The 62,735-nt window shown below is 46.5% G+C and overlaps 1 protein-coding gene and 1 long non-coding RNA gene across 2 annotated transcripts; both read left to right on the top strand.

Moving 5' to 3' along the window:
* Positions 1-2,466: 2,466 nt before the first annotated feature.
* Positions 2,467-4,049, top strand: LOC144169482 (uncharacterized). Its single transcript, XR_013322453.1, has 2 exons — positions 2,467-2,952; positions 3,717-4,049. It is a non-coding gene; the product is annotated as an uncharacterized LOC144169482 (long non-coding RNA).
* Positions 4,050-20,255: 16,206 nt separating this feature from the next.
* Positions 20,256-22,294, top strand: LOC144167516 (uncharacterized). The gene is made up of 5 exons (XM_077696764.1): positions 20,256-20,306; positions 20,775-20,834; positions 21,164-21,185; positions 21,274-21,317; positions 21,960-22,294. Exons 2-5 carry the CDS (start codon positions 20,786-20,788, stop codon positions 22,217-22,219), a joined length of 375 nt encoding a protein of 124 aa, XP_077552890.1. The 5' UTR covers positions 20,256-20,306; positions 20,775-20,785; the 3' UTR covers positions 22,220-22,294.
* Positions 22,295-62,735: the final 40,441 nt, after the last annotated feature.

The following is a 62,735-nucleotide window of genomic DNA, read 5'->3' as shown; positions in this document are numbered from 1 at the left end:
GCTCGCATGAAATTTACCCCACCAATGCAACTTATGTGCACATTACCTGCACACTTCGGCACATGTTGTGAGAAACTAACCAATGTTCTTTTAGAGGAACTTTCCCATTTTTTGCCGCACTTTACTGCTGTTATTTATTTTAACAAAAACGGCTTTCTTTAAAGGGCTGTGAATACCCAGTCTCCACTATTTACATCATTTACATGGGTACATTCAATATTGAACAGTAATATTTTAAAAATTCTTTTCAAAAAAATTAAGCACCTCTTAAAAAACGTTAACATGAAAAGGGCAAATTCCGAACATATTTTTTCTGTGAAGTGGACTCATTTTCTGACCCTTTAAAAACCAATCTTTAGTTGTGTGACAGCGCGCGCTGACTTCACCGGAGTAGAAGATTCAGGTTTTTCCTCCAATAATTTTTGCAACTCAATCATGTGCGTACACGATACCGAGAACAGTACATGCAGGTGAGATGCGAAACTGTGGGAAATCTAGTTGTTAGCAACCGGAGAACCCGAATTGTGACTGATATCTCTTATCGTAGCCGCGAAGTGTCATGCATTGTTCAAATTTTGCTAAGGAGCGTATCTGTGTTTTCCCATCAGAGTGCACGTGTGCACCATCGTCCTGTGCTATATAAGTTTCCATTCTCAAGAGTCAAAAGCACCATTCACTCTTCTGCGCTGTGAACCTTGAGGTAAGAGCGGAGAAAAAATATCTTGTGTTTCGTATTTTGTGAAATATCTCGGAGAAGACATAAAATATTTAGTGTTAGTGGGGATTGTGTTTACGTTCACCTAAATATTCTCAATGATTTAATGTTGCTGTCCCTCACGATCTCGTTTGGGAGAAATATTTGTTGGAAGTCATCAGAATGGGGGAATAAAACTTGGTATTGTAATCTTCGTTACAACAATCTTGTGAATCGCCACGCGACTATGTAGTCAATATTTATTATTGGTACTAACTGTCGGGGTCTTTTTTCAAAATTAAAGCAGACCTATCAACGGTAACCTTATTTATTTTTTTCTCAGTTTTTAGGGTAGAACGTTAAACAAGCTGTATGTTTTTGCGAAACATTTTTTCCTGTTACTAACAGCACCAAAACTGTGCGGAAAAGCTTTCACAAGAACTGGGCTTACTAACTGTTGCTGATGGGCGGAATTTCTTAACTGCAGCTGAAGCGACAATGAAGGCGTCTATTGTCCTGCCTGTGCTCGCCCTGGCTTCTGTTGCATGTAAGTCAAGAGGGAAACAGTGCTTTGATTGATGGATTGTAGGGTTTAACCAGATTTCAAAAATTTGATGGACACATTAACCTAATCTTGAAGAAAGTTTCATAATGCGTTCGGGTACTAATAAAAGCTGGTCACTACTTCGAGAAACGGATCCTAATCACCTTGTACTATGCTTTTTTGCAAAGTCACCTAAACTATTGTATCGGGTCATGGGGTCTGACTTGCAACTCCCATAAAGCCCCATTACAGCAAATTCAAAACCGTATACTGCGTATAATCACCTTTAGTCATTTTGATGCTCCCATTGCCACCCTTTTTCTTGATCTTAAAGTTTTTCCGGTTAATGACACCATCGCATTTAACGTTGGCACAACTGCCTTTTACCCTTTCAATGAGCCCGATCTTCTCTACATTATTGGCAGAACTAAACGAGAAAACACTAACCAAACTTGGTTTTCATTCCAAAATCACATTTTACTTCCAAATGTACGCATGAACTACGGTAACAGACATTCGCTGTTACTTCAATCAAAATATGGAACGAGCTACCTTACACGGTTAAAATACAAGCATGTCCATCAACGTTTAAACATTCCCTTCGATCATTTTTGACAAACCATCACACAGACTTTTGACGTGCACATCACCATTTCGTCTAGTGTAGTCTTTGTGTCATTTGTAGGATGCTTTATTTTGTTTAAATATTGCCGTGTTAGTTGTTTCAATGGGGTGTATTTTATTTGTTCAGTATGTTCCTTACTGATTGCTAAAATGTGAATCTTATATTCCCTCTTTACGCGTAGTCTCGTTAATTCTTTGTTTAAGATAGGTAATGAAAAATTAGGTATCATTCCTGCTAGCATCTGCAATTAAGCTATTTCTGTGTATGCTATCAATAACAAGGAGTCTCACTACAGTTTATTACTATGGGACCCCTGTCTGTATTGACTCTATTCTAGCGGTGTACCCGTCTGTGACAACACAAATAATGTTATATTCTATTCTATTCTATCCTAACGCACCGACGCAACACAGAAGATGAGGCACGCTGTATTGTGGGGTTCCGGATTAATGGTGACCGTCTGGGGATCTTTAACGTGCGCCGAAATCTCGTACACACGGGCGTTTTTTCCTTTTCGCCTCCACCAGAAAAGCGGCCGCCGCGGCCGGGAATCGAACCCGCGTCCTCGAAACAGCGCTTAGCGTAGGATAGGTTGGTGTGGCAATGCATAAAGAAGAATAAGAGTATGTGCCGAAACCGCACATGATTCGCACAAGCTGCGAATAATTGATGTCAAGAGCACAAAAAGCGACGTGAGTTACGAAATGAATTTCTGAGGTCTCTGCGCTGCTACAGCCCTACAGCATGCCTTTTTTTAATTAGTCTCCTGCTGAATATTTCTGTTGTACCGCGAAGTGAAATATACAGGAATGAATTTGATAGTACTTCGGGCCGAAGCGAAGTGTATTCCTTAGTTAAATAACCCCAATATCCTCTAACATCCGATAACTTCCACCAATAACTCATTTCTCTGTCATTTGTTTCTTTCCGGGTAACAACACCATCCTGCAGTTGCAGCCAGTGTGTAAGTATTACATGTATAAGTATGTTGTTTTTCTGGTAAGTGGCGTAGATGTTGATGTGGAAATTGTTTCTTTTACTCCAGAAATCCAGAAAACACGGGTACCCAGACCGTCGTCTCTGAAGATGGTAAGCTACAGTAAACCTTTTATGTACTCCTTGACAAAAAAAACTTTCATATGACTTCCCTGTATTAAATTCGACCAGGGGTTCTAGCAATTTTCCGGTATGATGACGACAGGTCATTCGGTTCATAGTTAAAATATTTAAACACTGCCATACTTAGCCAAGGTCTCTTTAATAATTCGTCCGCCTACATTTTTTAACAGAATGCTAAAGTGAATCCAGTGGGTTAACTAGTGCTGTCTCAACTGTTTTATTACATAGCGCGCGTAACATGCGCTGATAGTTTCCTTCTTTCACCCTTCTTAAAGTTATTATCGTTGCACTACTCCTAACAAGGTTTTTGCGACAGTGGTTTTACCTCTTTGTGTCGTGCATAAACCACACATGAATTACTCTTTTTGAGAACAGCTTTTCGTTAGTTAAAGTTACTACTTGAATGAATTGGTTGGTGAGATTGGCGCCTATTTATGGTGACATATATTCAGAAGGCAATGTGGTATTCCGGTGTTAGAACTGGTATTAACGTTATTGTGCTGGAACACTTTGCATCGGACACAACCTCATGACACAATACCTGCATTTTACTGCTGTGGATTATACTCACGAATGAAAACAAGCATTTGTTATAACTGAACCATATAGTTTTATAGTATGGCCTGGAAAGGCAATATACGAGTTTTCTTGAGTAGCAGTATGAGCAATTTATTGTGTGAGGTGCGAAACTAGTGCCGATTATTGTGCCATTTCTTTCTTTCCTTCGAACACAGATGAAGAGACATCGAAAAAAGCCGGAAGACAGCTCGAAACACTCGGCCTTGTTCTCCAAGAAAAATACGCTTTCACTAATACCAATGAAGGTTTGGTGGATCTCGTGGACGCCCTCAAGCACTTGGAGAACTCCGAAAACAAGCTCGACGACAAAACGTCAGAATACTTCTGGAAGAAGATCCGAAAAGTCGTGGAGAACGTCGCAAAAGTGGTGGTGGTGAACAAGGTTGCTGGAGCAGTTGTTGGAACTATCGGCTAAGGTATTCTGAAGAAGATACTTCACTTCGTCACCATTCAACGTACGGGTGCGAAATAAAAGCATACAGAGCCTTTACTTTCATTTTTCTCCATTCATTTTATTCCCCGGAAAATACTCGCTGAAATACGGGATCGGAAGAAAAAAGTTTGTATCGGAGGCCCAAAGTTGAACACGCATTTATCGCTGCAGTCGCCATCTCTCTGTGGAGATGCTCACGTGACAGTAAAATACCACAGTGTGTGGCGAGATTTCAATATCGACGTCATGAAAGAAATAAACTTGTGGTTCTTCATACGCTCTGGGTATTGACAAAGCACGACCCCCGAATCGCCATCGCACCTGCAATGTCTTGATGTTTGTGGAGTACATGGTTGCCACTGAAGGCGACTTCTGTCGATGCCGCACCGAGCATTGACCATTGCATCCTGCGGAAGAGGCTTTTATGCGAAAACACTAGAAAGAAACAATGCACGATTCCATGATAGTTCTCTAGGCACCTGCGTCTGCTTTCGAACTGCATGTCTCGCGTCAACAAAAGAAATATAGCAATAAAACAAAGGCAGTGTCTAGAGTGCCGTACGAAGGTTCGATCCCAGATGTTGCTGCTGTGGATTGTAGTACGCAGGCATGAATACAAGGATTTGTTATAACGGAACCACATAGTTGCATAGTATGGCTTGGAAAGGAAATGTACTGATATTCTTGAGGAGCAGTTTGAGCAATTTATTGTGTCAGGTGCTAAACTAGTGATGATCATTCTAAAGATACGTGCTACTACTAAAGGGAGGTTCACTACTAAAGAGACGTCTATCGGCGTTCAGATAAAAAGTTGCCGCATCTGACACTATTTTGAACTCTTTTAAGCTAACGTAACGTAAACAAACCTAACATAACATAACGAACAATAAACTATCATGTAAAACAGCGAAGACTAAGCTAAGCCATGAGAAATATAATTTGAGCTGCAAATATAAAAAGAAAACAGCTAAAAACCCCCCGTTGGAGATTGCGGAAATGGGGTTCCCATAGAAAAAAAATTGCCTATTACCTCTCCTAGAGTGCATTTAGCATTTTCGAGTTAAAGAATATTTGAGATTAAACTCTTGCTTCTTGTTAGAGCAAAGCCACAAATTTGAAAAAAACAAAAACAAAGAAACTTCCACCTCCGGAAGCAGCATATCATTCACAACGCACTTAGAATTCTTTTCACGCAAACTACTTATATTAGGACATACCGATCTTCCTTTTGTTGCTATTGAATTGCTTGCGCCTACACGTATAATTTTGAAGAAAGAAACCGGGCTATCATACCACACGTGAAACCTGGGGATGGGCGAAGCGTGTAATGTATAAGTGCATTCAAAGATTGAAAGTCTCTCTCTTCCCACACGGCGGGCGCCGAGATACGCGACATCGCAATAATGAAGACGGAAGAGAGGGGAAATTGGAATGAGAGGGCTGTATATTTTGAAGTTAAAGCTAGTAAGAAGCGAAACAGAAGCAAACAAGCAAGTGCGAACGAAAAACAAGTGCCCCGGTGTGTTCTTTTCGTATGCGTTTTTACCTATGGATATGAAACGTTAAAGCGCGAGGCGTTGAAAAACGAGTTTCCCGGTGTTTTTGTACCGTGACCACATGAGAATACGACGACGAACGACGGCGACGACATGAGACGCCGATAGCCGGATCCGCTAAGGTGCTTCGCCCCAAACATTAAGGAGGGAAGAGTCGGACTTGAGTTACCACCCCTGAGAGCTGGCCGCTGAGAAGGCACCTCTCCACCACAACGGCACACGCTCTGGCTTGTATCTTCAAAAAATTTGAATGCCGGGGGTGGGCACACTAGCCATGGCTGCAGCGCTGAGCTGGAGTGGCGTCGTAGGGCACCCTAGAAACTGGTTTAAAAAAAAGGGAACTTTTGCATTCTGTCCTGCCCAGGGCGGCCTCCCGATTGTTGTGTTCAGTTTCTCCCAAGTTAATTAGGGAATGGCTGATCGCCGTCGGGCCAAGATACATCGAAGCCTGAAATCGTGGTTCTGTAGCAGACAGAGGAAATTATCGATGATCATTATTTGATGTCAGGCACAGTTATTGGCCCCACTGGTTTCCCGCCCCTCCCCCTACACACACACCCGGGTTCAAAATTGTCTGGGGGAGGCCCCTTCGCCTTGCCTCTCACCTGGCATACGCCAGGGACAGAAAAGACAATTAAGTCAAAACGGCTGGGCAAAGTCTCAGCCAGAAGCCAAAGTCTCCGATTGGCCCTGTTAAAATTCATAACACTGATTTTTGCTGCTAAACAACTTACACGAGCTTCCTTTACACACAACATGTTTTTGAGTTTCAAAAAGTCCAACTGAGCAAGTACACAATGTAGGAATTCTCTCGACGGCAGCGATGATCAGCCTCTGCGGCGGCGGCGCGAAGTGCTTCTCAGGAAGGGACCGCGACCTGCTCCTTGGCAGGGAACGCACACCATCGTCACGCGCACCCCCCCCCCCCCCCCCTTCACGTTTGACCAAGTGTCGCGCCGTCGAGCTCCTCGTGCAGGCACTGCCCCCCCCCCCCCCCCCCTTCCCTACTACCCCGCTCCCCCATCGCACATTTTTGAAGTATCCTCGCGCCGCCACGGCGAACCGCCCTCCACTCCCCTCCTTCTCTTTCTTTCATCGTTCCCTTTTTATTTCACTCGTCGGTCTTTGCATCGTTCACTCGTTTACGACGGTGACGCGGCTCAGCCTAGAGATGGGCGCAAAAGGGCTGCACCCTAAAATGTTATGCCGGTACTCTTCATCCCGTCTTAGCACGAGAATAGTGAAATCAAATGAACGCAATTTTAGGCATGGAACATGCATGCCACTCGGGGAGGGGCGGCGACAGTTCTGCCCTTTGCTTATCGACACTTTGAAGGTCTTCGGAAAGTAGAAAGCAGTACCTTCCCGTTAAAATTGAAGTGTCAGAAGTAGAGGTACACAGATTTTGTGGTAGCATAAAAGTTTGTTTCTACGAACTAACAACAAATTCTTTTTTAAAAAAAAAGCAAATCTATTTAGCAAACCCGGGAGCTTCAAAGGCGGAGAGGTGAAAAGACGAAGCTTTTAGCAGTTAGACCTTCGCATGTTCCAGGTAAAATGGAAATACACCCTTGCCCATAATGATCACACGCCAATATTCTCAGTACCAGCAGCGTCGTTACTTGTTTGTAAAAGGGATAAATTACTAATAATGTGCGATTAAGCAGCCTCAGCAACAAAAAATTTGAGTTTCTGACACAGCTAAGGCAAGACAATAACCAAATATTGTTGAAATGACAAGCGTACTCTGATAGAATACACAAGTTCGAAAGCCTCACACTTATTTTAATGCCTTCTGCAACTAATAAGTTAACCAATCGGTAAATATGACTATTCTGATGGGTTTTCTTTGTATCAGTTGCTTTATTTTTATAAGACCTGTAAAATCAGCCACAATAATTGGTCTATTTTTACTGAGCACTGCAACTCGACTGTTGATCGGGACTCGACTCGACTCGACTCGACTGTTGATGAGGTTGAATGTGACCTCATTTTTTCAAGTTTAAACAAAAATGATGCAATACATTTTTAGCTTCCTATAATACTCAGTTATTAAGGTACATTTCGCACAAATATTGCGAAAATTGATAAACATTGTTTTTAAATGACTTCAAAAGGTGGCCATTTTTTACAAATTTTCATTTTTTGTCGCACTTTAGGAAGCAGTATTTTGAATGCTTTTCTTTTTAGAGCAATGAGCCGGGTATGAAGTGTTCAGTGTATTCCCTGGTAAACAAGCTTAAATAACAAGAGACCTTAGACTTTTGGCCGATGAGTAAAAAAATTTTTTTTAGAAGTACCACGTTTGAACAAAATTGTTTTGCTACTAAATTTGAGAAATATTTTCTGAGTAAATATAAAAATTACGAATTTGTGCATCCAGCAGCAAAGTCTTTGAAATATTTGGCCAAGAAATAAAGAAGATTTAGAGAAATTTTTGCTTCGTTTTACAGGTCCCCAAAGTTGCCTTTCCAAGCGATGTGTAAAGTAGCCCGCGGCCCGATCGTGCTCTAGATATTCTTTATTAAAATAACTATGGCGTTACTTACTTAAACAATGCTAGCCACATGGTGAGGATGCAGGGTTCTACACCATATTAAAGTTTGATTTCAAACAAGAAATAGTCATGGCACCACTTTGCTGTCCTTTTCCCAACACACCGTGTAGATATTATAATAGCGTAAATGGAGACAATTGGTCAAAAATAATTTTGAAAAAGCAATAAATAAGAAAAATAGAGAAAATAAAATTTTCACAAAAAATCATCTGACAAAATCAAAAATATGCTTCTTATACATCTCCTCCAAACACCGAAGAATAAACGAAAAAAGCCCACAAAAGAACTTTGAAAATGCCTATAACAGCGTAAATGGACAAACTCTGCAGTACCCCTTGCTTCTTCGGGATAAAACTGGGGAAGCTTGCACTATAAGCCGCGCAAGGCTTGCACCGTAGCGAAGCTGCAGGATATCTTTCTATGTGAGCAGTAAAGGACACATCACCACGTATTTGTACAAGTTTGAACTGGTTTATTTACATATTCCGTCGTCGCTTTGCACTGTATTATTACCGTCCTAGTTATCGATATCGCCGTGTTCCTCATGGCATCCATTAGACGGAGTGGAAAAGTGTTGTGCATTGTAGACTTCACCAGCTCCAGCTCCTCAAATCGAGGGAGCGGGACCTCCCAGTTGTCTCGTTAAGGCGTTGCACACTCGTAGCGTAGGGACTTGAGGTGGCCGCCGCGAGGCACGCGCTCACGAGCCCTCGGCATTTTCTCCCTCCTCGGGGTTTCCTCCAGTACTTTTAAGTGCACTCTATGGGCTCGCCTTATCGTCGTTGCTGGCTAACAGTCGATGCAACTGCCGAAATCCGGCGGCGCAGCGAGATAACGCACCCAAGTAGAGCCTTCTGTACCGCCGTCAGGGTGTCACGCTGAGGCTTCGAAAACCAAGCGCTGTGAACAGTCATAACCATTCGAACCTCGTTAACCGCAGGCGCTTGTCGTACATCTCCCCGCTATTAAGCGCGAAGAAAACGGCAGGTACATTTAGCCACCGCCTTCATTTAATTAGGAACGCTCGTTGGATTGGTTTTTACATTAAGAAGCAAAAAAAGCGTCCGCGCAAGAAAAAATATGGCACGTTCGAAATGACGCAGAAAGACTTCAGCCACCCAAGAAAAAAATAGCGCGTTAGAAATGCGCAGAAAGGCTCCAGCTGCGCAAGAAACAAATTACGCGTTCGAAATGACGGAAAACAGCACCAGCATTCCAAATTAAAGCAAGGAAAAAAGAACAGAACCCCCGCTGCGCTGGCGCAGTTTCAGCAGGGGGCGCTCGAGCATTGCGAAGGCGGGAAATTGGAAATTCATTCGGTGGCAGCACTGAGCGGATAACGGCGCTGCAGTCCATTATGGCGAATCACTGCTCTGCACTTCCGACAGCTTTCACATTGAGTGGAATGGCTTTAATTTTTTTTCGGGGAAAAGACCCTTCGGGGTTGGGGCTTTTGGCATCTCCTGTCGTTGTCGTCGTTGTTCTCATTTTTCGTCTCATTTAGTCACGGTACTAAAAGACCTGGAAACTCGATTATAGTTCGCGCTAGAACGTAACGCGTACTAAAAAATTGGCCCTCGATTACAATACTCCCTAGTGCAATATTTGGGCAGAGCTTTTAGCTGTTGTGACGGTGCAAAAAATGATGACGGAAAGAATTTCAGACAGACATATTTGAGGCGTTTTTTTTTTCTTCAAAATGAGCCTGATCCACCTAACGCGATTTTCAGAAACAACGCCGTCAAAGCTATTACATCATATATCTGACATGTCGGCTAGGCGAAGTTTACGGCCACAATGAATTAAAAATTATGCAGTGCATATGAGCAATATCAGGGTGATAAGCTTGGATTTGGCTGACATTGAATTGAAACACTCAAGTTAATGCAGCATTCTTCTGAAAAAAATTGTTTAAATTTACTTTCACGCATGGTGCGATTGCGTTTTGGTGGAAAAGGCACTAAAATATGCAACACGGCTTTAGAAACCGTAGAACTATGCAAGGAGAGCAGGTGAGTCATCTTGGCACCGTTAGCAGCTCTTTTCGAATTCTTCCCTACGGTAATTTTCTTAGGCATGCCGGAAGGCACTCACGATGGAAGCAAACTCGTTATTGGTTTGCCACGAATTTCCAAAACGCTTCCCAAGACTCACTCGCCCCTAGCGTTTTATGCTGCAGAGAAAACATTCGCAACTAAAAGAACGAAGGCTACTCATATCTTCTTCTTCAACTTAAGTGTTTCGTACTCTCAGAGGGAGGGGGGACATTTTCCAGGGCTTGAAAGCGACGGCTATATGATTAAGTACTAAAATGGTAAATATGGAAGTACAAAAATAAATATAACCAATGTTATTTCTTAGGGTAGGATAAGACTAAAATGAAATCACTGTTTCACATCTCTCGATTTCATTTCATTCACCTCTACCGTTCACTTCGTCGTTGACATCTTGAGACAGATCTTTCGCTAATGTCCTAATTGCCTACTGAATTCATAATAAGCCAGCTACGAAAAGCAAAAGAAAAAAATGCTTCGAAAACACTCATGAAACAGTCTGAACAGTCAAGCCCAAAGCAAACGCCCATTGGGTAAGTGGATTTGGCTCATTTTGATCCGTGAAACAGCAGGATCTGGCTCACCTCCGGTACGAACTACGATCTGCGTACGCGTTTTGAGGGGGGGTATCTCAATTATTTTCTTGCCACCCCTTTTTTTAGAGGAAATTTGTCGAGTATTTCTTGTCGCTGCAGTTTTATCCGACCTAGTTCGGATTTCTGGATTTGGCGCATTTAGAAAAAAAAAACGCCTCATTTGTATGGTTAGAACAAACTCGTATTTGCAGTGGCTGACGAAGCACATTCACCAGTTGCATCGCTCATGGTTCTGACCTCACTCGGGGTTCTGGCGTCGGCGGTGGGGAGCCTCAGCTCTGGCAGCTCGTTAGCTGCACCGGCTGACAAAGAGCATGACCGGCTGCCTCACTCGCAGTTCAGCACTCACTGCTGATGGCTGCATTGCGCTGAGCCAGCACTCATTCGTGGCTTCTCTCGATGGCAGGTGGCGCGATGTGTGTCATGCATGAAGGAAACGCGAACTGCGTCCTAGGAAGCGAGCGCACATCATCGTCATGCGCACGCCCCCCTCACGTTTTCGCCAAGCGTCGCGCAGTCGAGCATCTCGTGCGAGCACAGCCCACTGCCCCCTCACCCTCATACTTTCGGAGAAGCGTCTCACGCCGCCACGGTGAACCTCCCCCCTCCCAATTTGTCGACAGTCTCCTCCCTGCTTTCTTTCCCTCTAGGGACTTGCGATCGCTCGCTCGATGACACCGACGGCGACGCCCCTCAGCCCCCGAACGGGCGCCAAAGGGATGTGCCCTAAAAAACACCGGGACACTCGTTTACGCCTCGCGCTAGAGAGCTTCGTGCTTCAAGGACAAGAGTCTCTCACAGCAAAGCAGAATACCTGTACTCCCCAACGGTTTCATCTCCGGTAGCAAGAACGCCAATGCGCCAAGAATGCACTTATATACTGCATGCCTCGCCCTTTACCAGGTTTCACGTTAGTGGAGATGGCCGGGGACTTTTTTTTATAAAGCCGCTTTGCGTTCCGGGGCCTTTTCTTGGTATTTTAACTCTTTGCTCATTACGCGCCACACTTTACGGCCAGTTACAACAGCTACGCTGTTCAACTATTGAATTAAAGAAAGTTAAGGCACGTCATCGCTATATTGGCATATATTTACATCATTGTCGAAAAGATACAAAAGCAAAATGTGAAAAGGATAGAATATTCCCAAGCCTTTGGGTACTCATATTTATATTTGCCTCTAAAGAATTCGCACTATAGACAAGCGGCATACTAAGAATACGTAGTAGACAATTCTGTGAATTTATAGAGATTTTCGCGTTAGGAATGTGTGTGAAAGGCAGCGTTCTCTACGGCTTCTGAATGTAAAAATCGGTGTAAAATATTGCGGAGTGGGGAATAGTTAAAAGCATCAACAATAATATATGACCCTTGGCGTTCTGTGTTGCATCTCCTATTCGTTGCTACGTGAAGGGCGCACAAATTATTGAAGAACCTTTGTCGCACCTTCAAGAACTGGGCAACTTGTGCCTCTGTCTCTCCAGAGCTTGAGGCTAGGCTGATGCGTACGCTTTTGGTGCGGCTTTATAGGCTCGCAACAGGGCGTTTTCCAGAGCGTCACCCTTATCCTCCCCCCTCGCTCCGTTACACCCGCACATCTCGTCAACCATGTGTTTCGCTCTGACCGTCTAAGTTGCAGCATTGGCTTGCTTTACCATAGGTACTAGCTGCCTGTTGGTCTTTTACATGCAAATCACCTTTTGAGCTCACCTTGTCCCTACGTTGCCCGGCGTCCACCTCTCCTTGTCGTCCCCCTCTCCACGCCAGCTGTAATAACGCCACTCTCCTCCTCACCGCTCGGCTCGTCTCGTGCCGGCTCAGGAAGACACCCGCAACACTGTCGCTCCAGAAGCCCTAACCAGCTGTGATAACGCCGCTCTCCTCGCCGCTCGGCTCATCTCGTGTCGGTTCAGGAAGACACCGGCAACACTGTCGCTCCAGGAGCCCACTCATAGTCGGGGCTATGTCTCTCCCTTGTTGTTGCGCCATCCACACTACCACTGCGCATGCGCGTCTGTCCTCCATTCTCCTCTCCTGCAGCTGTATAAAAGCAGGTGCGCGCGCTGCGCGGCGTTCAGTCTGCTCCGAGACACCGCCTGCGCCGGTTTTGCTCCGGTGTGGAACCTACACGGAACCCCAATGCTATGCATCACCACACAGTTCCCTTCGGGGAGATGGTGTAATTTTTAAATGCGAATGCATTTATTAGCCGGGGGTTGTCTTGCTCCGTTGGCCGGCGTGCGCCTGCATTCCTCCAGCGCGAGCGCACGTGAGCGCGCACCTCGTAGTTCTGCCTTCGTCGTCGTCGTCGTCGTAAATGCGAATGCATTTCTTTCGTCGTCGTCGTCGTCGTTGCACGTGCGCTCGCGCCTCGTAGTTCAGCCTTCGTCGTCGTCATCGTCGTAAATGCGAATGCATTCTGGACACGGCTATGGAAAGTGTGTGCGTGCGCTCCAAACCCTCTGACCCCATAGTCTTGGTTGGCGACTTCAACGTTGACGTGCGCAAGAAGAGTGGCGAGTGGCTGGTCGAGTACATGCAGACCAGGCACTCTATGCATTGTCTCTCTGCCGGCTTCGACACGTGCCCCACTACCATTCACGGGAGTTGCATTGATCTGGTCTTTACGCGAAACTGTGACGCGCGTATGCTTCTCAAAGACCCTTTGACCGTGCACTTTAGCGATCACAAGGCAGTGATTGCGGCCGTCAGGTACAACGATAACACAAACAGGTGCTAATGAGTAAATGATTACGTTCACATTCTCGTCATTAATTACGCCATTACTCGCAACATACTCATCGGTGCACCCAATGCATTCGCATTTCTGCACGGGGGAATTTTTTTTTTGTTGTCCACCTAAACCGGCATTTCTCCACATTCATTTTTCGATTCCATCCCATTTTGTCCCCTACTCGGCACTGCACTTGAGTACACTCCATTCGACGAGGCGTACAAGCGCGATGAGTCATGTCGAGAAGCCGAACGATGGACGCTTTGGGCCGAGGCAGCGGTGCGAACGCAGCGCCACGATAACCAACACTGCCCCTAGCTCGGGGCTCGGCTTTATAACCCCCTTTAACAGGTGCTCTGTGTTTACTCCTTTCATGTCCCTCTGTGTCCACAGATCGACGGCGGACGTTTTCGCCAATAGGCCCCATTTGTTGCTCACGAAATAATTACGAGCCTACATAAAGAAGCACAATTCTTAATACCGATTAGGGGTGGGGGTAAGTGAATCACACATACTTGATTGTACACAATGAGCACCCCGTATATGGCGTGTAGATATTTTGTTACGTCGCCGACACCTGACAAACAATTTTTTTCTAAATAATACATTGGACTTAGCACGAACAGGTATTCAAGAAAAAATAGGCAGCAAGGAGTAAGCCGACCCTGAGCTTACGCAGAATATGACATTTATAAGGAAAAAGGAGACGTTTAAATATCCTTCGGTTTCCATAGGATACCCGAAGGAGATATGTGAACCCGAAAGCACAAGCAGTGCTCGGCCTATCGCCATGTAAGCTTCGCTGTCTGCTGAGCCACAAGGTGCTCTTGAGTACTACAACCCACTTTTAATGGGACCGTAAATATATCACCTTAGACATTTAGACATGTATCGTCAGCTAAGAGCAAGCACAAAATTAGTTAGTTAAACGTAAACGACATTAAGCCTTGCGTAACGGGTGTGAGAGAGCATCTACAAGCGTCAAATGCCTGAGTGATCCCCCTTTTGCTGTGAACTAGCTAACGTATGACTTGCGGCAGACCAGGGAGGCTTGATTACTTGTAATGGAAGGACATGTTGGAGTTCCTAAACATTTTTTGTTATAGAAATGTAACATAAAACGTAAAAAAGTGTCACGACAGCCCTATAACCCATAAAGCCCTCCACATTGCCTGACCTTCATCGCTCGTTTAAGGGTAATATTCGATACAATTGCAAGGAGTGGAATTAGGCTTCCTGAGGATATGAGTATGCTGTAAATTCTGTTTGGGCCACGAAGATCGCGCCTTCAATGCATGTACAGCACCAGATGACAACGCGAAACAATGATATGACCTCTACTTCACCACTAAAATCTTGGTAACAACAAACCGGGAGCGTTATAACAGCAAGTACACCGAGCTGGCCCTGTCCACCTGCCAGCTCCCTGCCCGCACGCTAGTGAATCAACGTGTAATTACAGCAGGTGATACCGGTAGGTACACTTGGCGAATACAAACCACCGAGGTTTATATGGCAAGCCGTCACAGGTATACCGCTGAAATGTCGTTTTTCTTGTCCTTTATTTTTCACGTGGTGTAAGTGCGGCGTCGGTGGCTTTAATTTTTTGTTCAGGCAGTGATGTACACCATCGTGCACCAATGAGCTGGTAATAAAAATTTTTATTGTCCCTCTCTCTCTTCTCTCCCTTTCTCTCTCTCTCTCTCACTCTTCCTATGTAACACTTTCAACTGATAAATATCTCTTTCAAACTAAAAATGGTACGTTCCCAAACTTTTCCTGGCTGAACATTATGCGTTCCTGGCTTCGAACCATCACTGGGAGACTAACAACTAGTTCTTACTTTTTTAATCAAAAGGACCATGAAAACAAAACTCTAGTTCGTTAACAATAGTTTCGTCCAAAAACAATGATACCAATTTCCTTACAAACTTCAAATAAACAATTTAGAAACTGCAGAAAGCTGACAAAAAACGAGATACGGACAGGCCAGCACTGCACTCAACACGTTGGCATGCTCCCGTGTGACGTTGGAAACCCATTGTGACGAGTGTGGATGCCCGGCAAGGTTTCGCGCTAACACTTGCTTGTACAAGATCAAAGAACCAGGGAAATACTGGAAGCCCACAAAATCAGGAAACGAGGCTAAAAATGCGTTAGCCAGCCTTCACTAGCACTATCTCAGCAAGAAGAAGCGTTTCTAGATGAACGCATGTGACTCAATGCGTATCATCAATGTGTGATATGCGCCCAGACTGTGTATACATGTTTCTTCTTTTCGAAGTAACTTGCAGTTGTGAGCGGCGCCCTGTTCGTGTTTACCTGAGTTTTTTTATCTGTGCATTTTTGAGCGCAGTGCTAATGAACACAAAGAGAGAGAGAGAGAGCGAGAGAGAGAGAGAGAGAGAGAGAGAGAGAGAGAGAGAGAGAGAGAGAGAGAGAGAGAGAGAGAGAGAGAGAGAGAGAGAGAGAGAGAGATATATATATAACTTTATTGCTTTACAGCCAGTTGTCATAGACGTCGGCCAAGAGCCCTTGGGCTCATGCAGCATCTTCGGACAGCTGAATGGCCCAGACGCGATCCGCTGGGTCGGAGCTGAGCAATAAGGTCTTCCATTGCTCAACACTAGCGATTTTGCGACATAACGTTGCCGCCTGTGGAGAAGCCCACAGCATGTGTGCTAGGTCTGCCCTGTCTTTGCACTTGTGGAACTTTTTAGAATAATGCCCAGGGTAGCAGTGACTGTACGCTACCAGATTAGGGAACGAGTTGGTTTGCAGGAGTCGCCAAGCCACAGATTGAAATTTACTGAGAGTAGGATGAGCTGGGGGGAAGCGGTACCGCTATAGCCTGTAATGATGAGTGATGTCTCTGAAGGATACGAGCTGATCCCAGTCCGAACAGCAAAGCCCATCTCCAGTTCACCGGTTCGTACTGAGCCAGGGCTTGTAGAATTCCCTACCTATTGACTACCACCAGGACCCGGGTAATCGACCGCACCCCCGTAAACTACGCCCTCCTAATGTTCGAATCGTTGGTGCAGGGCTTCCGCCCTTGCCTGTCTGCGTTCCAGATTGTAGACCGGGTGCATGTTTTCAGGGATCGATGGAATGTGAATTTGTTCGCGCATTTCCGTAGCGAAGAATAGCCTATGTGGGCCAGTTCTAGGGTAGTTGATCGCCATGGAGCCTTGAATATGCCGACCCGTCTGGACCTACTCCCGTTGAACAAGCCTTTGAGCCTCTATTGTGAAACCCCACTACTTCAAAACGTTTAATCGGAGCAGTGATGGGGATGCCTAGGGCCTACCTCTGGGCCCGTCTAATGATGGAGTCAATTTTGAGTTCTTCGTCCGTTTTAAGGTGCGGGAAGGGGTTCACCTACATTATCCTACTGAGGGCGAAGGCTTCAACTATTCGCCCGAGATTGCACTCCTTCGCACCGTGATATTCGTTAGGGATTCGCGATATAATTCGGATAGTCTGATGGACCCTTTTTTTGTAGTGCGAGGATGGTCTCTGAGTTATCTTCATTGGCCTGTATTCGGAGACCCATAACCCGTATACTGGACACTTTGAGGAGGCGTTGCTTTCTATTTGCGAGGATTTCGCGGCCGGGGGTTTGGGTCTGTACGTTTTCCCTTAGTAGTAGGCCTGTAGAGAAACAGTTCTGATTTTTTGCGAGGAGCAGCTGAGGCCTCGGGGACCTACGTACCACTCGACAGCCTGAATGCGTTGTTGTAAGATTCCCTGATTGTGTCCGTTACTTCCTCGCTGACAAAAAGCGTGACATCGTCCATATAGAGGCTGTTGGATTCCATCGATCCGTTCTTGTATTTCGGGAAGCCCCATCATCCCTACGTTAAAGAGAAATGGGGACAGGGCTGAACCCTGCGGAGTTCCCCTGCTCCCAAGCTCGATCACAGATGGGTGGAGTCCCCCTACGGCCAGAGTAGCTTACGTTCACAGAGAAAGTTACTAACGTAGTTGTGTACGCGTTTACCAAGGCCCGGTCGGCCCAGGTTGTCAGGGATTGTCGAGTGGTATAAATTGTCAAATTGCTTAGTTAAATCGAATCCTAATATGGCTCTGGTATGTAGAGTGGAATAGCGCTCCTGATCGATGACGTCATGTTTGGGATGGAGCATGACGTCGTGCTGATTGGAATTAGTACGTGTTCCAATAGTTTCCGTAAGCATGATGTGAGGGAAATAGGTCTAAGGTTTTTGATCTATAGTTTTTTGCCTGGTTTAGGTATCATGATGACCTTCGCCGTTTTCCACTGAGCCGGTACTCACCCAGCCTCCCAGCATACGTTCATGTATTGTTTGATGCCTTCAATAGTCTCGTGGTCTAGGTTACTCCGCATTTTATTTGTAATACCGTCCGGGCCAAGAGCAGAGCGAGTGCGCTTTGCGAAGATAGCACCCATAACTTCACTTACACTGATTTGATGGTCAAGGAGAGCATTGTCATTGCCCACGCAGGGCGGAAGTGCCTCGAAGGTGCAGTCGCCAATGTGTCTGTCCTGAATTGTTTTGATAAATTCCCTGTTTGTTACATAAAATTTGTAGAGAAGTATGCTGAGGTTGTGTGTTTGGGTAGTTTTACAACTTTCGGGGTCAATGAGACAGCGCCGAGTGTTTCAGGATTTGGGAAGCCCGATTTCGGGGTCCATGTGATCGCATGTGCCAAGCCAATTTGGTCGTGTAATTGTATTGTGCACGTTTCAATGTCGTAGTTGAGGGCCGCTGGTCGTCGCCGAAGGTTTGGTTTAAGCTTTTGATTTTGTAGTCATGTGTGAAAGCTCTTTTTAGCCTCCCACATATGTAGCAACTTTGCCTCGGCCTGTTGGAGCTATGCTTTCTCCGGTACAACCCCAGTGACCCGTTTGGGGTCTGCGCAATGTAGTTATGACCAGCTCTCAATGTTGGTTCTGTCGACCCCAGAAGTACCATCCTCCGCGATTAGTGGGTCTCGCTCTTCGGCTCTAAGCGCGTGGAATGCATCCCAGTCGATGAGCTGTGGTTTCTTTACCGGACTTTCCTTTGGCTACTCAAGGTTCGACCCCAATAGCGACAATGCAGTAGTCTTTGCCAAGGTTTTCCTGAGGTTTTAGCCAGGTGGCTTTTGTACGTAGGTTTTTTTGCAAAGGTCAAGTCAGGGTCGTGTCCCCGCTAACTTTGTTTCCAATACGGGAGGGTGCTGTGGATTGCCCAGCAAACTCAGACCACATCTTTACGCATCAAGCCAGGGATTGCGAACCTTTGTTGTGTTCCACTTGTAGCAACATTCTGTACGGTGTGCGTTAAATTCTTCAAAAGTTCATTTACAAAAGACACACCGCTTATCCCACGTGGCGCTAAATTCTAACAACAAACACAAAACAAGAAGAACCCAACAAAAGAGGCACAGAGAGAGAATAGACGTCTTTAATGGCAAGAAAAAACACAATCTCTGGTAAGTATACTTAAGCGTAATCTATTTCCCGACCTTGCTTCAGAAGGGTATCATTTAGATAGGACATTTAGATTTAAGGATGAAATTTAACCAACTTGCCCAACTCAAAGTCCTCCAGACGTATCGTAACTCACTTTATGACGTAAAAACTTGTTTGGGCAACTGGCAGCCGCTCACCAAAGCCACTTTGACATTTTAAGGATTCACACAGTTCTGTTTAATTGTATGACTTGAGTGCAAACCTGCAGCTAACCAACTGATCACTATTTTTATGGTTCCTTCTATTGCGTCACTGCCGACGTCGGGCAGTGTGCCATTTGTAATTACTTCAACGTTTTTTTACCTTTTAACGTTAAAAACGGCTTTAGAAGATAGAACTGAGTTGAGAGGGTTACAAAAGGCTAGTTCGTTATAATTAAACGTTTTATTTTGTCTTCATGTCTCCTTTAAAATGCATGTAAGGGGTGGGGGAAGAATATTCAAACTCCACAAAAACCTGTGCCTGGTAACCTACTTTAAGTAGCTATTAGTTCCGTAAAGGAAAAGTCACGGGAACTCACAGACCGTCCGGTTTGGCTCACTAGCACATAGCATAATAAAATTTTTCTTGGACTCATCAGTTGCTCGTATAAACTTTACTCCACCAATTCTGCTTATGAGCACATTTTCTCCATACTAATAGGACATCTTCTGAATAGTCAGCCAAACTTGCTTTGGAGACACTCCAGTTTTTTTGTGACCGGCGGTTTGCTGTTCTTTTTTGTCATATTTTAAGCACTAGAGCTTTGAATAAATCGCGTGAATTATCATGTACCCACTATTTATTGAGTGCATGCAATATTGAACAGAAATATTTAAATTTTTAAGAAAAATATGTACGTTCTATTATAAGTTGATATTCAAAGGGTGAATTCTGCACACTTTTTCGTCCTGCAGTTGACTTACTTTCTGACTCTTGAAAAACCAGTCTTAAACATAGGTATCGGAGCTCCGTGACCAAACGTGTTCGCTGCACCAGGAGAACGAACTCCCACAATGGCTGTTTTGAAGCGGAGCTACAGGTTTTTCCTCTAATAATTATTGCAAGCATTGTTGTGCGTACTCGATACCGAATACAGCAGACGTAGGTGAGATGCGAAGCTATAGGAAATCTGGTTGTTATCAGCAGGGGAATCGGAATGTTGACTGATATTTCTTATCGTCGCGGGGAAGTGCCTTGTATTGTTTGCATTTTGCTAACGAGCGTATCTGTGTTTTCCTATCATAGCACACGTGTTGACCTTCATCCTCTGGTATATAAGTTTCGATTTTCGTCGGTCAAACTCACCATACCCTCTTCTGCACAGGCACCGTAAAGGTAAGGGCTTAGAGAAAATTTCTAGTATTTTGTTTTTAGCAAAGTCACTTCGAGGCTACATAGAAACTTTAGTGTTACTGCAAACTGTTCCTATTGGTTCCCTAAGTATATGAAATACTTTATTGATGCTGTTCTCTAATGCGCGCTGTCGTATTTAACTTGAGAGAAATATCTGTTGGAAGTAATCAGTATCATGGCAGAAAAATTGTTTGCCGTATTTGTTGCCACAAAATTTAGAATCTTAAGCGACTATATCGTGAAGATTAATTATTGTTACGAATAATTTGGTTGCTTTTGGAAACTTTAGAGCATGGTTATCAGAGGTTGCCATGTTTATTTATTTCTCTACTTTTAGTGTAGAACATTGATCAAGCAATTTGTTATTGTAAAACATTTTTGCTGTTATAAAGCTGTCGGAGAACTAGGCTAGGATAGCTGATGCTGATGAGCGGAATCTCTTAACTGCAGCAGGAGCAAAAATGAAGGCATCTACGCTGCTGGCGGTTCTGGCCCTGGCCTCTGTTGCATGTAAGTCCAGAAAAAAAACAGCGCCTCGCGTGGCAAAGTTCTTGTAAAGCATAAATTTGCAACTTTTTGTGTAGACATAAATGATTCGCAAAAATTTCTAATAACCGATGACATGAGCAGAAAGACTGAAATTCCTGAAGTATCTGCACTGGTTGACGTCTAAACGTGTGTGTTTTATTTAGTCTCGTCTCGAGTAATTTGATTGCCCCGTGAAGTTTTAACGTGCAGTTATGGTGTTTGGTGATACGTCTAAGCAATACAAAGATTTCCCTCTCAACTTTTACCAATAACTTGTTTCTCTGCCTCTTTCTTTTCCTGGTGACAATAAGATTCTGCAGTTGGCGCCAGTTTGTAAGTATTACTTGTGTATCTTAGTGTTCGCTTGTTCGTGAGGCAATTTCAATAGGTTTTTATGGGAAATATCCTTCCTTTGCTCCAGGAAACCAGTAAACAAGAGTACTCACACGGTTGTTCCCGAACAGGGTAAGCAAACGTAATCCATTTATGAAAGCCTTGGTTGAAAAAAATTTCCAGCACTAAATAAGAGCACGACTTGGAAGAGTTGTTGCCCGATATGATGACGTGGAGGGCGCTGGGGTCTTCGATTGAACGACATATAAAATGTCCACAAATGTCAAATTTGGTTTCAAAATTTGAGTCTACTTCTCTTTTTACTATACATTTTTAGTGGCGCGAGACATTCTATTCCACCTAGTTGTTTTACCTCTATGTATATTGCATAAATCACGCAAGAGTGATTCTTTTTTAGGAGAGGTTTTTAAAAATAAAAATTAATACATTAGAGAATTTTTTGGTAACGTTTGCACCCGCAATAGTGACACACATGTGGGTATGAAGGCAGGCTGCTGCGTTAAAAGCGGTAGTGAAATTATTGAGTTACTACATCTTCCACCTGTCACAGCCCTACTTCAACATCGTTAAATAGAATATTCTGGCTTGCAGACAGTACAACAAGAATTTGGTTTAACGGCAACCTATATTGTTAAAGTCGTGTGGCTTTAAAAGAAATACGACTTGTTCTATAAAATACCAGGATCAGCAACTTCCAGATGTCCAGTTAGTACGTGGATGATTCTGCCATTTCTCTTCTATCGTTCGACGCAGATGAGGAGACATTGAAAAAAGCCGGAAGACAGCTCGAAACGCTCGGGCTTGTTCTCCAAGAAAAATACGCTGTGACTGACACCAGTGAAGGTTTGGTGGACCTCGTAGACGCCCTCAAGGTTTTGGAGAACTCCGAAAAAATGCTCGACGAAAATTCGTCGGAATACTTCTGGAAGAAGATCAGAAGGGCGGTAGAGAATGTCGCAAAAGTGGTGGTGGTCAACAAGGTAGCTGGAGCTGTCGCTGGAGTCATCGGCTAAGGTATTCTGAAGAAGATACGGCCCTTCGTCACGATGCAACGTACGGTTGCGAAATAAAAGCATGCAGAGCCTTGACTTTAATCTTTCCCCATTTACACTAAATACGGAAACAAGCGCAAATACAGGATCAGAACAAAACATCTTCTAGCAAAGGACGAATGTCGCAAACGGGATTTATCCCTGCGCTCGCAGTCTTTCTTGGCGGATGCCCACATGCCCCAAAATGCCTCAGTATGTTGCAGGAGTTAATGCTGACGTCGCGAAAATAAGCAACTTCTGGGTTTTGACTGTGACACCAGTTAAACGCTCTACTTACCGACACAGCATGAACCATCAATCGCCACCGCACCTGCACCATGCGAGGAACATGTTTACTGGCGACCTCCATGAATGGTGCACCGAGAATTGACCAAGAAACAATCCATGATTTAATAAGCGTTCGCTATGCGTATCGTTCTACCGAGCAACTGCATTCCTTGTTCGAATTTGCGTTGCTCCTAATTGGTTCTTCTCGAGTTCCTTGAAAGGAATTCACAAATGCAACTACTGCCAGCTCATTCATATCCTAAAGTTTCTACGAAAATGATATGCCACAGTAATTCCGTCTGACTGGATCCCTATCGGCTTTCACAGTTACATTTCCCTCAGGTTGTAATGGGAAGAGCAGTGATTTTTAATGTGAAGATTTTCTGTCTCGCCTCCTGGTTTTGCGGGCGCTGCTGCTGCTGTGGTCTTGTCTACAGGCGCCTCTGAATTTGTTACACTACCAGACAGCACTCGCATCTCCGCATCTGGGCTGGCGGCGTTGGGGAAGAGCTTCACTGTTTAAAGGTGTATAATGTGATCTACGCTTGGAGCTGGCGTATAAACAACGTCCTGGCAAACAGAAGCGTATACCGCGAAACATGGTGCAGACCACGATTGTATCCTCGTATACAATCGCGATTGTATCCGCGATTGTATCCGCGTCCTCGAAGGTGTGAGGTAGAGACAAGGCGCGTGCCAGGGGCGAAACGCGATGAGAGTCGTGAGCAATGCGCCCAAAAGCAATGAGCGCTAGGGCTCCTGAAGATGAAAGGCTTGATGCGCGAGGCTCAGTTCGGTATGATCGGACAAATCGTTAAAGGGGCCCTGAAAGGCGTTTTGAGCACACTAAATTGACTAGCGCAATCGTTAGATTGGGTCGTCAACATCATCTGTGCCAAGTATTACTCTTTTACGCGCAGCGGAAAGCTCACACTTTTGTTGCAAAGTTTGTCGCTTTTTTGTCACCCTTTCCTTCGTGTTTTTGGACGCCGCCATCTTCACATGTCTACATCATCGATTCCCAGATGTTCGTCATGAGCTAGACATCCTGCTATTGGGCGGCTTTTTCACGCACTTCCGGCAAAGAGATGAGTCGTCTGCTCAGCGTCGGCTCGCCGGCTGATCTACCAGCGGAGTGCCGGAGTGCTTGGACATTTTACGACAAACGAAACAAGTGTAAACAAACGCTTAACCGTTTGTATTGAATGCAACAGGGCCATAACACGACATGAATATTCTCTTACTTGAGTACGTTCTATAAAAAAAGCGTTGAAGCCCCGTGGCACTTCTTTCTTGCAATCGCAGAGAACGCCCTGAGCCGAATGCCCGGGTTTGACGCATACATTTTATTCAACTTCCAAACAATCCAGAGATGCGTTTCGAACGAACACAACGTCACAACATGCGTTGCAAGTCCGAACCGCGATTGACAGACGATGGGTTTCCTCCTCCTGCCCCTCGTAAATTCGGCACTCACCTCGCGCGCGGTTTGCGGGGACGAACAGCAAGTCACTTAAGCCGAGATGGCTTTTAGCCACGCACACTGCACATACCCCATGCGAGGTTGAGTCGTACGCCGCTTGAGAAAGATAATCCAGAACATGGGAAGCACTATCCACCCGCAGAAGCACAACGTCGCATTTCATCGCGAAACAAAGGCGTCCACAACACACACACCATCGCCTCCTGTAATGCCAAACGCATCTCGCACTTCCAAATGGGAGTGAGTAGTATGCCTGCAGTGCCCATATGCCGCGAGGTGGGGCCCCTAGCTGAACCGGGATCACGCAACCGTAACTGACTTCTAGAGCGGTTTGTGCCTTGTTTCCAGGGCAACCGATGTTTGATATTGCCAAAGAAATGGTGCTCGCTCCAGCGCTAGAAAGCTCAGAGCCGCGGCGGAGCATATTTTGCCAACGTTGCCGCTCTCCACCACGCGTCGCCCCAAGCTGAACTGGCGTTTTGTGCACGGGTTCTGTATCGGTTTAAAATGTCTTTTTCACATGCCGCCGCCAGGAATTACCACCGCCACAAAATAAGACCCGGCACCAGCGGGGCCACATCTGATACGGCGCTTTTTGGATAAACAGTGCGCTGTGCATTCAAGGGAACGAGCGCAGGATCCTCCCCGTGCGGCTGTGAGTTCGCCGCCGATAGCAAAGTTCTGCAGCAACGTACACCGCGAAAGGGCAAGGCCAGGCCGCCGCACACATGCGGTCAGATTTTTCGTTCGCTTTTCCAGCCTTGAGTGGAGAGAGGGATTCATGGTGTCAACAAAGCTTGCCCGTAGCAGACGGCTGTGTGAGCAGCGCAATAGCGGAAGTACGTCACCGCCGAGGAGCGGAGCATCATGGGAGGGAAGGCTCGCTCGCCGTCAACAGCGGAGAGTAAGTTGAAAGGAGGAGGAAACGCGGCGCGACGATAATACGCGGTTTTTGATTTACGATTTCTGAGCTAATACTCATCGCTTCAACAAAATTCTTGCGGGAGGAGATTGCTAATACATTGCTGTATTTGGTTACATGTACATCCACGCATCGGCGGAAGGTATTTCAGGACCCCTTTAACGTGCCGGTGGATGTGGACCGTATGGTTAGTCCCCTTGAGCGCGATGTTTTGGCAGCGCGACAACATATTTCCGCCTTAAAACGATGCAAGTGATTATGTAAGCACGACATAACAAGTGCAAAGTTTCGCTTGGCATCGATTCCTACTTATGCGTGGGATCCATGTTTTAATAACACAAATCTGGATAAGCAAAGTGTATTGTGTTTGCCCGAATTGTAAGGTCGTGTGGTGATGCCGGGTTGGCTTACAACCTCGAGATAGAGAGAGACGGAGAAGAGGGAGGGAGAGAGGGAGGAAGGGCAAGCGATAAGGCTCTTTATTGAAAACTACAGAGTTTTTCGGCGTTAATATCGCCTGAATGCTTTTCTGCTGAGGGTGGGCGATGACGAAAAAATGGCCCTAGAAGAAGGTGGGCAGGAAGCAAAAAAAAATATAATTGGCGTGGGCTTGGCCTTGGCTTGGATTTGGCGTGGGCTTGAACTAGTTTTTTTAACTTGCGTCAAATAGTCCACAATTACGAATTGAACCAAATGTCATTCAAATAGCAGAAGAAACTTGTTAGGGCTTGACGCTGCTTCGAAGGTCAGGTCCATGGTCCTAGAGTACGCACACAAATGCCTGAAAATGAATTCATAACTTTTTTTAACCATATACCTAATGTGTATGTGAAAACAGCCACCTCGCTAAAATATTACATTTCATTTGGTAGCACGGTTTACAGAAAGTTAGCGTCTAAATTTATTTACATCTTCTGGACTTACACCCCCTAAAATTTTAAAGCGAATAAAACGTGTTTACGCATATAGATCCTTCATGTTGTGTAACACCTGATGTTCTGTTCAAATAGCTAGGAAGACGTATTTTAAATGCCAGAAGAGGTACCACCCTATCGAACTAACTATATGAGGCCAACTTGTTATCGTATCTTATACGGCATCTAGCGATTTCAAAGAAAGCTAGGCGTGTCCACCGCCTACTCAATTTCTGTTTTATAAGAAATTAAATCATATAAAAAGGGGGATTTTTTCAGACCCGCTAGCTCGTCACGGTTTTGTCATTTCTGTTAAGCTGGAAAGTCATGAAAAACACCCCATTAATTTTTTGGCTCTAATTAACATCTATCTTGCCGTAAAAAAGGTGATTGGATGAACTACTAGGTTTAACGCGTCCACGCTACGCATGCGATGAGGCGCGCCGTAGGTCGGGGGGGGGGGGGGGGAGGGCTCCTGATCAAGTTTGACCCCCTGGAGATGATCTTTCACGTTCTCCGAAGTCTGGAACACGCAAGCGTTTTCGCTTCTCTCCTCCAGAAAAGCGCCCGCCTCGGCCGAGAAACGAACCCGCGTCCGTGGACTCAGCAGCACAGCGCCTATCTTCTGAGCCAGCACAGCGAGTCCGTAGAGAAAGTTAATGTCTGAGGAGTTTTTCCAATTTTAACTGCAAAGTACGCAGGCATAGCAGACTAGTTACGACGGGCATCTGGTAGAGTAAGCCATCAGCGGTCTGGAATGGGAGAAACACCAAATATTTGCGATAATGAAAGATCCCCTTGAAAAATTTCACTGAGACATGCTGAGCCCAATATCTCGCCCTAGCTCAGATATGCCGAGCCCTATTTTAGCAGTTATTGTTAATAGAACATTCGAGACGGGAATTTTTCCTGACCAGTTAAAAATAGCACGAATTTCTCCTGGGCATCAGAGTGGTTGTGAAAAAGAAAAAAAAACAATTGCAGGCTAATCTGAATTCTACGAGTCTTCTCTAAAGTAAACACTCGGGTAGAGAAATTTTTTTAGTAAATTTAATGTTATAACCAATGTTCAATTCCGTTTTCATATAGGAAAATTTACCAAAGCCGCGTTACTTAGTATCAAGCACAACATAATACATAATTTTGAATAAGGATTATATGCTCTAGGATTACTCGTGGACTTACACAAACCGTTCGACTTTGTGTCCCATGCTGTCATTTTGTCGAAACATCGAAAATATCGTGTAGGGGGGTTGTTCTGAAGTTAATAGAAAGCTACCTTACCGATCAATGTCAGTACATCAGTGTATGCGGTGACACATAAGATCAAATCAAAGGGAAAAGAGTCCTACACCAGGGCTCTATCCTTGGACCTTTGCTATTTTTAATTTATGTTAACGACTTTTGTAGCATACCTTATACACCTAAAGTAATTATGTACGCCGATGATGCTAACATTTTCTTTAAGGCCGGCACCCATTTTGAGCTCTAAAACATGGTCAAACTGTACTTAAAACAGTTACCCGCCTGGATAATCATAAATAAGCTTTAACTAAACTCTCATAAAACCAAATACATAATCTTTGCCCCTATCAATAAGAGAAAAGAATTCTGGCGTCGAGAATATTTGCCCGAGTTGTGAAACTAAAACAGGAAAAGCAATAAAAACGTTTGGGTGTCTGGTTTCAGGAAAGCCGCGCTTGGAACGTTCACTTTGATAATTTGGCCATTGATCTCAGCATGTTGGTTGGCTGCCCGTTATAGGTTAAACTGATTGATTCCTCCATCGCTAAAACTTTCTCTCCACTGCTAACTTTTCTATTCAAGATTAAATTATTGCGTTTCTGTAGGAGACATAACCACTAAGGCAAATTATGACAGACTGGTAAAATTGCAGGATTTTTGAGTGCAACACGGGTTGTGCGGAATATTGGCGAAGATCTCCCCTTTATATAAAATACTACTCCCTATTGAGGCTAATCAACATAATTATTAAGGGTCTTCGATATATATATATATATATATATATATAGCAAGGAAATAAGGGGCTCGTTGAGGAAATACAGATAGGTAGGTCAGCAGCCTACAACGCCAAAGGAGGCATAGGGGTGTGGTTAGGTTCTTTTCTTTTTTACTACGGTTAATGAAGTACACATTTTTTTTTAATACACAGAAGAAAGAAAGAAAAACACGCGCCCAGAGTGGGGACCGAACCCACGCCTTTCGATCACATGTCGAATGCCTTACCAATTCGGCTATCTGGGCAACTGTGTTCTCCTTCACTTTCTGGGCTATTTATATTTACTAGAAGTGTATCTGACACTTGAGGGTGGTAGCCAGCGCCACTCTGACTACACGGGGAGAAGGGGACCTTCTTTTCAACCCCCGGGGCGTGACTCCAACGTCTACAGCCTGTCATGAGCGGGTAACTGGCGGGAAGCCCTCTTATGCTACCTAGGCATCAAGGCTGCCAGAACCGAGACCCTCGCTAGGCTTTCGCAGAATAATATAGCAAGGAAATGAGGGGCTCGTTGAGGAAATACAGAAAGGTAGGTCAGCAGCCTACAACGCCAAAGGAGGCATAGGGGTGTGGTTAGGTTCTTTTCTTTTTTACTACGGTTAATGAAGTACACATTTTTTTAAATATACAGAACATAGAAAGAAAGAAAAACACGCGCCCAGAGTGGGGACCGAACTCACGCCTTTCGATTACATGTCGAATGGCTTACCAATTCGGCTATCTGGGCGACTGTGTTCTCCTTCACTTTCTGGGCTATTTATATTTACTAGAAGTGTATCTGACACTTGAGGGTGGTAGCCAGTGCCACTCTGTCTACACGGGGAGAAGGGGACCTTCTTTTCAACCCCTGGGGCGTGACTCCAACGTCTACAGCCTGTCATGAGCGGGTAACTGGCGGGAAGCCCTCTTATGCTACCTAGGCATCAAGGCTGCCAGAACCGAGACCCTCACTAGGCTTTCGCAGAATAATATAGCAAGGAAATGAGGGGCTCGTTGAGGAAATACAGAAAGGTAGGTCAGCAGCCTACAACGCCAAAGGAGGCATAGGGGTGTGGTTAGGTTCTTTTCTTTTTTACTACGGTTAATGAAGTACACATTTTTTTTTAAATATACAGAACATAGAAAGAAAGAAAAACACGCGCCCAGAGTGGGGACCGAACTCACGCCTTTCGATTACATGTCGAATGGCTTACCAATTCGGCTATCTGGGCGACTGTGTTCTCCTTCACTTTCTGGGCTATTTATATTTACTAGAAGTGTATCTGACACTTGAGGGTGGTAGCCAGTGCCACTCTGTCTACACGGGGAGAAGGGGACCTTCTTTTCAACCCCTGGGGCGTGACTCGAACGTCTACAGCCTGTCATGAGCGGGTAACTGGCGGGAAGCCCTCTTATGCTACCTAGGCATCAAGGCTGCCAGAACCGAGACCCTCGCTAGGCTTTCGCAGAATAATATAGCAAGGAAATGAGGGGCTCGTTGAGGAAATACAGAAAGGTAGGTCAGCAGCCTACAACGCCAAAGGAGGCATAGGGGTGTGGTTAGGTTCTTTTCTTTTTTACTACGGTTAATGAAGTACACATTTTTTTAAATATGCAGAACATAGAAAGAAAGAAAAACACGCGCCCAGAGTGGGGACCGAACTCACGCCTTTCGATTACATGTCGAATGGCTTACCAATTCGGCTATCTGGGTGACTGTGTTCTCCTTCACTTTCTGGGCTATTTATATTTACTAGAAGTGTATCTGACACTTGAGGGTGGTAGCCAGTGCCACTCTGTCTACACGGGGAGAAGGGGACCTTCTTTTCAACCCCTGGGGCGTGACTCCAACGTCTACAGCCTGTCATGAGCGGGTAACTGGCGGGAAGCCCTCTTATGCTACCTAGGCATCAAGGCTGCCAGAACCGAGACCCTCGCTAGGCTTTCGCAGAATAATATAGCAAGGAAATGAGGGGCTCGTTGAGGAAATACAGAAAGGTAGGTCAGCAGCCTACAACGCCAAAGGAGGCATAGGAGTGTGGTTAGGTTCTTTTCTTTTTTACTACGGTTAATGAAGTACACATTTTTTTAAATATACAGAACATAGAAAGAAAGAAAAACACGCGCCCAGAGTGGGGACCGAACTCACGCCTTTCGATTACATGTCGAATGGCTTACCAATTCGGCTATCTGGGCTACTGTGTTCTCCTTCACTTTCTGGGCTATTTATATTTATTAGAAGTGTATCTGACACTTGAGGGTGGTAGCCAGTGCCACTCTGTCTACACGGGGAGAAGGGGACCTTCTTTTCAACCCCTGGGGCGTGACTCCAACGTCTACAGCCTGTCATGAGCGGGTAACTGGCGGGAAGCCCTCTTATGCTACCTAGGCATCAAGGCTGCCAGAACCGAGACCCTCGCTAGGCTTTCGCAGAATAATATAGCAAGGAAATGAGGGGCTCGTTGAGGAAATACAGAAAGGTAGGTCAGCAGCCTACAACGCCAAAGGAGGCATAGGGGTGTGGTTAGGTTCTTTTCTTTTTTACTACGGTTAATGAAGTACACATTTTTTTTAAATATACAGAACATAGAAAGAAAGAAAAACACGCGCCCAGAGTGGGGACCGAACTCACGCCTTTCGATTACATGTCGAATGGCTTACCAATTCGGCTATCTGGGCGACTGTATTCTCCTTCACTTTCTGGGCTATTTATATTTACTAGAAGTGTATCTGACACTTGAGGGTGGTAGCCAGTGCCACTCTGTCTACACGGGGAGAAGGGGACCTTCTTTTCAACCCCTGGGGCGTGACTCCAACGTCTACAGCCTGTCATGAGCGGGTAACTGGCGGGAAGCCCTCTTATGCTACCTAGGCATCAAGGCTGCCAGAACCGAGACCCTCACTAGGCTTTCGCAGAATAATATAGCAAGGAAATGAGGGGCTCGTTGAGGAAATACAGAAAGGTAGGTCAGCAGCCTACAACGCCAAAGGAGGCATAGGAGTGTGGTTAGGTTCTTTTCTTTTTTACTACGGTTAATGAAGTACACATTTTCTTTAAATATACAGAAGAAAGAAAGAAAAACACGCGCCCAGAGTGGGGACCAAACCCACGCCTTTCGATTACATGTCGAATGCCTTACCAATTCGGCTATCTGGGCGACTGTGTTCTCCTTCACTTTCTGGGCTATTTATATTTACTAGAAGTGTATCTGACGCTTGAGGGTGGTAGCCAGCGCCACTCTGACTACACGGCGAGAAGGGGACCTTCTTTTCAACCCCCGGGGCGTGACTCCGTCTACAGCCTGTCATGAGCGGGTTACTGGCGGGAAGCCCTCTTATGCTACCTAGGCATCAAGGCTGCCAGAACCGAGACCCTCGCTAGGCTTTCGCAGAATAATATAGTAAGGAAATGAGGGGCTCGTTGAGAAAATACAGAAATATAGGTCGGCAGTCTACAATGCCAATGGAGGCATAGGGGTGTGGTTAGGCTCTTTTCTTTTTCACTACGGTTAATTAAGTAAACCCACGCCTTGTAATGTAACCGAACCCACGATATGTAATCGAAAGGCGTGGGTTCGGTCCCCACTCTGGGCGCGTGTTTTTCTTTCTTTCTTTCTTCTGTATATTTAAAAAAAATGTGTACTTCATTAACCGTAGTAACAAAGAAAAGAACCTAACCACACCCCTATGCCTCCTTTGGCGTTGTAGGCTGCTGACCTACCTTTCTGTATTTCCTCAACGAGCCCCTCATTTCCTTGCTATATTATTCTGCGAAAGCCTAGCGAGGGTCTCGGTTCTGGCAGCCTTGATGCCTAGGTAGCATAAGAGGGCTTCCCGCCAGTTACCCGCTCATGACAGGCTGTAGACGTTGGAGTCACGCCCCGGGGGTTGAAAAGAAGGTCCCCTTCTACCCGTGTAGTCAGAGTGGCGCTGGCTACCACCCTCAAGTGTCAGATACACTTCTAGTAAATATAAATCGCCCAGAAAGTGAAGGAGAACACAGTCGCCCAGATAGCCGAATTGGTAAGGCATTCGACATGTAATCGAAAGGCGTGGGTTCGGTCCCCACGCTGGGCGCGTGTTCTTTCTTTCTTTCTTCTGTATATTTAAAAAAATGTGTACTTCATTAACCGTAGTAAAAAAGAAAAGAACCTAACCACACCCCTATGCCTCCTTTGGCGTTGTAGGCTGCTGACCTACCTTTCTGTATATATATATATATATATATATATATATATATATTCTTTCTTTCTTCACTTTCTTTCTTTCCATATTTTTTATCTGTTTCAATGACCTACCACATCTTCCCCTTTGCTTACCGAGGTCTTCTTGACTGCCAACTGTTATTTCTGTGTTATTTTCAACGAGCCCCTCATTTCCAATTCTGATTTGCTACATGCATATCGAGGGCCTCTGTTCTGGCAGTCTTGGTGCCATAGGAAGCTTAAGAGTGTTCAAGGCTGGTCGACCACTCTCGACATATCGTAGACACTCGAGTCACGGCCCGGGGGTTAAAAAAGAAGGTCCCCTTCACCCCGAGTAGTCCGAGTGGCGCTGGCTACCACCCCCGAGCACAGGAAACAAAAATACCTAAACATAAATACCCCAGAAAGGAAGGGGAAAATCGCCCCGCTGGTAGCGTAGGGGTTATCGCACCAGACCGGTATTCTGGAGGTCGTGGGTTCGGATCCCACCTGGCGGGCATTTTTTCTTCACTTTCTTTCTTTCTTTCCAAATCTCTTTATCTGTTTCAATGGCGTACCACATCCTCCCCTTTGCTTGTAGAGGTCTTCTTGACTGCCAAATGTTATTTCTGTGTTATTTTCAACGAGCCCCTCATTTTCAATTCTGATTTGCTACATGCATAGCGAGGGCCTCTGTTCTGGCAGTCTTGAAAGAGAGAGAGAGAGAAAAATTCCCCGCAGTTCCCCGAGGGGAAGAATGTGAAAGTGCGAATGCACGAGTTGAATTTGCGCGGTTCGGTAATGTTCGCGAAAGAGAGATCTCACACACACACAAAACTACAAAGAAAGAAAGATGCATTTATTCACAGAGACCTGTTTGTGTTGTCGTTGTACTTGATTGGTAGAGCGGATCTCAGCTTTGAAATTTCGTGTCAGTACTCCTTTAAGCAGGTGCATTAGCCCTTCTCACGCCCGATTCCTGGCCAATCCCCCACGTGGGTATGTGCCATGTCAGTGGCTAGGCAGTGCGCGCCCATCTCCCCCCGTTGCCAGGGAAGACGAGGAGATTCCTGGCCAATCCCCAACGTGGGTATGTGCTATGTCAGCGGCCAGGCTGCGCGCGCCCATCTCCACGTGCGCGGACATCGCCGGTGGACGCAGGTTCAGGGTAGCTTAAGAAGTGCATTGCACTTAAAACTTTAATGAATACTGAAGAGGTTAGCCCCACAAACGGCGGGGCTTGCTACTTCAGATGGGGGTGAACATAGTGAGGTAGAAAAAAAAGAAGATGGGAAGAAGTGCGCACCAACAATGAATAGGAGGGAGAAGAAAATAAAATTAGTTCGGAAAGTAGAAAAAAATTACAGCACTAGGAGAAAAAATCTGAGGATCCCAAGTTTAAAGAACATCGGTTAGTCCCGTGTCAGACAGAAAAGTTAAGAGAGCCTTTGTCCCTCGCGCCGCATCAGCGTGATTTTGCCGCGGACCAAGAAAGTGACGCAGCTCTAAAGAGTGTCCTCGTAGCAGTCGCACTAGAGTTCTTTTAGCTGTTTCGCGTTGAGTTGTATGCTTCGGGCAGTAACACAGGACATGCTGTATGTCGTTTCTCAGAGAGCGCACAGAGCACAATAGCGAGTCCCAGCCTATCTTAAAAAGAAAACTACCAGTAAAGGCAACGTTCAGGCGTAGTCGGTGAAGGACACCCTCAGTTTTCTTTTGAAGACCTCGCGGAAACTGGAAATTGCACTGAGGGTCAATCGCGTGCCTTAAGGGTATCTTAAGAGGGTCCTGCCGAGCTGATAACTGCAGTTTCCATTAAAGCGCATTCACGGCCGTACTTCCGTCTTGTCTGCCATGGAATACGGGATTCCAATAGACACAGGCAGATTGTGCGCCTCTTTCGCTGCTGCGTCAGAGATGACATTCCCCTGGGTGCTGGAATGACCTGGTAGCCATTGAAGCGAGATGCGGTGCCCGTCTCGTAGCCCTAGTGTGTGCAATGCGTTTAGCTCACGCACAAGTTGGCCGCAGCGGTGGGATGGCTTCATCAGTGCTTGCAAGGCAGGCCGCGAGTAGGTAAAAGTCACCCATTGTCGAGCCGGACTATTGGTGATGTGAGGGAGTGCCGCCCTAATAGCAGTTAACTCAGTGAAGGTGGACGACGTCTTGTGACTGAGTTTCTCTTTCACAGTTAGTCCCACCGACGGAGTTCAAACTCCAATGGCTGACGAGGCAGACTTCACGGATCCGTCTGTATATACCTGAACGTGGCCAAGATAACGCGAACTGATATGCTCCAGCGTGTAGTATCGCAAGACTGGCTCAGGCAGAGATGATTTCTTGCCTATACCTGGTATGGCGAGGCCTATATCCCATGGTGCAGCTTTCCATGGCGGAAAGGCAGGCTTGCTTGGGCGTTCGAAGTTGGCCGGTAGGAGGCTCCATACATGCGGGGAAGGCACCTGTGCTAGAGGATGGTCAGCACACCAGGTAACGTGACGGAGGCTGGTGCGAAGGAACTCTTGGGCTTGGAGCGTCCGGGCGGACATACACCTTGCTTCGCAGACAGTTTCAATTCGTAGATGTGCACCTTGGAAGTCCCAGGCAGATGCGCAGAACTTGAGCCTGTGCACACTATCACTCTGAAGTTTGTCTTAGATAAACCAATCAGTGCTGGGAGGCTGTACCGCAGAAGGCCAAGGAATAGTGCCTTATAAAGTCGTAGTAGCGAAGGCACTGAGCAGCCCCATGTTTTTCCTGTCAGCATCCGGAAAATGGGCACAAATGAGTGCAGGTGTTCTCTAAGGATATGGATATAGGGGGCCCAAGACAGTGAGCGATCTAATGTAACTCATTTATGGTTGTGAACGTACGGTATTTCCGTTTCATTTATGACCAGAGGATAGCGGGATAAATCCCGCCTCGTAAAGGCGACCGCGGCACACTTTTCGGGTGAAATTAGCAAGCCGCAGGTGCTAAGGTACTTTTGAATTGCAAGAAGAGCTTTCTGCAGTTTTGATCGTATACCTGTCCGGTTTTTGCCAGAAGCCCAGATACACATGTCATCAGCATAGAGAGATATGTTAACACCTTGGGGTAGCACTTTCGTGATCCGGATGAGACAGATGCTAAACAGCACAGGGCTCAGGAATCCGCCTTGAGGGTCGCCTTGTGTAATCTCATGCCGCCTTGTGTCGCCTTCCTTGGTGGTCATATAGACGTACCGCTTATACAAGTAGTTACAGAGCCAAGTGTGCATCCGCCCTCGTAGCCCTAACGCCATTTCCCTTCGAACAGCTTCATGAGAAACGCTATCGAAAGCCGCCTTGATGTCTAGGAACACAGCTACTGTGATCTTTTTCGCAGCCTTTTGCCGATGAATGTCCCTCACCAAAGCAATGACGTTGTCAACGCTGCTTCTTCCTTCTCTGAACCCTGACATCTCTGGGGATACACTTCTCTGTCCTCAAGATCCCAGACGAGTCGCTGCGGCACCATTTTCTCCATTACCTTCCCTATGCAGCTTAGTAAAGCAATAGGCCGGTAAGAGTTGATGTCGGTTGGCGGTTTTCCTGGTTTAAGGACCGGAACTAGGCGACCAAGTTTCCAGCTTGCTTCCACGCGGCCTGTCTCCCACGACTTGTTGTTCAAGGTACGCAGTTGCCGGAGGGCGTTACCACCGAGATGTCGCAAAGCTGAGTATGTAACGCCATCAGCGCCTGGCGAAGAAAGCAGGTTAACGGACGCTAACGCTAAGATAAGCTCGTGCATAGTGAATAATTCATCCGTGAGCGTAGCATTCGTACTGGAGAGCCAATCAATCAGGACTTCTGAAATCATTGCAGAGCTCCGGGGAGCTGTAACCTTGGAGCAAAATTCGTCAGCTACGTCCAGTTCACTAACGACACGGTGGAGAGCTATTGTTGAGAACGGATGAGCTTGACTCGGTGTGGCTCTCAGGCTGCGGAAAACTTGCCAAATGCGAGTTAGCGGTTTGCGTGGATCAAGCTTGGAACAAAATTCTCTACAACGTTGTCTTGCAAGCTTATTCAGGTGCTTCTGAATGCGCTTCTGGGCATGTCTTGAAGCTCGAATGTCATCTGGTGACAGCGTTTTTCTCGCACGGCGCTCTGCTCTCCTGCGAATCGCGCGAAGGCGCTCATACTCTCCGTCCACTGGTGCCTACGCCTTTGGCGCCAAGCTCCGCCGTGTTGACTGTGACTGGGCCCTGGCAATACATTCCGCCAGCTCTTCGCTCGTAGACAATGCAGCAGCATTATCCTCCAGCATGTCTCGGAAAGTCGACCAGCTTACAGTCGACAGTGGCCGCTTGATGGTACCACCGCGAACTCCATCAATCATGGTGTACGTTGGGATATGGTCGCTGCCGAAGCTTTCAATGTCTGGGTACCAGGATGCGGCAGTCAGCAGAGAAGTGGACACCATAGTCACATCCAACACGCTTGAAGCCCTGCCCCGAAAGAACGTGGGACAAGCACTGTTGAGCACTGATAGTCCTGCTTGGCTGGCCACATCGAGCAGACGGTTTCCCCTAGGTGTCGTCTTAACACTGCCCCAAGCTGGATGGTTGAAGTCCCCCGTAAGCAAGTGCGGCGACGGTGTAGTGTCCAAGAGGGCTTGCAGGCGCTTAACGCTTAACTTTGCCTTAGGTGCAATGTATCCTGTGATTACAGTGAAAGCCACCTGATTGTGCTTCACCTGATTGTGCTTCACCGTTGCTTCAACATTATGCACTAGAAAAGTTAAGTCATTATGAATAGCAAGGAGCACTCTGCTGTTTTCTGAGCTCGTCAAAGACCGATGCAGAGAGTATCCCGAAAGGCGAACATCCCGACGCCGTCTGGATTCTGAAATAGTGACGACTGGGAACCTGTGCTTATTGATGAGTTGCCTAAATTCAGACAACCGAGATGATAGTCCGCAGGTATTCCACTGAAACACTGTTGCCTGATTCCGAAGAGTTTGCATCGGCACCGTCATAGCACTCCTAATAGGAGTTACAGCCAGTTTCGAAGGAAGGGGGTAATGGTGTCAAGTAGAGTAAGGATAGCAAGAGTCACAGGAGACGTGAAAGGTGCTAGGACTGACCGTACGGCGTCAGTGAGGAAGAGTATGGATGAGCCAGAGTTCGTAGATGGTTGCACGCTCTGCCGACTCATGCGGTCTTGGCTGGCACGTGTCCAGGCGTGCTGCCGTGTGGCAGCAGGAGCAGTGGGAGGGGTTGAAACTTGCGAAACATGATCAGGCGTCTGAGGTGGTAGCGGCAAGAACTCGGAGAAGTCAAAATCAGTGTTCTGACTTCGCCTCTTTTCTGTGGTTCTGGTGGTGTCGCGACGCGTGGAGCGTTTCTTTGATGAGACCGCCGCCTTCGCTGCCTTGTAGTCCACTTTGTTTTGGCTCTTGTACCTACAGGTCCTTCTCTCTTGTCGAAACGTCGGACAAAAGTTGAAGACAGCCTCATGAGTCCTGCCACAGTTAGGACAGCGCTTCTCAGTTGAAGTACAGGCCTTCAGCTCATGGTCGTCTCCACAGTGGGGGCAGCGCAATTTGCGCTTGCACGTTCCAGCGATATGACCGAAACGCTGACATGGCGTACACTGCACCGGCTTCTCTTCGTAGTCGTACACCTGGTGTCGAGTGTATCCCAGGATGACATATTCAGGTCTCGTGTCAGTGTTGAAAATAATTTGTATGACATCTGATGTCCCCATGCGTCGCGCCGATCGTGCTGGTGTTCTCTGCCGCACGCTCACAAGTATTTCAATGTCAGTGATGCCCTGAGGTACTCCTCTGATGACTCCAACAGCGCAGCCTGCTGGGCGAGGTTCATAGGCACGCACGGGAATGTCCTCGATCGCTGTTATTTGCAGGAGGCGTTCAGTAGCGTCGGCATTCCTTGTGTCTATAGCCATGAGATTGAGCCTGTAGTTTGGCCGCAGCTGCAGCACCCCGCCCTGTTCCTTGCCTTCCAGGCTTTCTTTCAGTAACAGTGGAATAAAGCGAGAAATAATTTTTTTTGAATCCAGCGGCTTTAAGATCACAGTAAGACCAAGCCCTCGACGTCGTTTGGGAGGCACAACAAATTGAAACTTGTCGTCGGAGGGGAGTGTGCCGTCTTTAGCGTACTCATAGGTCATGGTGGTCGAAGACTCGTGAGAGATTGAGCTGATGTGATCCATACCTTCAGTGGTGATGTCAGCGCGTTTGGCCGCAATCGCATCCTTTGGTGCAATCCCCGTAGACAGCAATGTTGCAGGAGGTTGGAGAGGCACACTCTGTGGAGCATCAGAAGCGGACGGTAGGCCTAGTGCCCCAGGGGCAGCGGCAGCCATCGAGCCAAGATGTGTAGCGGGCGGATTGGGAAGCCCCGGAGGCTCCGCGGAGCCCGCGGGCTGCACCGCGAACGTTGGAGAACACTGTTCTAACCACGTTGTCGGTGTACAGACTTGAGTTCGCACAAAATAATCGAGAGAGCGCGGAGCGGGCCGAACACCACTTCACTTCGTCGTCGTCCGTTTTCGGTGCCATAGGAAGCTTAAGAGGGTTCAACTCTGGTCGACCACTCTCGACATGTCGTAGACACTCGAGTCATGGCCCGGGCTTTAAAAAAGAAGGTCCCCTTCACCCCGAGTAGTCCGAGTGTCACTGGCTACCACCCCAAGCACAGGAAACAAAAATACCTAAACATAAATACCCCAGAAATTGAAGGGGAAAATCGCCCCGCCGGTAGCGTAGTGGTTATCGCACGCTTTCACAACGTCCGATAGGAAAACGCGGCCTCTATCACTCAGAAGTTCCCGAGGCGCTCCGTGACGAAGGACAAAGTGACGCATAAGAAAAGTGGCGGCGTCACGAGCAATGGATACCGGCAAGGCAGCTGTTTTGGCGTACCTTGTGAGGTGCTCTACCGGAACAATTATCCACCGGTTACCGGCGGCCGTTAAAGGCAATGGCTCGTACAGATCGATTCCAACATGATAAAATGGTTTTGAGGGGCACGGTAGTGGTTGCAACGGAGCTGTAGAGCGAGTAGGCGGTGATTTGCGCGTTGAGATTCTGGACATGAGCGCACGTACTTCCGCACGTAGTCATACATGCCCCTCCAATAGTAACGTAGGCGGAGTCGCTCGTACATTTTGAGGACTCCAGCGTGCGCGCAACTTGGGTCGGCATGCAAGGCGGCGCAGATGTCGGCACGCAGATGGCGTGGGGTAACCAAAAGCCACTTGCGACTGTCCGAGTTGTAGCTCCGACGATAAAAAAGCTCTTCGCGCAGTTGGTAGTGAGAGGCTTGTCGCCGCAGTGCCATGGGTACACCGGTAGCTGAAGGATCAGACAGGACGCCATGGGTCCTTACGCTGCTGGGCAGTCATGTTGGTGACACTGAGCGGCGACAAGCTACAGTACGCTGTGGCAAGGTGAGACACGTCAGCCGGCATTGGAGAGCGGGAGAGTGCCTCAGCATCCGAATGCTTACGGCCGGAACAGTAAAACACGTGGATATCATATTCTTGCAGGCGAAGAGCCAACCATCCAAGACGACTTGAAGGATCCTTCAGGGAGGCGAGCCCACAAAGCGCGTGGTGATCGGTCACCACGTCAAATGGGCGGCCAAACAAGTACGGGCGCGACTTCCCCAGCGCCCATATTATGGCCAAACATTTCTTCCCAGTGACGAAGTAATTTGTTTCGGCTTTCGTCAGTGCCCGACTCGCGTACGCAACAACATACGCCTCGGAGCCGGTTTTCCGCTGAACGGGCACGGCACCGAGGCCAATCCCACTCGCATCAGTGTTCACTCTTGTTTGGGCCGACGGGCCTAAATGCTGTTATATAGGCGAGGATGTCAACAAACAACGCAGTGTCGCAAACGCCTCGCCGCAGGATGGTGACCCAACAGAAATGCCGCTGTCGTTACCGAAGAGCTTGGTAGGAGGCGAAATAATGGTCGCAAAGTTGCGAACAAACCGTCGAAAATAAGCGCACAGACCAATGAAGCTCGGAAGCGCCTTCAGTGTGGTCGGCTTGGGGAACTCCGCAACGGCTCGAAGCTTTTTCACGTCAGGGCTGATGCTGTCTTTGGAAACGACATGGCCCAGGTGGTAAGCTTGCGTATGGCGAAGTGACATTTTTTGAGGTTGACCTGCAGCCCAGCTTTCGCAAGGCAAGTCAGGACTTGTTCTATGCGAATCACGTGCGTCTCGAAATCGGGAGAGAAAACGACTACATCGTTCAGGTAACAGAGGCACGTCTTCCACTTGAGGCCACGGAGGAGACTGTCCATCATTCTTTTGAATGTGGCGGAGGCGTTGCAAAACCCAAACGGCATAACGTTAAATTCGTAACGCCTGTTTGGGGTAAAAAATGCCGTTTTTGCGCGATCTGCCTCGGCCATGGGAACTTGCCAGTACCCGGACCGTAAGTCACGTGATGAGAAAAATTCCGCTTCCTGCAGACAGTCCAGCGCATCGTAGATGCGTGGTAGAGGGTACACGTCTTTTCTTGTGATGGTATTCATGCGGCAATAATCAACGCAAAACCGAATACATCCGTCTTTCTTCTTAACCAGAACCACTTGTGAAGCCCATGGACTCTTCGAGGGACGAATAACACCTCGTTGAAGCACATCCGGGACGGGGTCTTCAATGGTTCGCCGCTCTGCCGGAGACACACGATATGGGCGCTGTCGAAGTGGAGCATGCGATCCGGTGTCGACTGAGTGCGTGACAGTAGACGTGCGGCCCAGCGAGGTTTGCGCGCAATCAAAAGAAAGAATGAAACTTCGAGAGCAATAAACTAAGGCGTTCTCGTTGTTTTGCATCTAGATTGGCGTCGATGCAGTGGGCACAGGCATCGGATGGCAATAGCCCGGGCGAACATGGAGAAGCACTCAGTTCATTGATCTCAAGGTGAAAAAGATTACCTGATACGTGAACAACTAGAAGAGCATCTACAAGCTTTGCGTAGCCGAGTGTTTCTCCCTGTAGAAAACGCACGGGGTTACTGACGGATTGGCCACCAAAATAGTGGTGGCGCCATCCCGAACAGTTAAAACGGTAAGAGGCGGAAGAAAATGTCGGAAGGCGTAAACAAAACAGTGACGTCGGGGACAGAGGTACAGCACAGGGGGACGATGACGGAGGAGCTGGGTGGGACGTCGGTGTCTTTAGCGGCGAGTAATTTCGTAGCGGCTTTACAGGAATTGTCGAAAAGAATAGAAGAAAGCTGAACTTCCGCACGGGAACAATGAATGATAGCGTTATTTCGGGAAAGAAAGTCCCACTCGAGGATGATGTCGTGAGAGCAAGCTGGCAGCACGATGAATGCAATGGTGTAGGAATTGTTCTGGATGACGACACGAGTAGTGCAGGCGGCTAGCAGCTTAATAGGTGACCGGTAAAAAGCGCAAAGGCTCATGGGTGCATTGTCTGCTCCCGCGGAGTCCCGCCACTTGCCGTTCGAAAGCTCTCCTGGCCCCCCCGTAGGCCGGCGGCTTTCACGCGAGCGTATGTTTGTTGTTCATCTTTTTCCAGCGAAAAAAACAACGCTCATGCGTCTCGCATTCAATGAATAACAACGATAATCCTACTAGGGGCTCCTCTGGAAGGTAAGCACTCTGTGACGAATAAACAACACGCACACGCGCGCGTAAAAGCCGTCAGCGTACGGGAGGACAGGCGAGATCTCGAACCGGAAGTGGCAAGAGCAGACGACGCACCCATGAGCCTTTGCGCTTTTTACCGGTCACCTATGTGAACGGGCGGTGCGTAACGAGAGTCCAGAAAGGGGCGTCATGACGTTTCGAATAGAACGGCAGAGGTCGGCGTGGATGACAGAAACAGCGGCTCCAGTGTAGATGAGAGCAATGGTAGGGACACCTTCCACAATTACGTCGATAACATTTTTAGGCGAGAAATGAGGACTTTTAGGATTTGATGACGACGTATTCTTGCCTCCGGAACAGCGGCTTTTAGTTTTCCTCTTTGGCATGAGCAGGGCGGCGACGCGTGGGAGACACCGAACACCGGGGTTTCGACGCTTAACAGCGGCCAGCGAAAGGTGGACGGTCAGTCGGCTCAGGGGCGAATTGTACGGCACTGGTTGAGCGGCATACGGCGGAAAGTAAGGGGTGGCGTAAAAAGGCGCCTGGGGATAGCTGGTGGCGGGCGGCAATATGCGGCGGCTACAGTAGCGAGCGACATTCCCTGGCGTTCCACATGCAAAACAAATGGGACGATTGTCCTGCGTACGCCACGCACTCGTTAGCTGGGGACCGCTCACCGGGCTTATCGGCGGTCGTGCTGGTAATGAAGCAGGGGCACGGGGCGCTGGCGGGAGGGAAGCGGCAGGAAAGGAAGCGGCAGGTGGGCATACAACAGTTCGGCGAGAGAACGAAGCAGGCCGGTGTGATAGCTGTCCTGCTACCGAGGCGTAAGTAAGTGGTTCCGCTACGGGTAGGTTATGCTGAGCCGATGGTAGTGCCTGAGCGACCTCTTCCTTTATCAAATTCTGAAGCGAAGGCTCCAGGGTGGAAGGTGGGTCTGAGATATAGGGGAGGAGGGAGACGTAACGGGGCACCTCTTCGCAAATAAAATATTTGATTCATGCAAACAGCGTAGAGTCCCCTTCATATACTGCCTCCGCACTTGACACGGGCTGCTCACGAACCCGAGCTTGCCGAGTGAGGGTTCGCAGCTTGCGCAGCTCGTCGAAACTCTGGCAAAGGCGGACGACGTCAGCGACAGTTCGGGGGTCCTTGGCTAGTAACATTTGGAAGGCGTCGTCATCAACTCTCTTTAAGATGTGTCGAACGTTCTCTGTTTCTGTCATGGAGGGGTAGACGCGCTTGCACAGGTCGATGACATCCTCTATGTAGCTAGTGAACGTCTCCCCAGCCTGCTGTCCTCGCACGCGTAAGCGCTACTCGGCACGAAGCTTCCTCACCGTTGGGCGCCCGAAGACTTCCATGAAGTTAGAGCGGAAGGAGGACCACGTCTTATTGCGTTATTATTCGTTATTATTGTACCACGTTTCCGCGAGGCCGGTGAGAGAGAAGGGGACATTGATGAATTTGTACTTGTCATCACCATCGGTTGTGGTTACTCACACGTTCGTATATGGAACGCCAGTTATCAGCATCACTTTCGTCGGTGCCGTTGAACTTGGGTGGATCTCGCTCGCGCAGTGCGCCCGAGCAGATGACGGTTGGTGCCGACGGCGGAGGCTGCTGGATGGATTCGTGGTTCATCGTGGACAGCGTTCGGTTGCGTAACTCCAGGATGGGACCGAAACTGCTGATCTTCACCACTTGTAAGGGATATAGTTGACCCTCCGGTAGTAGACCGAACGTCGTTTATTGGCAGGAACAGAAGCAAGGTGAGCGCAGGTACAAGCGTACAAACGATGGCCGAACTGGCCCGCCGAGCAACTTCTGCCGTACTTCGTCTTCCACTGCTACAACCGTGCGCGCATACAGTCGTGCATAGATTGGCCACTATCGCATGGCACTCTTTCTTGATGTGGCGCATACCCCGATAAGCTGATGGCGTTACAAGAGCTGCCATTATCTTTGCTACAATATACACAAAAACTCTGCCTCACTGATAACATATCTGACGCGTCTTTATATAGTTTTCGCCGGCCACAGCTTCAGCTCCAAAAGCAAGAACCAATTAATGCGGACAATATTTACAATACCAAATTCCCTTTCTTTTAAATATGGTGTGAATGAAAATAGACTTTATAAATAAGATATCTAATCACACAATTAAAGCTCTAATAATGGAAAGTAATGTTCGGTGTACCTAATTTACTTCTAAGCCGTGTATTTACTTAATATGGGCTCACTAGTTTTTCTCCTCGCAAGTACAAATGGCATTTGTGTCGCCATTGGTACCCTGTGATTATCCTAATATGACTTAATAATAATTAAAATGACGCTGTGACACGTGACTTTATTTTCAACACACAGCGGTGTATTTTGATTTTGTTAAGAGTGTGTCTGTATGTAAATAATTTTCTTTGTAAATCATTTTTTACATGCTCTGTTTTGTGAAAAAATTGCCATGTTTTATTTTGTTTGCCAAGAATTAAAAAATCAAATCAGATCAAATGTTCATGCGTATTGACTTTTGCGTTCCCTATTTTTTCTGTATTCAGAAAATAAACTTCAACCCAATTCAAGAAATCATTTCTTCTAAAAACTCACTTATAGTGCTACCACCATAACGAATCAGAAAAATTTAAAAGCGGTGACGCCTTGACACGGGGTTTAGTTTGAAATGACGTTGTCAAATGTGTGTGAGTGTGTATGTGGGTGGGGGGAGGGGGTGGGGTGAGCGCTACGAAACGAAGCCACCCTTGGGTAGGAGGGCCGCCATATAGGGCGGATATAGAATAATATACAGCCCCTGAGGATCTCTGGCGTGCTCCAAAATATCTACCCTAGGGCGTTCCTCTTTTTGCTCTGCATAAGAAAAATTCCCACCGTGACCACTATTTCACCATCGTCCTTAGGCTCGGTAGCCCACCATCTTGCGACTCAGCCACAGTGGCGGGTGCAAGTCGCGCCCTTCTGGGAATCAGGGTAGGACGAAGACAATACAATCGGCTGCGACTGATACGCCAGCCTCTTGTAATAAGCCTTGTAATAAGCGCACAAGTGGTTTGGGCGGATTTCTGAATACCGAAGCCCCGTAGCTCGAAACGTACATTTTAATGCAATCATCATAGCATGTCCGAATTGCATTCTGCTACAGCAATGCATACAGTAGAGAATTTACTTAGGTACTTTGGTTTAAATGTTTTTTTTTTCTGTTAGCTTTGCGGAATAGAGGCAAGCGATTGTTTACAATGTTTTCTTGCTCAGCAATTGATCCAAGGTGTACGGCGATACGACGCCACGTCGACTCCTTCGATTGCGTCGCTTTATACTTTCAAGTGCGAATGCACTTTATAAGCGACCCCAAACCATCCACCGCCGGCGGCGGCGGCGGCGTCCGCAGTCCTCCTCTCTCTATATATAAAAAAAAAACAGCATCCGGTGCCAGGTTTCGATCCGAGGACTTTGCGGCCGCAGCGCGACGCTTTACCGACTAAGCCACGGACGCGACGCTGATAGCAGTGTTAGTAACGTGCTTTATATCTTTAACGCGTTCAAACTACGTCGTCAGCGGCGTGCGTTGGCGACTCAGCGGCGTTATAGCGGCTTGATAACTGCGTGGTGTACACGTGATACTACAAACCCGATGGAAGAGATGGAAGAGAAGGCGGCGAGGCGGTGGGCTGCGGGGGCCGAGCGCAAGCGCCGCAAGCGGGCCGACAACCGTGCATTCGCACTTTCACATTCTCCCCCTCGGGGAAATGCGGGGGAATTTTTTTTATCCCTGACGCTCTACAGAATCTTATGGTTTGCAACTCCTGCGATGAGCTTCGCAGTAAAGATGTGCTTTTCGTCGGCGTTCATGTTGGAGCCGAGAGACGAGGCGCAGAAGGAAAAGCGCGCGCTATTGCACACACAAACCAGTTTTAGTGATGGAAAGAAGTGCGGTAGAATGGCGTAATACTTTTTAGTCATGTTTTTTGTGACAAATGAACAAAATAATCTCCGGTGTAGAGGGCAGCGCAATGAACGGGACGAACCGAAGACGAGACAAACACAAGCGCTTGTGTTTGTCTCGTCTTCGCTTCGTCCCGTTTATTGCGCTGCCCTCTACTCTAGAGTTATGTTCCAACCGGCTCAAGCTTCGACTCTTCTGAAAATCATCTCTTGCTGTCGCACTTATATTTGGTAATAAATGTTTGTAAACAACCAACATACCAAGCGCGTTACTATGCGCAGTGCGGCAACATTTAAATCGCTGTCCTCAGTCGCTCCAGCCGTCGATATCATGTGGTTGCCTAGGCGAGCGACTAAGGATCAGCGACTGCGGATTCTCGTCGCGTCGTCGGAAAAGTCGCTCCACGTGGTTAGCGCTAACGCGCTGCATTTCCACTATAATGCGGACTTCGGGAAAGTTACCAATGTAATCGTTATAATTACGTAATTGGAGATAATGGGTCAGACGAAATTTCGGAAAACTAAACAGTAAGAAAAGTTAAAAAATTACGGAAAATGTCAAAACGTATAACGCATGGCATTTCCATAATAATGAAGCTATAGCGAAAGTTCCACCTGTAATAGTTATATTAGCGTAAAGATACTTGTTCAAACGAAATTTTGAAAAAAAAACTACGAAAAAAGAGAAATGTAAAATAATTACGAAAACTAGAGAAGCGTGTAACGCCCCGCCTTTCCAGAGTAATGCAGGTTTATGGAAAGTTCCAAATGTAATCGCTGTAAATCTTGAAAAACTAAAAATAAGAAAACAATTAAAAAGTACGGAAAATATCAGAACGTATTTCCATAATAATGCAGGCATCGCGAGAGATCCACCTGTAATCGTTTTAATAACCTAAATAGAGATACTTGGCAGAACGAAATTTAAAAAAACAGAAAAATATAAAATAATTACGAAAACTGGTGAACCGTGCAACGCATATCCACAATAATTCAGATTTTTTCCCCTCTTCGTCCCCATGGGAGGTTGCGCGCGTGTTGGCGTTAATTTTCCAAGCACAGAATTCATACCTATTCATTACAAATGTTCATGTTCCCAATTATGCGTTATGTTTTGGTGTATGAGCATGAATTAGAGATAAGAAGCGGTTTCTGGGTGTTTCCATAGAGCCTATAAATGCCTATAAGGAACGACCAAGACGAGTACCTGTATACCAGCCCGCCGAATGGGTTTTCACGCCCAGGCATGATAGTATTCGTGGGAGTCCATCCCAACGCTCTCGCCCGGGCTTGGTACGTGAAAACAAAAATTCCAGCAAAACAGCCCAGCGCTGCAAGGGGCAGCTTTTTCACTTTTAAAATTTTTCCCACCCTCGAAGTGCATAATGTGACTAGACATTTACGAGATCATATCGCGGATCAGCTATATAGAAACTCCAGTCGCCTTCACAGCTAACCGCAACGTGCTGTTTTTTTCTCTCAGAAAGTATGCGCAGTAGCGTATACCGGGGTAAGGGGCGGGGAGGGGGTGTGGCTTCAGCGCGTCGGCAGAATTAAAGTACCCGAAAAACAATTATTTGCAACCGCCACGAAAACATGCACAGTGCAGCGACTTAGGGTGCAACGACAAACCTCAACGAACTCAACTGATAGAGTGGGATTTAATGCACTAGTTTTAGCTTGTGTTCTATGAGGCTTAGACGGAGACTGGTCCAGCCGTCACCGGAAAACTTCTGATACGAACACTGTTAATTCTCGCCCTTCTCAAACCATTCCATATAAATTTTGACGCCACCTGAACTCTAAAAAAACAAAACGAAGACTTCAATGCATTCACGTTGGCGAAAAAGTCTTTCTTAACAAGTTGAAAACGGCAGATGAATTTAACGAGCGCAATTTTTCAATGTAAATTACTATAATTCTGAATCCCGCTCTGTCGTTTCCAGCGTCCCCAACGAAGTAAACTCGGGCGGCTATTTCCCCGTATAAATCAATCACGAACAACTCGTATTAAGCAGGAAATAAATACTCGCCTACTTGCAGTCGCCCGATGACCTTTCAAAATGGTGCACAATTCAAACAACAACCCCTAGCATAAAATTGTATGTTTATAGCACTCTGACCAGGTAGCGCCTTCATTACGCTTCCATTGCCTGGAACCCGGACACCAAAAAAAAAAAAAACAAGACATATTAACAAATTCGCGCTAATTCAAAGTCAAGCTGTTGCCCTTATCTGTAATATCTATTGAAGACTCAGATTCCCCTCCCCCCTTCCCCCCATACACACAGAGACTAGACGTACTCATACAGAACAAATAAATGGCAACGCTGAAATGATGAATGAAACGTGCAGGTTTCGATTTGTTGCCGATAGTAAGACCCCATAAATTCGGCCCCCATTAATTCCTAATTTCGGTTAACTAGGACTCGGTGTCCTGTCCCGTCTAAATTCTGCATTGTTCTGGGGGTGCAAACTCTCATTAATTTTGGACAGATTCGGCCGCAATTTGGTTCACGTTTCGCACATTACGTAGCCCCATCGCATTTTTCAGTCACCTTGCAGGAGTCTTAAATGTCTGCCAACGGACGCTCGATCTCTCCCGTTTCATGAGATGGAGCGGCCGTGTTCTGCCACTGCCGCTTGCACGTTGTTCTGTTTAAAATGCAAAAATCGTTCGCTGCCTTTCGGGACTTCATCGTACCAGTCTTCACCGGTCAATAGCCGGCGGTCCCCCTTTTTTTTCGTCCCGACTTAGTGAGGACCACTCCTTGCTTCCACGCCCATACCGTGACCAGTCAATCTCCTCTGCTGAGAGTGACTCAGCCGGCCAATTATTCTCCGTGTGGCGATGTGTCACGCACAAAGGGACAAGTCTACGCCTTCGGCATCCCGTGCGCTGATATAACTTGGAGGCGCTATCGCTTTTCGGGTGCCGCCCCTTCGCAATGATCCTGACTCAGGCGCTTCGTTTGGTGTAAGCACCCATGCGTAGGACAAGCATTGAGTCATGAAAGTTTCTAAGAGCGCCACTTAGAAACATTCGTACCAGGCATAACACGCAGCACAGCCACGGCCGGAAAAATTAAAAATATCGGAGTGGGGGGAGAGGGGGAGGGGGGAGGGTTGAAGCCCGGCCAGCCTCTCCCCCTGGTTACTCCACTGCACAAAGCAAGACGATAATACAAGAGGAAGGCATAACTAAACGCTGTCTGTATAAAACAACACACAGAGAAGCGCGCTCTGTGACTTCAGACTATACTTGTATCGGTATTCATCGTGTTTTCTAGTCTTGTTTTTCGCTGTAATCACCATGAGTACGTATTTTCTAGACCAGCTCACCATAATTCCCCACGTCCACATGGCTGCGACAGAAGCGCAGCTCGACTGATTTGGGTCATGTCGACGTTAGGAAAGCGGCACGCTGCACTCGGAAGTCGCAGGGAAGTCCTATCGTCAGCAGGCTTGGATGCGTTATCTCCTCGCTATTCTAGCTGGCTGCGAAGCGCTTCTGTCGCAGCCATGTCACCGCGGCCACAGGCCTAGTTGGGATGGCTGCGTCCAAACGCAGCGAAGCAAGATAGCACAGCTGCCACTGCGAAACACTACCATTTACATCGAAGCGCATACAAGCTCGGGGAAGTGCGGTGGCAGACTATTAGCTTAACATGTCTGTGCGCCAGTGTCAGACGGGACACGGTGTTCGAGGCAATTTAAATAGGAGCTAAAGGAACCAAGAGGAGAAGTAAACGACAAGAAAGGAGCTTCCGCCTGTCGTAGCTCCGTTGGGTACGCCTCTCGTTTCAACCTCTGATATCTAAAACTCCCGACTGGAAAACTCCCGACCCCAAGGTATCGATATGGGCAGACCAGCCTTTCATCCCCCCCCCCCCCCACCCCCACCCCCCCGCGCGCGCCTGGTGAGTCGGTTTCCTCGTGTAAGATGGGCAGAGCTAAGAAAAAGCCAACTTAAAGCTAGTGAAGACTACAAGCTGCATTGTTTTCTCAGTTCTCGCATCTCAATGCGAAAGTGGCCAAATTTTTCTCTCATACGCTTGCACTGACATCCTGGCATACTTTGAAAAGCAAATGAGGGCGCAAGAGCCGGTAGAATATAAATGGGGGTTACGACCACAGAAACCCGAACCACTGGACGACGGCCAGACATTACAACTAGCAGCAGCGGTTGGGGCCACGTGACCAACCGGGCTCATGCAGGCAGCGGAAGCACGCCACAGTTTCTCTTTGTTTAGTTTTATTTTAGAGCGCAGCCCTTAATACCCAGCTCCTGTTGTGTCGCGGCGACATTCGCCGTCGACCTTGGTGTAACCGGGTGAACAAGGAGGACAGCAAAGATAGAACGAAGCGGAAAGCGGAAAAGATTACGTCCAGAGTGTGAGGAGGAAGTGGTGTGCCGTGGAGGCCGTGCGAGGCGATTGGCAACGAGATAACGGCATAGTAGCCGGCGCCTTCATTCGTTCACTGATGACGCGATCACTTCCTCATACGAAGAAAGGGCTTCGTCTGCCACTGCCGCTAAACGAGCTGCCAAAACATAGGCTCAGCGCCGCTGACGCGAGAATCCAGTTGTGCCCGCGACCGAAGCCACAGCTATGCGGCGTCGCCTTTGAGAGTGCGGTTCGCGCAGCGCTCAAATTTCGCATTACGTAGTATCGTTATCGTGAGGCAATTTGTTTTTCTTCGGAGATTTTCCTTTCTTTGAATATAACGAATACGGATTTTTCCACCCATCGAATATCTGGTTGCTATAATCTCGCAAAACTACGCCCAATACACGAAAAAACATTTTACAATTCATTTTTAGAGACTACACAAGAAAAGACGATAGATTTTAAAAGGCGGGTTTGGCAGGCTATTTCGACATGAAATGTTACCGCATGGTAACTAACAAAACATGTCTACAACTGTAACGACCAAGTCGTAGTTTCTATATTTATTTATTCAAAATACTCCTAGAGGTTTTCACGCGGGACGGTATTACATAGGAGGTGGTCAACAAAACAGAAAAGGATATTCACTGCGATAAATAAAACAAAGAACAGCGCATGCGTGAACCCAACTATGTCAATGTAATATTATTAGGTCCAAATAACACATGAAATAAACGTAGAAGAAACAACAGACAAATCGCTGTAAACAAACAATACGACAAAAGTTACGCAATTAAAATGTTATAGTTTTGTTTCCAATTTCCAACATCCGCGAGTATTATTTCATAAAATCTAATTCCATCACTGACGGCTGCTATGTGTGATGGCAATGCGTTCCACCCAACGGTTGTACGTGGAATGAATGATTGTGAATAATTCAAAGTATGAGATGCCAGGAAGGTTGGCAGTGGGGGGAGAAAAGAAGTCATCATGGAGCAATGGGTGATGATAAAAGTTAGGAAAATGGGACAACCATGTTGGTTCGCGTTGTAGTGTCACGTCGGCGAGTTCTGCAGGAATTTCAAGGCGGTGACAATGGAATGACGGGAGTACTCTGACAAAACGAACCGAACGGCGCGGTTCTGAAGTTATTCGAGGTTGTTAATTATGCGAAATTGGTAAGGGTTCCAAATAGCTGAGGCATATTCTAATTTTGGCCGTATTAGTGTGATGTAAGCGCACTACGTAGGTGGAAGGGACATGCTTCATGTTGTGTTTTATGGGACCTATTGAGCGGTTAGCCGATGCATGCACGAAGTTAATGTGATGATTCAAGGATACGTCCGAACTGAAGTAAACACCAAGGTGCTCGTAAATAGTACTAAGTTCAACTGTAGCATTATTTAAAGAGTACAAGATTTGAAATGCGAGATGCGCGATTAGGGAAGGGCATAAGCTTTGTTTTAGAGCCATTAAGTCATATTAATTATTTGAAGCACCAAGAGGTTGTACAGTCCAAGATAGCCTGGAGCGCCTGTTCGTCATCCTTGCGCAAAATTTTGCGACAGATCCTGGAAAAGCCTGATTGGAGATAAAACCGTGTTAGGAAATTAATGAGAATTTTAAATAACAAGGAGCTCGGCACGCCGCCTTGGGGATCGCCTGAGTACACTTTCCCAAAAGAAGACAAACGGTTGCTGACGGATTATTTTGTGCGAGGGTTTGGATATTAATCTTTGTTTATTTGATTAGCAATCTTTGATAAGGGACCCGGTCAAGGGCTTTAGAAAACTCAAGAAAAATCGCGTCTGTTTGTATACCAGCATAAACGGGAGATTGTAAATCATGAATGAACCCGGCATGTTGAGTGTCGCATGAGTAGCCTTTTCGAAAGCCGTGCCAGCATTTGAAAATGATGTTATGCTTTTCCAGGTAGCTAACTACGTGCGAACGAAAAACATGTTCGAAAAGTTTGCAAATGGTGCTTCGTAATGAAGTTGAACTATAATTAAGTGGTGAGAAACGATAGCCAAATTTAAAGGCGGGTATAATTTACCAATTTGCCCGTCTTCGGGGATTAAACCAGATGACAAGCATCGAGTGAAAAAGAGCAGATAAGATGCGATGAATGCCCTGAAAAACATTTTTAGCACCTTGTTTTTTAATCCAAAGTTTTCTGAGTAAACAAAATATACTAGCCTCAGTAATAACTATTTTGGGCATGGAGACAACGGAAGAAGGATTAACAGTTGGCGATGAGGTGACGTCCTCTCGGACAAACACTGATGAAAAGGTAATATTCAGGACCTGCACCAATATGCACCGGTGGCATTTGAAAGGGTAATGTCTGTCGGTACTATTAGAAGGGTTTATTCTGCGCCAGAACTTTATTGGGTTATTGGTTTACATTCCCGGCAGATCGATAGTGGAAAAGTTACGGCGGGTTGACTTCAGCAGCGATTGGTATTGACGTTCACATAATTTGTATTATACCAGACAGCTAAATTGTTACGATTATTAGCTTGCCTGTTGCGGTGCTTCTTTTTGTTCTTAAGTCGCCCAAGCTGATTATTAAAACAAGGCACTGTGTTAGTGCATGGAATTGTGATAACGGGTACAAATGCGTTTATGTGCTCTGCAAATTTAGTGTTAAACAAAGTCAAAATCTCTTCTACTGATCGGGTTGAATAATCGTCGAGTACCATTCTCCGAAAGTAGGCAATTCCACTTTATACAACCATAGTTTGCTCTGCCATTTTTGAACAAACTTCGGTTCTCTTCTACTAATCACGTCGAATAATTGTCAATAAACGCTTCTGCGAAAGTAGATAATTTCTCGTTATACGATCATAGTTTGCTCTACCGTAACACAATATTTGCTTTTTAGTGACGCTCTTTTTAACTGGTGAAAATTTCGTGTTTCCCGTGGTAATGGATTGATAGAAAAGGCCATCAAGATTATTATTTCCGAACAAAGATCGGGATTGATTTATAGAATTAGGTCAAGGATGTCAGCTGAGGTTGCGAAACGTCGTGTGGGCGGTCTGATTGATTGAAACAATACAAAATCAATGCAGGTGTCGAGGAAGGCACAAGCCTCAGACTTCGTGGCACCTTCAGATATGGTTGACCAATAAGTAGTTGGAAAATTAATATCACCAAATATGATTACCGTCGCATCCGAAAATTTTGAAAGTACCTTGCGTAAGACTCTGCGAAATTTGACTGCCATGATGTTTATGTCAGGGCGACGATAAGCAACACCAATAATTATGTTAGTAGCACCATTCTTCAGGTACACCCGCGTAGACTCGAGATATAAACTGTAATGACAGAAGGCTTACGTGACCCAAAGTACTTTAATTTCACTAAGTTCTCAGAATTACGTCAATGACTGCATGGCACGGAACCTCCAGGTTTTCTCGATATATTCTCCCCACTCTTTTCCTCGATACTGAAAAGCGTAAACACGTGGTGTGGAATGCTCAGGGAACTTTCGCCGCTACCTCTCAGGCGGAACAATGATAACCGATATTTCTCACTTTTGTAACATAAGTGCGTGTACCGTAACCATATCTGTGTGTTCCCGTTGGAGGACACAAGTCGACCATGGGCTAGAGGTACATAAATTTGCTTTATCAAATGCCAGACGCACTATACTTTCTTCGGTACACTGAACACACATTTAAGAGCTTGGACAAAATGGCCATTATTTGGTGTTCAACTAAATCTACGCGGCCATTTCTATCGTTTAAGAGGGGACGCGGGTCTTAGAATGGCCAAAAATCGCGAAAAAACGTGTTTTGATAAAAATACATTTTTGAAGCCTTTCTAAGTTCAAGAACCTACTCTAAAAGTTTTCCCGCTGAATTCGATCGAAAAGTGTCCAAAAATCAACTTTGAAAAATGACGGCGACTACAAATTGTCGAAAATCAGGAAAGAAATGCTTGAACTTCGCGCGCGCGCCATGCGCGAAGGAGGTGAGTGGCGGCAGCCATCTTGGACGCGTTTTGAAGGTCGTTCCTTTGTGCGTATTTTGCGATATCTCAAAATGGCGTAGCATGGCGAGGGCCTTCACTCTCGCCGTTTTTCGAAAGGTCACTTACGAGCCTCTGATTGGCCAGACCGCGCGCGCGCGAGACGAGTCCCTTTTTCTTAGGTGGTTCGGGTGAAAAGATAAAGGAAGTGTACTGGGGATATTATTGAGCCCAACTGGGGGCTCACCTGCATACAACCGCATCGACACCGTGTATTACACCGCTGGTGAATCTGCCGAGCATGCTAAACATGCGGCGGATGTGAAGAAGCGTTTGGTGTCGCAGTCGGCGACAGAGCAGTTGAAACTTCTGGACAGAGAACCAGCGAGCGAAAGCTCGGAAAGTGGCACGGAATTTGTCATCGTTAACTTGGACGTGATAAATTCGTGATAATCATTGCATTCGTATTGAATTGCTCCAGCAGGTGACGTTATTTGTACAACCCTACTGTTGATCACAAAACTGTAATATCCAGCTATGGCCCTGCAGTTTTTAGTTTTGATGGATCCCTCTCCCCCTTACGGGGTGTTTTTTTTATCTTGCAGTTGAGCTATGATGATAAGACTGGTATCATTGCATTCGTATTGAATTGCTCTAGCAGGTGATGCTATTTGTGCAACCCTAGTATTGATCACAAAATTGCAATATCTAGCTACGGCCATGCAATTTTTTTTGTTTTGAGATATCCCTCTCCTCCTTACGCGGTCTTTTTTATCTTGCAGTTGAGCTATGATGATAAGACTGGTATCATTGCATTCGTATTAAACTTCTCTAGCAGATGATGCTATTTTTATTAATCTGACGCTGTTCACCTATAAGCAAAATTGAGTAATGATAAAATAATTTTCTAGAAATTGTTGGTATAAAATGTTCACTTTTTTCATAATTTGCGAAAGTTTTGAAATGAATAAAAATAGCATAGCCTGGCAGAGTGGACCTTTGGCATTAAGTCCATATAATTCATCTTTCAGTTTGATAAAGCGAAATAGCTCTAAACCCCCGTATGAAATGTCTCAATAAATTCATTTCCAATCACTGTATCTCTTCAACAATTCTACTATGTTAAAACCAATTACATATTTGAAATCCGCATACAAAACTGCTCAAGACTGCCAATTTTCACCAAGCTGGCACAAAAAATAAAAAAAAATTGTCCAAAGACCCACCTCCCCCTTAATGGGTATATTGTTTTAATTTTGTGGTTTATTGCATACCCTGGAGTAACTTTTTCGCACTGAACTATATTATTTAGATTGGCATGCAGGGTCAATCCTAAAGAATACGTTGAAAGTAAATATCGAGGCTCGAATGTTGATTTCGTCACGTTGAGTACACATACTGTATTGAATGCAGGGTAAACCTAATAAAAGTAATACTATATCGTCTGAGTTTTGGAAAATTTTGAACCATACATATCGACACGTACCTTAGCCCTTTTTCATTCTTTTTTACGGTAGCACGCAAATCACACTGTACATAGAAAGCTTCGCCTTACAATCAACTGTTTTTCTTCGAGTTGCGACAATAACGCATTTTGTTCCTTATTTTGTCTTTCCGGCTGGCAACCCGAGCTCTCAGCAACAGCAAGTGGGCAAGAATTGCCTTTTTACGCTGGCCTTCGTTTGTTGTTGTGGTCCTTGCCGTGCGTTTTGATGTTAAAATGCCTTCTTCACTTTCAGAAAACAAGTTAACGCGGTTACCAAAAGGGTTATCCTTCAACATTGTAAGCAAAAATAAAAATTTCATGCGAGCATTCCTAGATAAAACCTTATCCTTATTTCCTTATCCTTATTTCCTTATTTATCCTATTTCGCCATGTTCAATTCGACAAGTGGTGTAAACGTTCAAAATTACCTCCCCCTGTATCACGAAATAAGAGATTTCATCTATATTTTTGGTTGTCGCACTGATCCTGCCTGTAAATTGTACGTTATCGGTCTGTAACTTTCCGAATTCCCCCCTTACCCAATGCCCTATTCTGGGGCCTGCAAGGTTTTTTTTAAAATAAAGAATAAAAAATAACGAACTTGGTTTTGCGTAGAACCTTACGTCGTCTTTTTTTTCAGTTGTTGTGGATAATGAGCGCACTTCATGGCCCCGTAGGAGCCACGCGGAACCATCCTTATAATGTTTTAGACATGGACGAAATCTGCCCATCCTTCCTAACGGACCAATCATCCCTGGACACAAAGACGCTGCTAAACCTTTGCGACAAGCACACCAGCTGGTACCTCGGGACTCTTTATTACGGAGGGCTACTACATAAACAGCTTCTGCTCAGTACCTACGAAAGCCATATCGCGTTGCCGCAGCGGTCCCGCCTGGAGCCACCAACCCCAGGAACGGGGCACGCTCTACGCATCGCCACCACATTGTCGTGGGTCCGTAGCAAAAGGTCCACTCAACCCAAGCCCATCTACCAGGTGGCGGCCGCTCTGCTGCAGGACGACGCTGCTGGACTTCTGCAGTTGTAGAGAAATAGCTCCGTGCAACAGTCGACCGTCAGAGCCGGAGCCGTCTGCACGGCCCTGGAACTTGGCACCAGCCAGGTGTGCCGCCTGCTCTTCCCGGCCTCAGCCACCCACGCAGAGCTGGCTGGACTTCGCTAGGCCGCGGACCTTCTTCTACAACAGGAGACCTAGGCCCGAGGGGCCAGCATCCTGATTGACTCCCGGCCTACCCTCCTCCATCTGCGAGCTGCCGACAAGCTAGGCAGTTCCAGCGGTTACGTAGAGCCACGGCCTCCGCGATCGGCGGCCGGCCTCGCACCGCGCACTGCCGGCAGCCGATCGCAGAGGCCGTGGTAGAGCGGTCGCTGGCGGCCCAGCTTCATGCGGTGGAGGCCAAGAGGTGTCCACGGGAACTTCACTGGCTGCCATCACACGTAGACATCATTGGCAACTAGGTAGCAGACGCCCTGGCCAAGGGTGCTGCTCACCCGTCAGGGGTCCCAGCCTCACGGGACGTGGTGCCCCATTCGACGCTGACGTGGTGCCCCATTCGACGCTGCAAGGACCATCCTGGCCCGGGTGGTAAGGCCCTGCATCCAGATGCCCGAGGGGTCAGTGGTCGAACCCCACGGGTCCTGCCCTGGCGCATCAGCAGAGACGCCCGGTCGCTCCTGCTTCACCTGCGGCTTAATTGCTGCAACGGGGGAGACCGCCTGCACCACCAGGTCCGCCGGGCATCCCCAACTGCGCCGACAGCCCAGAGCCCGAGACGCTCGAGCACTTACTGTGCTCTTGCCGCCAGAATGGCACCGCGAGGAAGGAATTCCGGGCCGCCCTCCAGCGAATCGGTGCACCAAGCCACAAGTTTAAAGTATTCCTGTTCCCAACGGGTCAAGACGACTTCCGACGAGAGGTCTTCAGCCCCTCCTCAACTTCCTGGTTGTTACAGGACTAGTGCATCGTTTGTAGCCGTCGACCCTCGGACGAGATGAACGCTAGATAGGCTGTACCCCATTCACCTCCTTATTCCCCATCTTTCTATCTTCCAATCCTTTGAACCCCTCTTTCCCTTCCCTGGACTGGGTTGTTCGAGGTTGAACTCCCAGCTGAGTTTAACAATATCCCTACTTCTTTTCTCTTCCCTGCTTTCTTAATAAATCACCATACCATCTGCAGCAAGCCACTTCGGGATTTGGTATGATGACGATGATGATGATAATGATGATGATGATGATGATGCCCTCAAAGTCTTTGGGTCCACCCACAAGGGGAATTGCCCAGGGCTAAATCGGTTGTTAAAATACGTGAGGACCTCATAATACTAATGTATTTCGGATAGACCAAGGCCGTAAAAGTAAACTTCGTTATGAATAAAACCCGAATAACCCTTTAATTACCGTATTTACCCGATTCTAACGCGCCCCCGATTCTAACGCGCACGCGATTTTCCTGGCAAAAAAAAAAACGAAAAAACTTGCACCTCCGATTGTAACGCGCACGGGACTTTGTGACCCAGACAAATGAATTCGAGAGAAACGGGCGATTTATTTCCCGAAGCAATCTCACTCATCCCACTCCTCGTCGCTCTCCGCTGACCACAACATCTAGGCCTCGGTGCCTTCAAGCGCGTTCGCGATGCCACACTTCTGAACGAACGTTCAACCATGGTCGATGGGATCATGGCCCACGACTCGCACGCCCATCCCGAGAGCTTCTCCAGAGGTACACGCTTCAGCCGACCGCTGGTTAAGAACGCGTGGGAGCAGCTGCTGCCATTGCTGCTATCAAGCGCGCAAGTGAAACGATTTGACGATTTGTGTAACCGCCGATAGATAAACCTAGGCGCCTAGGCTTACTGCTATAGAATACTTGCTGCGTCCGAAAAATCCTTGCTAAAAGCTTTGGCGCCATCTTGAGATGGCGATGGCGATGGGTGGGACGAAATTTCCGCTGTTTCAGCAGTTTCGGTTTTGTATCCGATTCTAACCCGCATGCAATTTTTCGGCCAATTTTTTCGGGAAAAAAGTGTGCGTTAGAATCGGGTAAATACGGTAGGACCCTTCATCAATTCAAACTGGCTGAAGCAGAAAGAGAGTCTTGAACGCACTTGTCCCTTTTTGCATACCTTAAATTTGTTGTGCCAATAGATGATATAAGTTTAATTGATAAAGTCAACCCCAAATGCTCAACTGGGTCCTTGAAAAGCAGTTGTCCAGCTGCTGAGAAACGTCGAAAGACGGGAACAGACATGGCCGCTAAAATCTGAAGCCGTCTTCTTCTCCAGGCGGGTGTTTCATATCCCTCTGATAACCGAAGAGCATTGAAAATGTCCGCGCCAGATCCCACTTCGAGTTTTAAGCAAAGCTTTCTACCTCTACCAGCCAACGGTGCTTTCGTGGCGTGCGGGACATGAACATCTTACCGTGGCTGAGGAGGCTGAGGGCGCTTTTCACTTGCGGAGAATAGTGTAAATGGCGCAGCGATAGGGCGATATCACCCAGCGTTCCCCGTACTCTCCCCGTCGGTGCATCGGTGGGACCCTTTTATCGGCTTTGTCGTCTGTTTTAGCGACGGTTTTGGGACTGTTTTGGAGCAGCTTCTCGCCCATTGCGCGCTTACTTCGCACGGCTTGATTAACTTGTTCGACAGCACCTACTGGGTAACCCGGACCCCACGGAATTAAGTGGTCGTACTGGAAGGATACAGATACGTGAAGGATTGGTTTGCAGAACGGTAAAACAAAATGTAGAGACCACTTACAGACATCTGGCCGCTAGACAACGCCTGCTTTTGCGCACTGCTTTTCACGAATGGGACTGCGTTTTTTAAATTGCTGAATACCAATTCGGTAGTTTTTAACAGGTATTACAACTGGTTCTGATAAATAGCGATCACGAAAATTCCCTCCTCTTTCTTGCAATTTTCAAACTTACGAAACTATTTAGTTTAAATCTGTATAAATGGGAATCACTAAGCTCACATGCGAGATTGTTTCGATGTCGGCGCTTGTGTCGCGCGGCGGTGTAGCCCCGAGCTAGCACATCACGATGGCTAGGTTCCGCTGTCTCACCTTTTGAATGACGCGCCTCGGCGTTTTCTTTCTTCTGACAAATGGCCGGGCTACAGCGGCGGCGCCCGCCGCTGGAGCCCGGCCGTGGCCGATGCTGCTCCGTTCGGGACGGCGCCCCCGCGAATCCCACGTAACGGTTGGCAGAATCTCTGGTTTCGTTTAAGTCTTTGCTTTCCAACCACCTTGAGAGCATGACTTGGAGCCAATTTTTTACGCACTAAATTGTTGTGCATCACGCATAAATGCGCGTCTTACTATTTTACACTTGCTTGTTGCCGGGGACGTTAAGCAAAACAAAGGGCCTCTTACGCCTGACAAGAACAAGCAAATGTCCGGCGCGAAATAATGACTATTTCTTCGATGCAGCAGAGACACTGCGAATTTTTTTATGTAATCCATTCTAGCCGTCACACGTTTGAACAGAAAATAACTGAGCTAACGGCGGCTATCACGCTTGTAGAAGATAACGTGACGTCTATACTCGCGTTAAAAACGATTTGAAGAGTCCTGTCACTAGGGACGAAAAGAGTGCGCATGCATGTGCGACATCGCTGACACGCCAAGATGACCTTGGTCATAGGGTGTGTGTGTAGAAACTGTATTTTTAGGGTATTGCGGACCAGCAGAGATAGACCTTTGCCGAATCAGAAGAGAAGGCTTTATGTTTTTGTTATTAGAAACTGAGAAACCCACGGCGGTGGCTCAGTGGCTGAGGCGTTGTCCTGCCGAGCACAAGGACGCGAGTTTGATTCCCGGGCGCGGCGGCCGCTTTGATGATGGAATCGTAAAGCAAAAACGCCCGTGTGTGCGAGATTCCGGCGTACGTTAAAGGTATTCAGGTGGTCAAAATAATTCCGGAGCTTTCCACTACAGCGCGCCTCATCGCCTGCGTTGCGACGGCGCGTTACACCCTACAATCAATCAATCAATCAATCAATCAATCAATCAATCAATCAATCAATCAATCAATCAATCAATCAATCAATCAATCAATCAATCAATCAATCAATCAATCAATCAATCAATCAATCAATCCATAAATCGATTGATCGATCGATTAATCAATCAATCAATCAATCAATCAATCAAGAAACTCAGAGTTCAAATTGACCCTACGTGTGTCAAAGGGCTCATCGCCTTTGAAAGTACACTTCACCAAAATAACGTCCAATCATGACGAAGCTAGGTTATTTCAAAGATAAAAATAACACATACTCGCTGCTGGTGTAAAGCTGAAAGCTATTTCATTTTTCCGGAGGGCTACTTCCGCAAAAACAAATTTGAAAGAAAGCAATGGTATGATTTCGCCCGGAAACGTAGCGGGTAGTTCAAACTACGTTTTCACAAGCTTTTAATGAGCAACCAGTCACTTATTTGATTAAAAAATTAATGCAGTCACTGCTTTAACCGAATAGCGCCCAACCACGCGTAAACCGCTAGGAAAATATAAAACAGTCTAAGCGGTTTGATATTTATTACGGTTAGTGGCCGTAGACTAAAAGATAAAAGAAATGAATTGGAATCTGCTGCATATCACGAAGCGACATGTAGTCATGCGAACATAATTTTGGTTAGATAGCGCCATAAGCACAGGAATATTTTCCTTCAGGATGCAGTGTCTATCGCAAAGACCGAAATTCTCAAGGCTGTGGCGTTTTTATTCTGCTTCATAACAGCCTGAGAAGCTATCCAATCAAAGGCGACCGAGAAACATGCGAAACAATCCGGCGCGAAGTCTCACGTTGAACCAGGTTGTCTATAAAACGGGCCATTGGCCCGTTTCATAGCGTAAATCGAACACTGTGCAATGTTTATTTGAATTGAATAACGTTTTATTGGCCTCAGACGCAACATATCGTCTTCTAGTTGGACATTTTTCCTGGTCTAACATGCAGTGGACTAATTCTCAGCCGATACTTTCCACCTTGCCGTTTTTATGCAGTGCTTTCCGTGCAGTTATTAATGCCCATTTATTTTACAAGTTGTAGGAACCCCCCAAAACTTTTCGAGCTACTAGCGCAAATGTACTTGATTTAGTTTCTTTCAATGATCGTGACTTTGTGCCTTCAGCTATCACAGTTCCTGGTTTGAGTGACCATGAGGTAATCGTCGCAAAAATTTCTTGTGCTGGTATGTGTCGCCACATTTTTAATGGCGTAAGGGTTTTGTTTTACGACAGAGCCAACTGCGATTCGTTCTCTCAAGGATTGAATACCTTTTTGCCGGACTGGCAGTCGCTTTGCGAATCCCTAGATCTAGACTCGGCATGGAATCTTTTAAGATAAATGTTATCTCTGACGCTAGCGTTTATTCCATCCCGTGTGATTTCAGCCATGCGTTCGAATGATACGCATTGGATGAATGCAGAACCGCGAACCTTAACGAATAAAAAGAATCGTCTGTTTCACCACGATTGCAAGCTGCCATGCCTAGAACTTTATTCCAAATTAAAAGATCAAACCAAGCTTGTTGCTTAACAAAGTACGAAGGCTCAAAGACTGCTCTCAAAACTTACGTTATAGCTCCGCAGCAACCCGAAAGAAGTCTGGAAATATGTTACAAGCACACAAAACTCCAAAAACGCATTCCTGATGTAATTGATGGTGCCAATGAGGCGACTGATTTGGAAAGCAAGGCAGAGCGATTTAACTCGTATTTTCAATCAGTATTCTCACAACCGAACGACCTTATTATTCATGGTTTAGTTTCCAAGGTTCACTTAAATGAATGATATTGTACGTCTGAAGAGGGAGGGGCCTCCCTGCTGTACAAGGTTAAAATAAATTCATCTCCTAATCCAGATGGAATTCCCAGTCCTTTACTAAAAAATTGCTCTATTTTAGTCGGTCCCCACATGGTAACGCTGTTGAGAATGTCCTTCCATCAATGTAGATTACCTTTTGATTTACGTTTTGGCCTCACGTTGGCGTCGAATACCGATGGCTGGGGCCTCAACCTCAGCTGCTGTGCGGAAGCTGACTAACTCGTCGCAGATGAGGACGAGCAGGCAACCTTGTGCCTTATAGTGAACAGCTTTCGCAGTCGTTTCAGCGAAAACACCGAGATAGGATCCGCTCTTTTCAGTACAGGGTGTTTCCGTTATGCTTGGTTACTGCTTGAAAGGAGTTGTAAGTACTTGGGAGATTTGTTCCCAATGAAGGGCATTCTGGTAAGAATTCG

This window comes from Haemaphysalis longicornis, unplaced genomic scaffold, assembly GCF_048455015.1.
Source record: "Haemaphysalis longicornis isolate Haplotype H1 unplaced genomic scaffold, Haemaphysalis longicornis Haplotype H1 scaffold_2, whole genome shotgun sequence".
NCBI classification, from domain to species: Eukaryota; Metazoa; Arthropoda; class Arachnida; order Ixodida; family Ixodidae; genus Haemaphysalis; species Haemaphysalis longicornis.
This window is presented reverse-complemented; position numbering and strand designations above follow the sequence as displayed.

Bases quoted from the DNA above. Each gene is read 5' to 3' on its own strand.
- LOC144167516 (XM_077696764.1), top strand. From the start codon at position 20,786: ATGAAGGCATCTACGCTGCTGGCGGTTCTGGCCCTGGCCTCTGTTGCA. The intron at 20,835-21,163 runs GTAAGTCCAGAA...GGTGACAATAAG, and splicing joins GGCCCTGGCCTCTGTTGCAT to ATTCTGCAGTTGGCGCCAGT. The intron at 21,318-21,959 runs GTAAGCAAACGT...CGTTCGACGCAG, and splicing joins CACGGTTGTTCCCGAACAGG to ATGAGGAGACATTGAAAAAA.